This window comes from Coptis chinensis, chromosome 5 (assembly GCF_015680905.1).
Source record: "Coptis chinensis isolate HL-2020 chromosome 5, ASM1568090v1, whole genome shotgun sequence".
NCBI lineage: Eukaryota > Viridiplantae > Streptophyta > Magnoliopsida > Ranunculales > Ranunculaceae > Coptis > Coptis chinensis.
In genome coordinates, this window is record NC_141460.1 from 70,420,634 (window position 1) to 70,492,722 (window position 72,089).

The window sequence follows — 72,089 nt, forward strand, 5'->3', positions numbered from 1 at the left end:
CTTTGTTCCCGCTTAATCAAGGATATGGCTACCAAAATCAACCCGTGAATAATAACCGTGAACTAGTTCCCTTTACTCCTTTGGTACAATCCACGGTAGATAAAATGGTCAAACCTTCCCGACATACATGAATCAATGAGAATCAAATCCTAGCTTCTATCCAATGAGTCTCTTCACCGTTAGCTTTCGGGATAAAAGTCAAAGGGTGTGTTCCCCGCCAAGCAGTTCCAAACCCTAAGCCTACAAACACTTTGCCTTTGAACTCAATAATGCACCAGGACCTAGTAATCCAAGCCAGGGTGAGGTAAATGCTATTACCACTCTTCGTTTCGGCCGAACCATCGACAATAATATACGTATGCGAGACGAGGAATCGACGGAAGTTACGACTGACGTCCTTCCAACTCCTACCTCGCAACCTATAACTGACGAAGTTGTACCTTCAAAATCTACACCTATGTCCCTGTGGGAAAGACGCCATCGATCCTTATATCGCGATTCCGTCCCAAAAGCTCCGTTCCTCGCCCGTTTGGTAAAGAACAAACATGATGAACATTTTGATGAGATCCGTGAAACCTTCAAAAATTTGACCATAAACTTACCTTTCTTAGATGCAGTAAAGCATTTGCCCAAGCATGCCAAGTTTTTGAAGGACATGTGCACCACCAAACGATGTACGAATGTACCTCAACAAGCGTTCCTCACTAAGCAGTTTCCCTCGATTACCACTACCAATGGTGTGGTAAAGTACAGGACCTGTGTCGACCCAACCGTACCATGCACGTTGCCATGACAAAGTATACCGCTATCTTGCACTTTTAGACCTAGGTGCGAGTGTTAACCTACTTCCCTACTAGTTATTTAAGCAGTTAGGTCTTCATGAATTAAAACCTACCAATATGACTCTGCAACTCGCGGATCGATCCATCAAGTACCCAAAAGGCATAGTAGAGAACATTATAGTAAAGGTCCAAGATTTTTACTACCCAGTGGATTTTGTCATTCTAGATACTGAAGTAGCATGTGACTCCATCCCTATCATCTTGGGACGTCCTTTTCTTGCAACTACTAACGCTCTCATAAATTATCGGGACGGTTCAATGACATTGTCTTTTGGGAACCTTTCTGTCGAACTCAACGTGTTCAAATTAATGAAACAATTTCCCGATCCTATAATGGAGGGCGAGATTAGCCTGGTTGATAGTCTGGAACATGATTATTTCACAAACTCATTTCCCCCAGACGAGATACACCAATTTCTTTATTTTGATAATCCGGAGTTTGACGATGACTCGTACATAAGGGATGTCCATGCATTATTAGAGTCGCATTACCATTTGACCCTAATGCTTGGTCTGCAAACCGATTCGTAAGAACCGGATTCGCTTTTTTCCATTGAAGAGCTGATCCCTCACGAATCCTTGATCCCCAATCCTCCAACTCCGGATTTAAAACCTCTACCCTCTGATTTGAAGTACGTGCATTTCGATCTCGATGGTAGTCACCCTATAATAATTTCTGCTCACTTGACTACAGACGAAGAGGCACGTTTGATTCATGTCATTCGTGAACACCGCTCCGCTATCGGATGGTCCTTAGATGATATCAAGGGAATAGACCCTAGCATATGCACGCATTGTATACATCTTGATGATGGCACAAAGACATCGCGAGAACCACAACGCTGCCTTAATCCCGCCATGAAGGAAGTAGTGAGAGAGGAAGTTTTACGTTTACTTGATGCGGGTATCATATACCCTATCTCGGATAGTGATTTGGTTAGTCCCCGGCCCACGTTGTTCCCAAAAAGTCCGCATTCAAGTTGTACAAAATGAAAATGGTGAGTGCATCTCCACTCGCATTCCTTTGAAATGGAGAATTTGCATTGACTATCGCAAACTTAATGCCAGAACCCGTAAAGATCACTTCCCTCTCCCATTCATTAACCAGATGCTAAAACATTTAGCCGGTCATGCTTACTACTGTTTTCTTGATGGCTATTCCAAATACTTCCAAATTGTCATCGATCCCGCCGATCAAGAAAAGACAACGTTCACGTGTCCCTTTGGAACCTTTGTATACAGACGAATGCCTTTTGGTCTTTGTAATGCCCCAGGCACTTTCCAACGCTGCATGCTTCACATTTTTAGTGATATGGTGGAACGTTATATGGAAGTCTTCATGGACGACTTTTCCATTTATGGAAATTCCTTTAACGACTGTTTATCAAACCTTTCTAAAGTATTAACACGTTGCGAAGAGAAAAATCTGGTACTCAATTGGGAGAAGTGTCATTTCATGGTTACCAAGGGACTTGTTCTAGGTCATATTGTTTCAAAAGACGGGATAGAGGTCGATAAAGCTAAAATTGTTAAAATTTCTTCGCTTACCTTTCTCGCATATAGTTAATGATATCCGTGCCTTTTTAGGCCAATACTGGGTCTTACAGAGATTCATTCAGATTTTTCTAAAGTTGCTCGACCCTTTAACCAATCTCCTCGCTTAAGGATGCAGATTCGACTTCAATTTCAATTGCAAACAAGCTTTTGATACTCTAAAACCGCCTCGACTACCGCCCTATCATTCAACCCCTTGATTGGTCTCAACCATTCGAATCGATGTGTGACGCTTAGCGACTTTGCTATTGGTGTCGTGGTTAGGCCAACGACGGCGGACGACAAACCCATTGTCATTTACTACGCTTAGTAAAACTCTTAACGACGCCAACGTAATTATACCACAACCGAGAAAGAGTTCCTAGCTATTGTCTATGCTTTGGATAAGTTTCGCCCTACCTAGTTGGAACATCGACCATCGTATATACCGACCATGCAGCAATTCGGTACTTACTCGCTAAAAGGACGAAAACAACGATTGTTCCGGCTGGATCCTTCTCTTACAAGAATTCACCCCGGAAATCAAAGACAAGAAAGGAACGAAAATGTCGAGCCCGACCCATTTATCAAGGCTGGTTAGTGACATCGATAGTGATTCTAAAATTTATCGGTGATTCCTTCCCGGACGAATACTTGTACTCTATTTTCTCATTCCCATGGTACGCGGATATCGTTAACTACCTAGTTACCGAGGAAGTCCCTCCTTTTTGGTCACGCCCCGATCATAAAAAGTTCTTATCCATCATGTAAATATTATTTCGATGAAACCTACCTCTTTAAGTATTGTTCGACCAACTCATTCGTTCGTCGTTTGCATTCCCGACCGGGAACACACCGACGTATTATCCTTTTGCCATGAACAATCTTGGAGGTCATTTCAAATGGGAAGAAAATCTGCGGCCAAGGTGTTACAATGTGGTTTTTATTGGCCCACCCTTTTTTTCGATGCACACCGAACATTGCATAGCTTGCATTCGTGTCGGCACCTAGGTCGAATTACCAAACGAAATATGATGCCCCTAAATCCTATCTTGATTGTGGAAATTTTTGATGTTTGGGGCATTGATTTTATGGGACCTTTCCCTATTTCTCAAGGTTTTCTATACATTTTAGTCATTGTAGACTATGTGTCCAAATGGATTGAGGCACTCGCATGTCGCTCAAATGACCATAAGACTGTCGTGAGATTTGTAAAAGAAAACATTTTCTCTCGTTTTGGTGTTCCCAAAGCTATCATCAGTGATGGGGGTACACATTTTTGTAACAAAATTTTTGGGTTTTTAATGAAGAAATATGGAGTTACTCACAAGGTTGCTACTCCATACCACCCACAAACGAAAGTGGCCAAAGTGGAAGTCTCCAACAGAGAGATAAAGTCTATTTTGGAGAAAACTGTCAACCCCTCAAGGAAGGATCGGTCTCTCCGCTTTTGTCGGATGCCTTGTGGGCATACCGAATAGCATTTAAGACACCTATAGGGATGTCTCCTTACCGCATTGTTTTGGAAAACCTTGTCATCCGCCAAATGAACTTGAGCATCGTGCCTTTTGGGCCATCAAAAGCCTCAATTACAATATCATCGAGGTAGGCGAAGCGAAAACCGCAATTAAATGAAATGAGGAGATTCGGAGTGATGCTTATGATCTCTCAAATCCTACAAAGCTAATATGAAAAGAGTGCACGACAAGCATTTTTGCGTAAGGATTTCAAAATTGGCCAAAGAGTTTTTATTGTCTAACTCCGTGTTACACATCTTTCCCCGGTAAAATTGAAAACCGCGATGATCCGGTCCTTTCATTGGTCACCGTGAAACATTATGGGGCAATCTCTTTGCTTAATCCAAAAGATAACAAAGAATTTCAAGTCAATGGACAACGCCTAAAACATTACCACCAATTTACGCCACCGATGTTGAACATACTCTTCTTCGAATCCAAAGATACACCGACTAGATGTTTCGCTTTATGCGTCTCAATCTTGTTTCTATAGAGGGTAATGCATTTTGGTAGCCGAAGTCATCTTCTATCTTATGATCTCCAAAGTTCTTTGAAGTGTGTGGTTGCAAGCCAAACCTTAGTCCACAAAAACTTTTTTAACCGAGTATAAATGTCTTCTTCAACATGAGCAAAAAACGCCTTTTCGTAAAACGATGGGTACCTAAAATTTCACCTCCTTCCTTCTCTTCCCTTTTCTACTCTCTACCTCGCGAACTTCAGCTAATCATTTGGTGTAAGTCTCACTTATCACGAATAGGGAATGGTCGTAGTTCTTTTGCTTGTAAACGACGTGCGCGAAGAATGGACTGGTGTATGCATTGCCAAACACCCTTCTGTCTAGGCCCTGACTTCCTATCCGATACTAGCCAGTTTAAGGTATACTTTTGTTCTCGACACCAGCCGCAAGAAGAATATAATCTTTGTCGCCGCGCCGTTTCTCCCATAGGTTGGGACTCGTCTTGAGGATCTGACGTTAAAAGACTCACCTTGTAGATATGTTTATATTGTTGCCTTTTCCCTTTGCATTAAGTTTTGCACATGAGATTCGTGGTCCAACCTCGGATGTTGCACACTTGGAACACAAACGGCAATGGATTCCACCGCACCAACCCTAGAGAATTGGTTACTTTGAGTTCCCTTTGGGGCGGTTTGAGGATAACCGTATGTAATAAGGGCAATTTTATTAGGCAGAGTCGCGACGGTCCAGATGGTACCGCCCCCGCCCCTAACCCCATAATACATAGAGGTGAAGCCACACCGGTTGGATTTGGGTTCGCTCCAGAGCCGACATGACAGTTGTCTATGATTTAAGATGGTGACTCCCTTGGACATCCAGTGTTTTTCACGTATATCTCCCTTGTATGTAAATAAAACCTTTGTTTATAAATAAAACACTCTCGTTTTTCTAAAAAAAAAAATTGTGACTTTCAAGAAAGACTCATACAATTGGATAGCATTTTTCGTGCCGATCGTTTCGGTATCTCATTCGTCCAATTCGGAGTCCAAACGAGTCGTGGGTAAGCATTTAGATTTTTTAGGTTTAAATTGGGCTTTAGGCTTGATTTGGGCTTCGGGAAATTTTTTGGCCCAACCAAAATACCGATTTCTCGGTCCATTTAAACTCAAAAAACCGGAAAACACGCGTCACAAATACACCATTCTTCTTCCTAAAAACCCGGATCTTGCACCCTCTCGAATTAGTCTCGCACGAGACAGCCCACACTAAAACCGGGTCTCGCGAGACCCTCTCACAGCCCGATCAAGATTTCCTTCCGTCCGGATCATCCCAATTCTCCCCATCAAGAATCAATAGCCATCCTCTCTCTACGACCAGAATGGCCGGAAACAAAGCGGATTTGTGTTGAAATTTTTTTGGGAATTTGTTTGAAAACGGGATGTTTGCTCCATTCTTTGATCACGAAATTCACTCTAGAGGATGGGAGAGTTTGTTATATGCCAATGGAGGGCTTTATTCCAAGGATTTGGTGATGAAATTCTACGACAATGGGAGCTTTAATGGCGACCATTTTGGGTCACCGTCGAGGGTGTAATGGCGGTAACACCACGTTTGCTCTCCGGGATCACGGGCATTCCTCCCGACCATGTATGTTCGACTTCGGCGGTCAAATACCCATGTACCTTACTACTTACTACTAATGCTCGACACGCTAATCGAGGGAGAGTACAACATCGACGGAAATGCGCGTGTCGGTATTTCGGTCGCGACGGAATCAACTAGCAATGACCCAATGGTCGGGATCGAACGCGTCATTGGCACCTTGAAGCCTTCGGACATCAATAAGACCTTCCTCCACCTTCTCTGGATCCTCCAGGGCGAAAAGGGTAACTTCTACATTGTTACCTTTCTTTTGATATTATCACACATGCCACTCTTAGGTCACCCCCCTTGCCGCTTCTAGTAACGCAAGTCATGATTAATCTGGGGTTTTTCATGCGCCACCCCACTACTCCCTATACCACAATATGAGAATATGCTTGTCTTCAAGAAATGCATCACAGGGACCCTTTGGGAACCCACAAAGCACCCTAGGGCTGCCGAAAGCACGCTAGCATAGGATCCTCTCACCCACCATACTTTGATGAGATCGCCCATGAGTAAGATCACCCAACCCATAGAGGCCCTACGTCTTTGTGAACGATGGTCCGAGAGACATGTACACTCGCCCGGTATCGATGAGGCGTACCTTGGGCAAGTTAAGGGCGGAGATATGACCACTCACCACGAAGTCGATGACGCATAAAGATGGGCGAATTCCAAAGAAATGAGAGCCTCCATGATCGCATTTTTCAGATTAATATGCTTACTCGCGGAACCGGTTTAAATGTTCATGGCGAGCCAAAGATCGATTTTAGGCTTCGTGTGTGATGGATACTCTTGGTGATATCCAGAGAGCAGTTAGCCTCCCACGGGGAGCTCAGATTTGCACGACGTCACGGACTCACGGTTCTTCTTCTTCGCAGCCCCGAGGATTACTTCACTGCTGAGGATCATCAAGTAGCTAGATTTATTTTTCCGGTCTTGTATAATATTTATATCGAGATATTTTATTTACGTGTTTGCATTTTCTAGCTTAATAGTAGATGGTTCCTAAATATTTCTATCTTGATATATTAGCTATATATAATATTATAGTATATAGGTAGGAACATATATTGGTAATAATAAATTATATACATATATATAAATATATTTCACATGTCATACTTAAACAACAAATTTTAACGTAACTAACACGTTCAGAAACCGATAATGAAAACAAATCAAAAAACGGTCAGAAAACAGTCATGAACCACATCTAAAAAACGGTCATGAACCACATCTAAAAAACGGTCAGAAAACGGCAATTTTCTTTCTATAAATAAGTTCAAGTCTTCCTCCATATTCACTCATTTCATATTCTTCCCTCTACACTTCTTATTCTAAAAACCGTTTTTGGATCACTCCAAGCTCAAGATTCATGGATGCACTAAAAAGTTTGAGCAAGCCAGCAGATTGAATATGCTACTCAAGTCTTCATGCTCGGTTGTTTTATTATAGTCATGTTGTTCATGTGGCATATAGTTCAATCTAACATTTAGGTTTGTATTTAAGTCATCGTATCATTATGTTGTGTTTCCATACCGTTGTACGTTCTTACCTCTTATTGTAATCGTATATTTACAGTTTCCTTGTCCTTCTACTTACGTTTTTCTAAAAAAAAAAAAGGGGGCACTCCTTGTCACATGCCCCATTCTTCTCATCCACACTACACCCACTTTTGCGCATATCTTAGAAGATACACGTGGTCTAACTACCCTGTGACACCTCGAAACGTATCTTTTACATTTTCGGATGGGTGCCTTTTTATAACAAGGATAGACATCTCCAAAATTTAACTTCCCTTTTTCCAAAATAATCTTTTTTTCACCACTCCATCTTTAATGGCCCTTACTCGAAGTTTCGTGCCCGAGCAAAATTTTATGGAAAATTTCCAAAATGGTCTTTTTCATCCCTTTTTTGACACTGAAATATTACGTCGAGGGTGGTACCCTCTTTTACACCATAAGTAAGCATTTTATTCCAGAGAATTGGTCTTGTTATTTTATAAAAGCGGTTATTTCCAAAACGGACAATTCTTTGTCCGTGTGTGCTAACGGATCTTGAACATGAATTGACTATGAAAATCATCTCGAGGTAACTTCAAATTCCTATTACAAACCAAGGAGTACACCTTCAAGATTCACCTTTCGATAATATCACGGCATCGATGTTTGCAACTATCCTTCACGGCGAATACAACCGAAAAACCGTATTGTTTATCGAGATCTTTACAAAAGAACCAATTATCGTGATCCAATGGGTAGCCTCATAATGTCCTAGGCACGCCTAAGACTTTTGAAATAACCAAACCCTCCTCCATTTACTCTCGGGTGTTGCAGAGTAAATCGCAATGATTTTGCATTATTAAATTTCTGCGGAATCGCGATCGCGCGTGCGAGGGAAAAAGGCACTCCTTTTACCAACCATTGTGACACTTATCATGATATATTGGGGTTTTTCTAGTACTTCTCCTCATACACCTCTTCGAACAGCTAACATTCTTACCATTCACTCAGTATGTAGGAACGGATTCTGGAACCCCGACGTTGCAAAGAACCATGTCGGTATAGGACCAAACGAAGATTGTTCCACCGACAACATCTTTACTGAAAATGCATTATGCAACGTATTTATTCCAATGGAAGGGCTTCGCTTAATTCAACAAGGACTGATGACATTATTCAAACGTCAGAATATTATTATCACCAGCCTTCTTGAATTTCAGGACCTGCGGACAATAAACGAAGAGGAGCAAGCACAATTCTTGCACAGCCATAACTAGTTCTTGGCAAATCACACTCTCATAATGGAGAACCACACCGAGATTTACCAGACAGAAAGCAAAATGTTGCAACAGGCTGTTGCACGGATTGACGGCATAGAAAATCTTATAAACGGATCCTTCCCACAAAAGGATCCTCGCCGTTACTTGGGCCAATGAAACCATTTAAATTTTGCAATTCTATATTATTTATCATTTTCCTTTTAGTTTTTAATTTTCGTATGGTAATTTGTTTTTACTTAATTATTCTCATCATACTCTAATATTTGTTTATCCTTCTCTAAACAAGTCACAATTTTTTCACACAATGGAAGCTCCAAAGATGATTCCGAACAATCACCCCACTCGTTCTTTGAATTCTCCCAAGATATGGACATCTTTTCGTGAGACTACATCACTTTCGAGTTGGTTGGAACTCTTTATTTTACACCCGAGCGGACATACTCCCCAGGTTTGGCAACTTATTTTTATGATAACATGGAAGATCTACCACCGTCCCAATAATAAGCCCTTTGAATGGTTTTACACTCACGTATTGGTAACACCCGACATGCTTTTATGAGCCAACAAACAAGCTATGGCTCTAGACCTTCCTCCTCTTCACCATATCTCCCCATTCAATACATGATAGAGAATGACCTTAATGACTATTCTAGGGAAGATTTTGTCGCCCGGTATGGCGATGGCCTTGCCCACGCCAAAGAACGCGTCTGCGAAGGCCCAATGGCCTAATTCACTATTCCACTAGCCAAGATGACCATGAATGTTGAAACTACCATGTTATTTATTCTTCCGAACATCATGGGGATTTGGCATTTTTCCACGCATCAAAGTCAAGCATGTAAGACATTCCATGCATTGGCCCAAAAACATACCACCTTCGACATTCTGGAACTAGTAATTGAGAATCTTAAAAGGCCCTGTCTTTTCGGTAACACTATATCACCCCCGCCAATGAATAAAGATGCGGGATAGTGAGGACGCGTTTCCCCGAAGTTTCGCGCCACCTTTTCGGATTTGGGTAAAGGTCGAATTTATGTGTCCAACAAACAAGATAATTAGTTCTTTTCGCGATTTCGGACATGGACACGCATACAAAGTATCTTAAGAAAGTTCGTTCTTTCCCTAATGATGATAAAATGATAACTCATCTAGACAATGCAAAGAAGAGGAAGTGGAGTGAAGTCCGGAAAGCTATGATAGATTGGCGGGATCACGAAGGAATGGCATTTCTACTGGGGACGAGGCAAGGAGGGACCCCGGTTCAAGGATGGGGCAATGTGAGTTGATGCATGTACATATTTGTTTTACGTTTTGATGTGAAATAAATAAATAACCTAACGATGTGCTACTCTAACGATTAATAGCTTCTACTTTTATGATGCATAATATATAGTGTGTTACAATAAATTTCGTGGAAGATGTCGACTTTATTTATGCTCAAAGCCTCCGTATACTCTTTCTTCCTCTTAACACTTTGAGGACACAATGTCCATTGTTTGGGGGTGGTGAGAACCTTTTGCAAAAATTAGGCATGCATAGTTGTATATAGTTATTTAATGTCTAAATAAACGTGTTTAGTGACAAATTCTCGTTTCTCTTTCTATGATGAAAAAAATATTTAGAAATCTCACCCTAGCATCAAAATTAGGACTTGTTCTTAGAAACTTAATTTAATACGTTATGCAATAGTTTTACATCTTTTCATGAGCATTCATGCACCGACTATCATTAAATGTACACGCAAAGATGAAGTTTAAGGACCCACGGTTAGACAACTTAGTTTCCATATCCTGTAAGAATCTAACCAAAAGCCTCAAAATGTATGATATATGAGTAATGACACAGAGGAGTAGTTCTTCCGAATAGAGAAGTTCATATGTCTACTTACTTGATCACTACCCAAATCCTAGGCGAAAATTTAGGCCTTCTTTGGATCGATATAGCAAAAAATTCGCACCTGTAAAAAATAAGCCTACCTAGATGATGAGTATGAGAAATAGGATAAAGTGCAGAAAAATAAAGAGAAAAACCTTGTCACAAATCAAAATCAGTTACCTGTTTCAGGAAAAAAAAAAAAAAAAAAAAATAGAAATATGTTTCCAAAAATCAAAAGAAATGTCAAGGTTAGAATTCTCTCCCCCCCCCCCCAAAAAAAATCAAATCAAAAGGGAATACAAAAGCTTGAAAAATCCAAGTATGGAAACCCATGTTAGAAGCAGGAAAGAAAATAAGGATTCTCTAGTATAAATATCTCGAAGACCTTATTCTCTCATACTTATCATTTTGAACTTTCCATTCCATTTTCTTCTACACTACCACCTAAGCCCCATAACACCTAATAAAGACCTCTAGCTCAATTAGGAATAGGATAGTGTGATAATAAGTAGTAGTTGTGACTTTTCGACCTCGGCTCCTCTAACTGTCATTGAGTATGTGAGGAAACGTGTGCCCACTGCACACCGGAGATAGCAAAGCTTGAGTGGAAAAATAAGAGATAAATTGTGTTTTCACACATACCCGCGAGAACCTAATTAAGGACGCTTATCCAAAGGATCCGAAAAACCCCCTTTCATTACATTTCATTATTAGATTCTTGCATGCATGCTCATAATGTAGATGTTTCAATTATTGTATGTATATTAACTTGAATTTCGAAAGAATAAAATCCTTGTTTCCCCTGCTAATGAGATGTCTAGATACCTGAGATTAATTAAGGAAACAAGCCTTTGTTACTAAGTCATTGTAGTATAAATGAAGTTTGTGAGTATCTTCTCGAAAAACTCTCACGATGCTATAACTCGTCCACTAGGGAATTCCCAGTGGTTTAAGGCCTTGTTGCATACGGTCAATGCAACCGCACTCTGCGAAATGAGATTTAACTTAGGACAACACATTTTTGATCACTTATCGTTTTAATGTCTCTTCTTTGCTTGAGGACAAGCAAAGTGCTGTTTGGGGGTGGTGTGATAAGCACCCAAAACTGTAATATTAAACCCCGAGAGACATAGCATTTTGGTTGATTATGTGTTTAATAATTATATTTTCGTACTTTTGCAGGATTCCGCAATTAAAATAAATATAGTGATAAAACATGCATCGAAGTACAGGAATACGGGAATATTTGAAGTTTCCCACTCAACCCCCGTGAAGCCCAACAAAGCCTGACTAGAGCCGAAATTTCCAAAAGAACAAAACCAGTGCAGAGCGAGTCCACATATAAAGAAGCAACAAACTTCCGAAGCTCAAATCGGATAAATCTAGATGCCGACGTTGGCTAGTGAAGCTGCCAAGTACAGGAATACAGGAATATTTGAAGTTTCCCACTCAACCCCCGTGAAGCCCAACAAAGCCTGACTAGAGTTGAGTTTCCAAAATAACAAAACCAAGTCAGAAGCGGGGTCACATATAAAGAAGCGAAAACTTCCGAAACAAATCGGATAAATCTAGATGCCGACGTTGGCTAGTGAAGCCGCCAAGTACGAGAATACGGAATATTTGGAGTTTCCCACTCAACCCCGTGAAGCCCAACAAAGCCCGACTAGAGCCGGAAGTTTCCAAAATAACAAAACCGGTCAAGAGTGGGTCTACATATAAAGAAGCGAAGAACTTCCGCTCAAATCGGATAAATCTAGATGCCGACGTTGGCTAGTGAAGCCGCCATAGCGACGATTCTGACGAACTTCAACAAGAAAGACAAAAAGTCGTAAAACGCCAAAATCGGCGCGACCATCGACACACTAAAGGTGGATCCACTCAAGGGCCCGTAAGGCATGATGAGTCGAGATAGGCAGTAGCAAAGGATGGTTTCAATTTGATACCACCTCGGCAAGAGAGAAGATATCGCACCAATTCAAACCGTGTGGTTTGAATTGACATGAAACTAAAACAAAACTTTAAATCGAAGAAAAGACAAAAATTAAAACAGCGGTTAAAACAAAGTTTTGTTTGAACCATTCAATTAGCATAAAACCAAAATCTAAAACATTCACGGATAGCACTCCTCAGTATCGGCTATATATATATGAGGGGGTCGCCTTCATTATTACCCCCCCGAAAGATATTAATGCTTTAGCTTCCGCTTAGTTAGATTTTCTTCTTCAAGACTTTACATTCTCGCCATTTCCATTTCAAAGCAAACTTAAATACTATAAGTTATTTTACCCTTAATAAATTCATTTCTTTTCTAGTTTAATTTATGTCCCGTGATTTATTTACTTAATGTATACAAACAAGTTTTATTATTCCTTTTATGACCATGAGCTAATCCCCCCGAGGAGGGGTTATCTTTACTTCGTGTGAAAATCCTGGATTGACTCATTAATATTCTAGAATCACTACTTAGAATTAGGCATAGAATTGACATCCGTCCCAAAATGACTAAAGACAGTACAAAGTTGATCGGCCGATGCTCGGGGACCGATCTTGCCCGCGACCCAAAAATGTCTCCGCTAGCGACTCTGCAGTGTCGAGGCATGACTCTCCAATTCGTCCAAATGATGTGAAATCGAGCCGAGAGCTGAAATAATATACCGAGATGAGGTATTATTGAAACTCCTTATGCTAGTGAAATCGACCTAGAGATGTGGGCATGCACTAGGGATCAATACTCGACGCCGTCCTCCTGGACGCAGAGATCTAACTAGAGATGTAGTGATTTGGTAATAAAACCTGTTAAAAATTATTCTTGCATGAGCATGATTAACTCTCTCCCTGTTTCTCCACCTTTGTTTACCTACATAAAAATCACCGTAGTAATTTACATTAATTGCATTACCGTAAAATTTATTAAACCAATTAAAAAACCTAAAAATCCTACTGACCAAAAGTTGTAATTCCAATTGTGAACCTATTCGAGCCCTAAGGTTTGGACGATCCCTTACTCGACCTATCCTACCAATCCCACGTGAGTAAGGTAACTTGACTAAAACGTACGACTATACGGACGTTGGACTTTGGACTTTGGACTTTGGACTTGGGTCTTTGGACTTCGGACTTTGGACTGTGGACCTCGGACTTAAGAAAATAAATAACTGAAACCAATAAACGTGAATAAAAACTATTTTACCAGTCCTCGTAGCCAAAATACTCCTAGGATCATAGCTCTCGAGTCTCATCCAAGTAGCTGATCTAAATCCTAAGCCTACCATGATCTTTGTGGCTATCACCGGGAGTGCTATTTTAGAATGCTCCGTCTTCTTTGTCTTCATATTCCCTAGCCTTCCTAGAATAAATCTACACATAGATTCTAATGTCCCTAGTCATCAACATCCAAAGCAAATGTAGGTCGGGCTGGTATAAAGTGTTCTCAGTCACCATGCCTACTACGTTGTGACAAAGCTATCTGTATGCTAGCTGCTGGTTCTTCTGCAGTGACGTGGTCTTCGTCTGGCCCAATCGATTAACTTCTACATGTGGGCCTTGACGTCCATGGTACTCCCTCAATCCTCCTAGTACAGGTGTCTCATCCCCCTTGTACATCAGAATCTAAGTAAACTCCTGGAGCATCTCCCCTCGTCAACTTAAAATCCTCCACCTCAAACCTGAGCACAAGCTCACTCATCTCCAGTATGAATCGGTCTACAGCATTGAAAAACTGTCGAACTAGACCCTCATCATACGAGTCGCTATCGTCATTGTTTCGACCCCCACCTACGTGGCAAACGTCCATTAGTAGGGGTCTCTATTTTATTCATTTAATCGACAGGGCTAAAGCCCAATTTGCAATACCATGGATCAATGTACAGGCCCATTAACTCATCTGTCTAAGGCTGAACCTTAGCCACATGGCTTGCCACTAATGTACATTGATTTATGTCCAGATTCATTTCTTATCAAATAGATAATTATTAGTTGAAAGTTATAGTCTATCACAATTACTCAAGCTACAAGATTACTTGAGCTACAAGAACTCTCTACTCTACCTATATAAATACCAAACTATTTTTCATTCAGAACTACGTTCTTGAGACTTGATCCCATTGATAATTTTGGAATGCGTGGGCAACCGCAAAGGTACGCCCTCATCATTCCCCCGATCACCATCATTTTTCTAAATTACTTTTCTACGTTCTTCATCTCTTTTATCAACACTTGATGTTTTGATCATATCTGGTCGAAACAGTCATACAAAGACACATTGCAACTCAAACTCGAGATGGCATTCCCAAAGTGTGTCGAGAGACCCTTTCTCTTGAACAAATCATTGAACTTTAACTCCGGGTGTATCTCTCGTAAGGTTTCCATAATGATCAAATAACACAAACTAACAACGAAAACCAAACTGTAAAAAATTGCACTGGTCGGGCTAATACGTATGGGTGCAAAACTCAATACAATCCTATGCGTCCCAGATGCACAAGTCAAGTTTAAATTTTTAATTTTTGGCGGGGTGAAAAATTTGATGGTTTCTTGTGAAAATGGCAATGGTGGGTAGTTTATGGATGTGGTGTTAATGATATATAAGAAAATGGAATGAAGTGGTGGTGCCAAAATCGAAAAATCCAACAATTTGGGGTGGTTGGGCCTAGACGCATGGGACAGGCTTTATCGATGCGACCCAGACGCACAGTTGAGTGGTGGGTTTTGAAATTTGTGTGGGATGATTTCTTAACTGTTTTTGTTGGGTAAGGTGTGGTGGTGGTGGCGAATCTAGGTTAGGGTTTTGGTGGTGCGTGTGGAAGAAAATAGGTTGGTGGGCCAAAATATGAACTAGTTTGGCCCAATCCCATAATTTTTATTTAAAAAAAAAATAATAAAACAATTTTTCTTCAACTGGGTTGGGCTTCGCAGCAATTATCTTACTCGAATGTCTAAAGCTGTATATTCTAGGGTTATAGTGAATCACAAGGATTGCTTAAATACCACGGCCCACAGATGATAGTCCGTTTGTCAAGATTTAGACTGGAAACACTAGAGTTTGATATTTTACTGTGTTGGCTTGCAACGTCAATTGATAAAAATGTTCCTACTATGCAACTAAACTACGATGATATGCTACTAAACTAAGAATGCAAAAGAATGAAGATACGACTAACCTGGATGGTAGATTTTGTCTTTGAGATGTCCTCCAAGCTTCTCTCTTTCTCAAAAGGATTGATGATGCGGCTAAAATTATCTCAAGATCCAAAGTTATAATCTTAAAAGAAAACGTTAAACATAAACAACTTAAAACGGCAGCGACGCCATTTGACATGCTCTTGTAGGGCTACAATTAATTAGATCCCCGGTAGCGGTGCCATTTGACATGCGTTCGTTTTATGTGTAGAAATGAATGGAATATGGAATGTGTAGATGGATGATGGATGATGGTCGTTGAACAAAACAGAAACATATCAAAACTATCTCTCAATGAGTAAAGGATGAGTAGGATATTGTTCCACTTTTAAGTGTATGTTATATGAAGAATAGGACTAGAAAGGGGGTGAGGGATTAAAAACTATGATTGTAGATATTATAAATTGCGTAACTAAACTAAACTATTGAGAATTTATAAGGGAGAGAATTCCAGAGATTAGAATCCACCTTTACCTTTGATCTGCGATCTTTTGCTTCATGGTTATTCTCACGGGTAGACTACAATTAGGCAATCGAGCGAGTGCCGATGCCCTCTTGGACGAAACATCGTTAACAATTAACTGTACTCAAGGTTGTTCCTATGTTTATGTTATTAGTATCTTCTCTCCTTTTATGTAAGCTCGGGCAGTCATTCAATGTATTACCGAGAGAAACATAAAAAAATACTTCCTAATAGGGAGGCCATTTAATGAATCACCATTTAAGTCAAACACAAATAATACTTCCCCTAGGCAGCTACTCCCTGAGCTACCCCTACTAGGGCAACACAAATAATACTTCCCTAACTCTAAAGAACTACACTACTAGAAGAAAAGTAAAGAACACTAGTGTAACGCCCGTATTTAAAATACATATTTATTAATTAATTATTTAATTATTTAATTATTTATTTAAAATTGGTTGGATTGGATTTGGGATACGCGGGCCTGATTTATGGGCCCGAGTCTGTGTTGGGCTTGGGTTTCAAACCCAAGTATATATTCGTATTGTTCTGGAGAATAGGGTTCTAAGAAAAAATAAAATAATAAAAATGGAGGCAGAGATAGAAACTCGTTTGCTGGAGGAGGAAGCTTGGAGAAGATGAACTGTTGACCGGCTGGGCTTGGGCTTGAGCCGAGTTCAGTTTTTGGGCCCGGTTTGTTTTAGTTGTTTGGGCCAACCTTTTATTTGTTTTGTTTGGGCCCGGTTTTGATATTAGTTAGTGGTTTGGGCCATTTTCTATTTGTTTAGTTTGGGCCTGTTTAATTTAAAGTTTTTGGGCCGGTTTCAGTTCAATTTTTGAGCCGAACCACTTAACTATTTTGGGCGGTTCTAATATTGTTTGGGGCGAGTCCATAGGACTTAATAGAGATCCAAATGGGTCTTTCAACGTTTAGACTTTTGGGTTCTAAGGTTTGGGCTTGGCCAGTTGGGTCCGAACCATTACCTTGGTCATGAGCCCATGAGCCATGCACCTTGACCTTAGCCATGAACCATGGCTGTGACCACGCACCTGTTGAACATAGAAACTACAGTTTGACTTCGACCATGATGCGTTGACTTTGACCTTTGACTTTGACCGTTGACTGTGGAATGTTGACTTTTTCCAGTTTTCTCATATTTAAGAATATGGACAAATATAGTAATAAAATATTATCAAAAATTATATAACGTTGTTTGTCATTATCTAATTAAAATTTGACGTGAGTAGTGTGTAAAACATATATATATTGGGCTTTGATTGTGGACTGTGGACTGTTTAATTGTGCTACATTTTATATTGTAAATTGTATGGACAAATCAAATGCTAAAATGTTGTGGAAGCTTGTATAAATTTGGTGGTCATTATCTAATTAAGATTTGTCGTTGATATTGTGACATTATATAATATGTTGGGATATATATATTAAATGCAATAGTTTTGGAGAAATAAATGTATAGACACTCCATTATTTTATCCGTGAGATGCTAGTAGAGTATTTGTGGATATTTCCCACGGGATTGTGGCGTAGTGCAATAATATATTGACACGTGAAAGAATGAAAGTGGTTATGAGATATAATTGAGATATTTCTAAATATTGTGGCTTAGTGCAATAAGGTATTTGACCTGCACGTGATATAGTGGAATTATTATGAGTCATTAATGTATGACATTTGAATAAATTACATAACGAAAATCCTAGAACCTAGCTACCACAACTCATGTGATTTGCCCCGTGTATTGCAGTGCAATTGATTGGCCCTTTCGGCGTTTCGATGAATCTGAATGGCCCTTCTGGCATAAGTAATGTGATTGGCCCTTCTAGCGTTTCAGTAAAGCTGAATGGTCCTTCTGGTGTAGCCGAATAGTGGCTTGATTATTTCGTTCATAAAATAGAACGAGACGCACGATATTTTATGCCGAATAGTGGCAGTACTTACATAATGGCTTCCGTGTGAGGGTTACGTGGTGTGCGGCATCCCGCTTAGGGTAGTTACGCACGGAGTGGTTCATTATGTAAGGGGAGGCATGTGGATGTACATGTTCGGCGTTGGGAAGCGATTATGGTAGCCAGGGAAACTAGGTAAGACATAGATACGACGTGATTTTAGGGACACGCAAAGAAAGCCTTAAATAATCTAATTATGGTAATATGCTTGGTTGGTTATTTGTTTAGTTATAACCTAAGGCGCCTCGATGGAGGAACTACATGCCTTATTTATTATGCGTATAGTTTGTTGTGTGGTTAGTGGAAAGTTAAGGCGCCTCAGTGGAGGAACTACATGCCTTAATTATTGTACTTAAGGATGTTGTATTAGTCGTTGAAAGTTAAGGCGCCTCGGTAGAGGAACTAACTGCCGTATGGATGGTGTATATATATGTATAAGTATATGTTGTATTTTAGAGCTACTCACACCAGCATTTTTATAATGCTGACCCGATTTGCATGTTTGCTTATCGGGTGTGTTCATTAAATGAGCATAGTTGATAAGTCTTGACAGGTTTAGTGTTGAAGAAGATTGGTTGCTGCTTGTGGTTTGCGTTAGCGTTGCATCTCAGGATATGTTTTGTTTTCCTTTGAGGTGATAAAGATTTTCAGTTGAGATAAGGTTATTTGCATTTTCATTTGTTAATTTTAGTAATGAAGAGGACTTTTGTTAATTTGAAATTTTTACTGGTTTTTCCGCATATTTAAACTGTTTATGGGTTTTTGGGAGTTGAGAGTGCGTCACACCTCGAAGATCGAAGAGTCGGGAACAAATATTGTTTTTCCGAATTCTGTCGAAATTCGGGGTGTGACAACTAGCATGATATTAATATTGGAAAACATAAACCCTATTATATACTTCCATCCCCTGGTGTGGGCAATGGAACTAATAACTAAAAACATAAATAACTAACGTGATTGGAGAACACCATGAACTAGAAGAATCATTAAACCCTAAGCACCGGCTCCATCTTCTCCCTTGAAGAAGAAGATTAGCTTTCCATGAAGAAGGAATAACACGAAGAACGAGAAGAAGAAGAGCCGAAGAACATAAGACTAGAAAGACTAATTTATCAAGACTCAACTAGTTAAAACTAATATTTTATTATTAATCTCTCTCTGCCTCAAGTTTTGGAGACAAGAATGTAAGTGAATTGGCGAGTTTCATGAGGCACTTAGGTCCTCTATTTATAGGTTACAATGAGCTCTAGAAACATCTCAAACCGTGGCTTGTTTCCTATTACAAATTAACCTCCTTTCCATAAGGGTTTGGTTTCCAAAATTGTATAAGAGGTGGGAACAGTGTCGGCTTCATGCGTCTGGACGCACGGGCTAGTGCAATTCCTTGCGTCCCAGACGCAAGAGTCTGTTCTCCTTTTTTTTGCTCCATATATCATTCTTTCCTCTTTTGCGGGCTTTGGTCCAACCAACGAATCCTTTTTCCGTAGGCTTCCAAATAAGCTTTAAAACAAGTCCAAGTCATATCTTTCATGGCTTCAAATCCTTGGCCTTCTCCATTATTATGCACGGGCTTCCTATATGGTCTTTAATACTCCGAATTGCTCCATTTTGCCAATTTTTCTCTAATATTCTACAAAACTCTCTTTTTCACTTGTAGAATCATAAAACATGACTTACAAGCACTGTTAGTCCACTAAGATGGCTAAACAAAAGGTGTAATCGAGGGTTAAAATGCACTTTTTGAGCACTTATCTTCAAAGAGTTGCAAATCCAATTGACATAGCGGAAGTGATATAAATTGTACATTGGAGCATAAAATAGATAAATTAAAGGGTTAACTAGTATTACCTCCTAGATGGGAAATTAGGGTCTCCCCCCTAAACACACGGTTAACTTAGTTTGATCGTTAACTTTCAAGTTAAACAATTGAAAATTACACAAATCCCCTTATTGTTTTCAAAAAGAAATATTCAATTTTAATTAGGTGGGGGCATTTATGTCATTTTCAGTTGTTTGACTTAAAAGTTAACGGTCAAACCAAGTTGACCGTGTGTTTAGGGGGGAGACCCTAATTTCTCATCTAATTGGGGGGGGCGGGGGGTAAAACTAGTTCATCCTAAATTAAAACATAAGTTTATTGATAATATTGAAGAGTTGATTATAATTTTCGTTCATGATGCTCTTTATATAAAGAACTTCATCAAATCATCTTAGAAACCTACTAAAACACTAAGAAACACTTTCTTAATCTATCTATACCATAATACTAACATTCTAAGACTATTGTAACTTACAAACTAGACTTCTAGACACTTCTAAATTAGGCTTAAAGAATAAAAACGAAAATAACTTGTTTTTAGTATACTTGGATTTACTAAAAATAATTAAACAATAAACATAGGCTCTATGTTCTACATCAGAATTGATGGATGGTTTTCTTCCTGGAACTCCACAGTTCCTCTTTCCAGCAGGCAAAGAGACCAAACAACTTCTTCACCTATCAAAGATATACCTCTAATTTCATGGCATTTATTAAATTACAAGGGAATTTATAAGAACAAGTCTAATGGGGTGCTATATGACACCTCCAAACGCTAAAATGTCATTCCAATGGTGCTACTATAGTGTTGTTAGAATAGTCTTAAATTTGGCTAATAAACCCAACTAAATTTGTGAGCATGTCTAATAGCTGTTATAATGAAATTTCGGGAGACGATCGACACGACTAAACAATTTCTGCCATCTGTGCGTTAAATTTCGACAAACGACAGAAATTGTACCGTCTGTCTAAAAAAATTCGACCTATACTTGCAACTAATGGACCGACTCGACCTATACTTGCAACTAATGGACGGACGGCAGAAACTGTGCCTTCCATATCCCTTTAGCACTTCAAACTTTAACATGACCATTAAAATGATTTTTGGCTGGGCAACCAAAAATGCCAAAAATCTTATGTGGCAGTACCATAGCACCTCCATATAGCAGCTCTAACAACTAAGGGCGTGGTAAAAACAACGCTAATTGTTCTTGCTTCTACTATTTACTGACTCATTCACATCATCTCCTATTATATCTGCGTCTTTGTGATATGAACCATATGATAGAGCTAGATGATGTGAAATGCCCGTGTTTTCAACACTTGAACTACTTTGTTTCAAACAATACAAATTTAACAAAGCTTCAACCTTATTCTTTAATGAACTTGACAGATTCTTTTACATTAACACCAGTTAATTGGACTTATCAGATTTTTAAGCGTTGGTTTAACAAAACAAATTTATTATAATCACTGAACTAACCTTAAAGAAAGACGTTTCTGGTCATGGTTTCATGTTATCGAGGAGAAGACAACTTGCTCAAGTAGTATAGTAGTGTGTTTAGCTCCATGCCTCCATAGCAATAGCAAAGAATGCTAAAATAAAAACAGTCAAGACAGTGGCTCAGTTATCCATGAATTTTCTTCTTTGATCAAACGTGAGAACTCACGAATGAGATGCACCCATTATTATTTAATTAACAGTTGAGAGTTTAGACTTGAGAGACATAATTAAGCCCGTTCTCTGTGTTCTCCAGACCTGTTTGTAGTAACTTTAGCTTCTATTCTGTTTTTGACCACAGATCGATAAATAAAATAGGGGTTTGGTCAAGTGGTCCTTGGTTCTTTTATGGACTGTTTTGTCTGGCCGCTTTGAGCTTTCATTTTCATTGTTTCTGTCACCAGAATGTGGCTGGACTTTTGTCCCTTATTGTAGCTCTATGCCTCTAGCTATCTGATTATTTGTTCTAGTCATCAAACTCACATTTTTATTTCTCTTTCCTTATCACATACATGACATATATGACCCACCCAAATAATTTGATCTTCATCTTAAGATTTTGTTATTTTCAGTATCTTAGGTGCTTTCACTGCTTTGTCTTTATCTTTTTTGGGCCTCATACTCGTCTCACAGCAAATCTTGCCTGATGATGAAACTGTTCATGTGTGATTATGAGAGAACTTACATTTTTCATCTTGTAGGAGTTGTAGGTGTGGCTTTGTATGAACTACTTGTGCTCTCCAATACCACTCATTGTTGCCTTAATGATCTATGTGAGTTCCAGTTTTTTTGTTAGTCAACTTGATACGTAGCAGCTTTGTTTGCAATTGCCTAGTTGCATCAGGTTGCATTTGGCCACAATGTCCACTTGCATGTCACAAACGACTACGCTACATATGGGACTATTAATTCATGATCTTACTGAGAAATCACTTGAAGCTTGTAGTTTAAACTCTGGAGTCTGGAAAGTGTGGATTTCCTTTCCATTTTCAATTTGATACCCATAAAGTCATAACAAAAAAGGCTAATGTGTTAATTCACAAGGCCATGAGCTTGAGTAGGTAATTGTATATTGCTTAACATGTTATCAGGAAATCAGGAATGTGTACCGTCCCCATTGACGCCAGTGAGCTGAGGTGATGAAATGAGTAGTGTACAACTTGTACATTGCTTCAAAAACCAGAAGCAGATACATCAATATATAAGATCATTTTTTTTTTGCGATATAAACAAGATCGTTTGGTGCTAGCACGGTAGCAATCGTAACACACAGTCCCACACCAGGTTCAATAGCCATATCTGGCTCGTGCCATAACACATTAATCGATAGCTCCAAGCCCACCACCTATGGATCTTCTTCTGAAAAACTACTAATCACTCATTCAGTCTGCACTAGTGCACTACAGAGCTTGACCCCGCGTTTCGAGTTCGAGTCCTGGGACAGCTAAGTGGTTATTAGGCACTTGCAAAACGGGCATCCGTGCCCTGCCTTTCGAGTTATTCGACTGTGCTAGCACATTGTTGATTTTGATCTACCACTTTCGAGTTATTCGACTTAGCAGAAGAAATCACTCTGTGCTGTATCACCCATATGTCACTCCAAAGTTCATGGGAATTGGGGAAACATTTTCCTCAAGAAAATTATCGTCTAATGTGAAATGACTGGAAACCTTTGTACTATATGTCTATATTCAATTATTCCTCTGGTCGTTTGGTCATTAGCATAGCTAGAGGAACTGAACACTTACTCATAGTTCGTGATTTTTAACCAAATTTCATAATTCCGCCGAATATTTTGGTTTTTGAAAAAATAAAAAAATAACGGTACAGGGTCGGAAAAGTGTAAATATAATTTCATAATTTATTGGAATCTGCTGGAATTTCAGTTATCGAAATTCTAAAATCCTTCACTATGCACTTACTTCATCATGCAGCAGGTGGAGAAGTCTAGGTATGAATGTATGAGCATAGTTCGTGATTTCGACTCGGTATTCCAGTGAATATTTTGGTTTTTAAAGAAATCGAAATAACAATATTAGAGTAGAAAAATGTAAATTTCAAAATTTAGTTGAAATATGTTGGGATTCCGTCTGGAATTTCGTTAAAACCAAGTTAAAACTATATTTATCAATTCAGCATAATCCATTAGCCCCTGGCGATTTCCTAGATTTATAAGTTTGGTATACTGCAAGAAGAAAAAGTTAACATAAAATATAAGTTTTATTGTTGGCATAGTTCGTGATTCGAACGAAACTCTAGAATTCCGCTCGGAATTTCGGTTTTCCAAAAAAACGGAATTCTAAATATAGTGTTGAAATAATTGAAATTTTGAAAAAATTTGAAATTTCAAATATAACAGGGTCGAAATTTATTAGATTTCGGTTTTTAGATTTATCGAAATTCCAAAAATTCTGAAATCCCGAACTATGATTGTTGGACTGTACGACGGAATCATTATATATTTCTATTTTTATTGGGTTAAGTATTCACAATGGAATATTTCATACATTATTTTGTTGGAGGTATATAACTACATTTTTTTTGTCTCTTTCACAAAATCTAAAACATTGTATGTACAATTAGATATTGCTATAGGTTTAGTTGGGATTCGAGTCAGATCTATTGTATCATCACTCAAAGATTTAGCTAACTTTATTAGTTCGTTCAATTTCCATTAAATATGTGTCTTGCAAATAAATATGTCAGCCCCTAAATAAATGTTTTGAGTCTTCATGTTTGTGTAACCTCAAAAAACACCAAGCTCCATGAAAATTGTACAACTCCGTAGATCAAAGTTAAATGAAGAGCAAGAATAATTACCTTGTTCTCTACATCTCTAATTCGAAAATCAGCATCCTTTGATTAGTAAGTGAGGTACTTCCAAATAGAAATATCATAAATGTAATTGGGCTACTTGCCCTTCTTTTATTTTATTTTATTTTATTTTTTATCCAAATAGGCCGGCAAAAAATTAAAACAAGTATTGAAGAGCTCGGGATATAGAAGACTGTTCACCAAAATGACCACAAATTTAGAGTGTTTTTTTAGTGTTACTTCTTATTTGAGGCTTCATTTGAAGACTGATTTTGAGTATGCCTTTTATATTTGAGAATAAATAACCGCTGTATAGACTCTAGTAGTTATTTGGTGCACCGTAACCTCAAATGAATAACACTACAAATGCTCATACGCCATTCTCACTGGCGTGCAAGCCTTTTCAACATGGGACTGAAAATGAATCCCCTCAGTCAATACACTCTTCTCTAAAACTTCAGGATCGGAGAATCATTCGGAATGAAAAAAGTAACTTGGTAGGTCAGATAGTAAGCATAGGCAAGGATCCGAAAGTGTTTAGTCATTTTGAAAATTTCATTGCCTCTATCAATTATATTTGGGTTATTTAGGGATTGGTCTTAAAATTATCGATTATTAGGGATTGGTCCTACTTCTATCAATTGACCTTGAGTCGTCTCAGTTGACCGTGGTCAACCCATTTTATAATAATAAAATTTTCGTTTTTTATCAAAATGGCCAAACTACCCTTCAGCGTGCTTGGCACGCTACATTATATTGAATTGTTTGTGAACACCACGCGTCTAACAAAGGAGGAATGAAATTATGTAAGCCTTTCGATCATTTCAGATTCAGATCTCGAGGAAATAAGTGAGATAGAGGGGAAAAATCTACGCCTCCCCATTTTGTCCACTTACTTAATCTTAGTTACAATAGTTCGCCTTCACTCCACCTAATCTTAGTCTTAATCTTCTCCATTAAAATGATAACTTGAAGATCTCTTTGTTTGCTACCAAACGCTTAACCTTCACTCACCTAATCTTAGAAAGAAACTTCAACTCAGAATTGTTTGCTTTGAAAAAACTTCAACCGGAAATGTTTGAAAAACTTCAACCTGAATTGTGAGTGTTAGCTAGTCGGTCGTCAATTTTGTTCGTGGACATCTCTCTTGTGGTGGTCGTGGGATTTTTTGGAGTTGCTCATTGTAAGTCGGTTCAAACTTTGTATCGCTTACATGTCAAAACATCGCTTTTAAAGTGAAAAGCATGGATCTTTAGGATTGTTTATAAAAAAATCGTGTTTTTATTCCATTATTTGTTTGTATTGATTGAACCCTATGTTTAAAAACATTTTTGTAAGAAGATTGCCGTGTGGATGGTTGGGTGGATATATATGCATGTATTTTGTTCTTAGGGTACTCTTGTTATTGCATGTTCTTAAAAGTAGGACTATTTTATTGTGATAAGTGTATAATGTCGATTTTTGTTGCTTTGTTATGTCCAAGACTATTATGAACTATGGCCAAGACGGTGCTAGGTGTAAAACAGTTTGTTGTACATTATGGGGTTCTTGGGGACAACTACCCCTCGGAAGATTAAGGGTAGTGATTACAAAGGTGGTAGGAGAAGCGACTATGGAATTTGATGGGGATGAATTCGTATGTTTGATTTGAAAAAGGATGTGCAAAACTTGGTTGGTGTGGGAGTTGAATTTCAAATGGCAAGTATCATTCAAGGGGTATATTTGCAGGGTTAACAAAAGATGAACACCTATTACATATGTGGCATGAGCTTAAACCCCGATAGAGACAAAAATACCACCAGATGTCTTTCCAAACTCCAACAACTTCTAAACCCACTAGAGCTCCTATAATCCCCACCACCGCTTCTCGACAAATGCCTTCCACCAATGAAATCACCAAGAAAGGCCCAACCAAGAAAAGCCCAACCAAGAAAGGCCCAACCAAGAAAAGCTCAACCAAGAAAGGCCCACCCAGCTAAGTCCACACCAAGAAAGGCCCACCCATTACCCACTACCCCAAAAAGAAAAGTGTCCAAGTAAGTGCTAGTGTTAGAAAATCCCCTAGATTTACTCCCACCACTCCTATACCACCACTAAGTCCTATACCACCACCAACTCCTATACCACCACCAAGTCCCATACCACCACCACCAAGTAAGACTATCACCACTTCTGTACTTCCAACAACCCCCAACAAAAGTATAAAAATGGGTGAGGCAATTAGAGTTAGAAGATCCCCTAGGGAACCCAGATTCCCTGTATACAACCAAAGTTCTTCAAATAATGTCCAACCTACTGAGAAACCCCTTACTGAGAAACCCCTTAGTGTGAAACCCTCTACTGTGAAACCCCCTACCAAAAAGCAAGAAAAACCTTTAAGAAGGTCAGGTAGGCTGCAGAAGTTGAAACCACTTGTAGGCCCTAATGGAGAGACTTTGATGTTGGACCTTGTGTCTTCCTCACGATGATGAAGTAGAAAAATAGTTGAAGTTGAGCATGTTGTGGAAGTTCTTGAACCCGGGTTGCTTACAATCGGCCAATGATGTTGTGGATGATTGGGAACATGTATTGGGTTCACTTGATCAAGAAACATTTGATGAGGTTACTTTAGGTGAGACTTTTACAGATGGTGATGCATTAGATGACAAGGATAGAAGTGATGATGGAGGTGACAAGATGTATGAATATGGTTATAGTTTTGGACCAGTTTTTGGTACTGTCACAAATAATGATGAGTGGAGTGTTGAAGATGAGGATGAAGAAGATTACAACTACAATCCTTCAGATAGTGACTACTCAAGATGTGGTGTCTTGATGATGAGGCCTTGGATGACATGGAGCCAATGGAGGAAGAAGTACAAAATTTAGAAGAAGAGATACAAGGTAGTGACTCTAGTGTTGTGAGGGTCAGTACAAACATATTTGAGGCAGAGGAGATGGCTAAACTTGCAAGACCAAAAGTTGAGAATGTTTTTGTGTGTGACTTGAAGCCTAAAATGTCTTGGCCAACAACTTGAGGCTTGTAGGGATTTTTTCATAAATTTGGCAATTAGAAAGAAGTTTAGCTATAGACATCCGAAGAATGACAAGGAGAGGCTCATTTTAGAATGTAAAGATTTCAATTGTCGATTGGAAAGTAAGTGCCTCTACATTACCAAAAGAGACAATCACACATTCATTCTTAGGAAGTTTTGGACCAAAGATACATGTGAGGTGATGATGAAAACAAGTATGCACAGCTACATCACCATGGGTAGCTAAAACACTTGTTGACAAAATGAGAGATCATCCCGATTACAAACCAAAGGATATACTGAAAGAGATTTTTGTGAGTTTGGAGTTAGTATATCTTATTGGACCGCCTCGGTCTAGTAGAGTTTTGATGCTAGAAAAAATTAATGGAAATTATGAAGTTGGGTATCAAGTAGTCCCGAGATGTGTAGACAGATAGAGAAGTCCAATCTCGGGTAGCCTTGTTAAATGGTTTGTGAAAGATAACAATCGACATTTGTTGGTGTAGTCATTGCATTCAAGGGTTCACCGGATGGGTGGGTGACTGGGTGTAGACCGATGATTGGGCTTGATGGCTGTTTTTCTCAAAGGTAAGTATGGTGGGTGTTGTTTGACCGCTATAGATCGGATGCCATGAATGGGCTTTTCCCTATTGGTTTTATGTGTGCAAAAAGTGAGAACAAAGATACATGGAGGCTTTTTTGTCCAATTGAAGCCACATCTCATCAAGCACAAGGAAAAGTTGACATTCATTAGTGACAAAGTGTAAGGGATTGGTACCACCGCTGCGAGAATACTTCCCGATTCTAATCACAGTGTTGTTGTTTTAACTTATACATGTATTTTGTTATAAATCTCATCAAGCCATATCTAATGTTTTAGACATGTGCATTTCTTGTTGCAATGTTGTTTTAGGACTTTGTTATAATGTTGTTTTAACTTGTACATGTATTTCTTGTTGCAGATTTTGTTTCGCACATATGTATAAAAATTTTAAAGCTAAGTTTCCGGTGAATTATGGGAGAGTCTTGCTTGGGAAGCTGAATGACATACAAGCTACCGAATTGACTAGGATCTTAGGAACCATAAACAAAACCGATAGTGCAAAGATTGGATTGGTTAGATAATGAGCCAAGGGAGTGTTGGGCTAGAGCACACTTTGATTGGACATCAAAGTGTGATGAGTTGACTAACAATTTCAGTGAGTCTTTCAACTCATGGATTTTGAAAATAAGAGATAAACCTTTGGTCCAAATTTATAGACATGTATAACCCGCTTTTGTTGAAGTCCATCTATGATAGGAGAATGTTGTCAATGAAGTCTTTTGAACATGGTGTTGTTCCAAATGTTTTGTACATGATTAAGAAGAGAGAGGAGAGGTATAACAATTATGAGATCGAGGTGTAATCGAGACTCAAGATTTAGCAATAAGCCACCTAACTGGGAAGAAGTATAATGTGGAAATCCAAAAGCAAGAATGCTCTTGCATTGAGTGGCAAATGTCAGGAGTGCCCTGTGTGCATGCAGTTGCAGTACTCAGGTCAAGGAGGGAACCATGGTCTAGGTAAATCACTTGTGTCTATACTTGTGTCTATATGTGCATTCTCTTGGGGTACTTTCTTTACATTTTTTTCATTATATGGCAGGTATTGTAGTCCTTATTTTAGTGCTGAGGCCTTCAAAGCAACTTACGCAAGTTATTTGTATCCACTTGATAATATAGAAGATTGGCCAAAAATAGTGAGTGATGCCCTGATGTATCTTTGTCGCGGAAGCAAGAACAATAGATACACAATGTATAAAGATACCCAAAACTAGGGTTTAATGAATAAAAACGAATTCTCTTAATTCAATAATAATAATCAAGTCTCAAAATCTTAAGGTTTACATCTGCTTATATAGAGAACTAGTTAACAAATCCTAATCATAATAGAACTTGGGAAACTAAAATAGAAACTAGTCTAATTCTAATTAACTAAGGATTCAAAATAGAAGTAGAATAAAAGATAAACTCTAGCTGTAGCATTATGCATGTGCTGTGCTCATGATAATCTATTGCGTCCTCGCATCAATCCCCCCAGCTTGAGAAGAGCTCGTCCTCGAGATTAAGCCCTTGTATTTCTGGTAGAAAGTAGGATCCATGAGTTGAAATGTAGCATCAGAAATCCAAGAATTTTCTGAGAATGGACGGTCACACCACTTCACCAAATAACGATCATAAGTACCCTGGCGAGTCGTAGTAGTAGAAACATCAATGACAATTTCAATCCGATCTGTAGCAGTAGCAGGAACAACACTATGATCTACAGGTAGGGGAATAGGTGGAATACTATTGCCAACAAAAGGAGTGAGGTCCGCTACATTATGAGTGCGAGATATAAGCATCTCGGGAGGGAGGTCCAATTCATAAGCATTTTCTCCATGACGGGCGACAATGGGAAATGGGCCAAAACGTCGCATCATCAACTTGTGAGATGAAGGCCGACGTTCTTTTCTCAAATAAACCATCACCAAATCACCAACCTCGAAAAGTCACCAAGCTTGGTTTGTGCGCATTAGTCTTATACATGGCATAAGATTTCTCCAAACGCTTCTTGACATCCTCATGAATAAGGTGAATCCGGGAAGCAAATTCCTCTGCGATGCACAAACGGAACAAATCGATGGAATAAGAGCAAGATCAAGAACAGATAAGAGGAGTTATTCCAGGTTACAATCATGAAAGGAGAAAGGCTTGTAGAAACGGTTGACAGAGTTATTATAAAGCAAACTCGCTTGTGTTAGAACAAACTCCCAAGATTTGGGATTATCATCAATCAAACACCTCAATAGGTCACCCAAACTACGATTTACAACCTCGGTCGCCCATCACCAGGGTGGAAAGTCAGTAGAAAATTGAGCTTACTCTTAAAAAAGCTTCCATAATGTTTTCCAAAAATAGCTAGTAAATTTGACATCTCTCGCCGGTGATAGTCTGAGGTAAACCATGCAAACGAACAATCTCACGGAAGTATAAATGAGCAACCCGTGCAAAGATCTCAGAAGACGAAAGGGGAATGAAATGAGCCATTTTTGAGAAACGATCCACAACCACAAAAATAGAATCCTTTCCGTGGTGTAAGCGTGGTAAACCCAACACAAAATCCATGGAGACATCAGCCCAAGGTTTGTCGGAATCGGAAGTGGAGTATACAAACCAAAGATTAGTGTGCTTACCTTTCACTGTATGGCACACATAACATCGCCAATAAACCGGTTAATATCTCTACGATAGTAGGCCAAAAGTACTTCTCCCCGATAGAGGCAATGGTCTTTATGATCCCAAAGTGACCGCTTAACCCCCAAAGATGCATTTCAATCATAATCGATCACGGAGGGAAGAAACGGAATACAAAGTCGCGGAACCCGAAATATGAAACCATCATGGAGAAAAAATTCACCGATAACGCCATGATGTACCAAACAATCGGGCATGAATAGGACCAAAATAGGCATCCCGAAAGATATAAGTCGCGAACTCATCAAAACCAAACAAAGTGGTATGGAGAGTAACCAAGAGATGTGAACGACGACTCAAAGCATCAGCAACTCGATTATCCTTTCCAGCCTGAAACTGTAAGTGGAAAGTATATTTCTGCAAGAAAGAGTTCCACTTGATATGTCGAAAATCGACATCCTTCCGAAAGTATTAAGATAACGAAGAGCTTCATGGTCGACTTTATGAGGAATTCACGATGAATAAGATAATGATGCCAATGTCGCATGCGGCTTGGACAACCGCATAGTACTCCAAGTCATATGTAGAATAATTCAATTTAGCACCGCGAAAGTTTCTCACTATAGAAAGCAACCGGGCTTGCCATTTTGGCTTAAAAACGGCACCAATGCCGTGCTTACAAGCATCACATGTTACCTCAAAGAGTTGAGTGAAATCGCAAAACTAGAACAGAGAGGCGAAGTCATCTTCTTCTTAATCAAGTCAAATGCCTCATTAGCTTCGGGAGTCCATTTGAAAGATTTCTCACGCCAAAGCAGTTAAAGGAGCCATATCTTGCTGAAATTATGAATGAACCTTCTATAGAAAGAAGCTAAACCATGAAAACTACTTAACCCGAGTCATCATAGAAGGAACAGCCACTCAATAATAGCCTGAACTTTGGAATCATCAACACGAATACCATCGGCAGAAACCACGAAACCCAAAAATACCACAGAGTCAACCATGAAAGAACATTTCTTGAGTTGTAAATAAAGCTTCTCAGTACGCAAAACACCCAAAAGAATCTCAATATGCTTGATATGTTCGGACTCGGAAAATCAGAAATCAAAATATCATCAAAGTAGACAACACAAAATTTATTCAGATAAGGCTTCAAAACCTGAGTCATAAGACGCATGAAGGTAGAAGGAGCATTAGAAAGACCAAAGGGCATGACCAACCACTCATATAAACCGTCTTTTTGTTTTAAAGGCGTTTTCCATTCATCTCCAAGGCGGATAATGAATGTGATGAAATCCAGATCGCAAATCAAGCTTGGAAAACACCTTAGCACCATGCAATGAATCAAGCATATCCTCAAGGCGGAATGGGAAAACGATATTTCCGCGTTGATTTTGTTAATAACCCCGCTATCAACACACATCCTCCAACTCCCATCTTTCTTAGGAGTAAGTAAAAGCACGCACGGCCTGAGGGACATACTCTCTCTAACAAATCCCTTAGCTAATAACTCAGTAACTTGCCTCTGTAACTCGGCGTGTTCAGAAGGAGCCATGCGATAATGTGGTAAGTTAGGGAGGGGAGCTCCAGGAATAAGATCAATAGCATGTTGGATATCTCGTAAAGGGGGCAATCCTCCATTAGCAGGCTCAGTACAAACATCAGAATATGAATCTAGCATTGGTTGTAACACAGGTGGTATAGTAGTAGGGTTTGCAAGAAATGACGCAGTAAGAGCAAGAAACATACCGCAATGACGTCCGTCTGCTAGAAAACCTGGTTTCACTGGTGGGCGTGGCTGAGAAGGTGGGCGAAATGGAGTCAGTGGTGCCAAAACAATTTTCTCGCCACTAGAAGTGAAAGTATAAGTGTTCTCACGCCCATTATGAATAACAAGGAGATCATACTGCCAGGGACGACCAAGTAACAAGTGGCATGCGTCCATGGGTGCAACAGAACACCAAACATCATCCTTGTATTTAGGACCAATGGAGAACGAAACTAGACAACGACGAGTAACCTTGACTGTGGCACCATCCTGTAACCAAGAAATAGTGTAAGGTTCAGGATGTGGCTCATCCTTGAGTTTCAACTTGTCCACCATATCTTTAGAAACAATATTATCACTGGAACCGCTGTCAATGATAACATTACATAACATGCCATTCGAAGTGCAGCGAGTACGGAAGATATTATGACGAAGCCATGACGTAGGATCATGCTTAACAACTGGAGTAATTAAAGAACGACGAACAATCAATTGGGGACAACCAGAATCTGCATAAGTTAAAAAGTCATCAATCTCAGTGACGTCTTCTTCCGGATGGTTGAGATTTTCTTCATCCTGTGTTAAACCCACGCGCTTGCGTTTAGGACAGTCACTACGAACATGTCCAATTTCCTTACACTCATAGCATGTGATTGGACCCACTCTGGTAGGAGGAGGTTTGGATGACGAAGGAACATGGGTAGAAGTGGCACTAGCGATGAGTCGGGAAGGGATGAGCCGGCGCATCTTGACTTTGAGAGCATATTTAATAGCATCGGACATATCATAAACATCTTTGAAAGCTAATGCCTCTCGAAGTGGTTTTCGCAACCCATTCAAATAACGCCCAATTTTTTGATCGACAGATTCGCACAAAATCAGCCCGTGTGCACAACAAAAGAAACTCCTCAAGATATACCCGACCACACTTTGAAGCCGTTGTTTCAAGTTTTGGAGGCGCATGAATAAATCCCTTTCATAGTCATGAGGAATAAATTCTTTTTTCAACTCTCGGCGCATCTTATCCCATGTAGTAATCTTATTGTAACCCAATTTAGCACGAGTCAATTGAAGTTCATCCCACCAAACAAGTGCATAGCCCGTTAATTTAGTCGCAACTAATTTAACACACTTGGGATCCTTAAAAATTTTATAATCAAAAACTTTTTCAATCTTATTTAACCAGTCGACAAAAGCATCAGGCTGTAATTTTCCATTAAATTCAGGCACGTCTAATTTAATATCACCCATCTGATTCTTCTCCAAAATACGCAATAAACGATTAATATCAAAATTACCTAAGGGGTGCTGAAAATTTCGATGCCGTGGATTTCGCCGATTTCTCCCATTGCGATGAGGTGGTGATGGACTAGATGAGGAGTCTGAAGGATCAGGTGGATCAAAATCAGGAGCAATACGGTGGGGCTGTCGTTGATTTCGTCGTGGAGAACTTGGTGGTGAAGCTCGTCGGCCACGGTTAATGGTAGCATCCTGGTGGTGTCTCAAATTCTGGTGGGCATGACCATGAGGATTGGGCCCGAAAGCATCGCGTTGTGGTCGGCCGTGGGCCCGGTCCGGATAAACCCGCAGTTGGTTATAAGGTGCAAAATTAGAACTTGGTCCAAGTGCTAGTAGCATATTGGGCTTAGTCGGTAGAAGCCCAATTTGGGGTTTCAATCTCACGAAACGGACATAGAAAGAAAAAGGCCTTCTTCCCCGCGAACTAGGCGTGGAAGACGATCCGCCTTTGGAGCAAAAAGCTTGATCCGTGAGGTAAGCTTGCTGATTTTCTTGGCGACCTCCTTGATTGCGTTGATGGTGGTGGTTGTCAACTTGATTTGGAGGAACCAAATTCGAATTTGGCGGTGGTGAGTTCTTAGATCTTCTCTCTCCTTCAAAATCAAGATTTTTGTTGTTGTTGTAAGTCTTGTGAATTCTCTCTCTAACTCCGGGTGTGGTAGGAGTTTGAATTCCACCTAATTGGAGATGGTGGGTTTGATATGCTTTGCGATTGTGGGGTCTGCAGCAGCCACCCATTGAGCAATACGCCCGTATCGCTAGAAATTGGGGTGAATGTGGTCTAGAAGGTGCATGGCTACGTTGGCGCAGGTTTGGAACTATGCAACCGTGACCACTAGGGGCATCGTCTTCATCCCTTGGCACGAAGTTGTTCTTCAACGGTTCGCGATGCGTTGTTGATAATCAGTGCACGAAGTTGCGACAACATCTCCTTAATCTCTCGCAATTCCATCTTGCTACCTTGTAGTGCTTCTCACGGTGGTGGTCGTCAAGGTCCTCTTCGTTGAGTGGCCATGACGAAAGCAAACCAGAAAAACCTAAAAATCGATACCAATTTGATGTATCTTTGTCGCGGAAGCAAGAACAATAGATACACAATGTATAAAGATACCCAAAACTATGGTTTAATGAATAAAAACGAATTCTCTTAATTCAATAATAATAATCAAGTCTCAAAATCTTAAGGTTTACATCTGCTTATATAGAGAACTAGTTAACAAATCCTAATCATAATAGAACTTGGGAAACTAAAATAGAAGCTAGTCTAATTCTAATTAACTAAGGATTCAAAATAGAAGTAGAATAAAAGATAAACTCTAGCTGTAGCATTATGCATGTGCTGTGCTCATGATAATCTATTGCGTCCTCGCATCATGCCCCTTTCCTAATACTTTTGTTATTTAGCAATTTATTTATTTTATTTGTATGTAATTTGTAATGTATTTTTCTTAACAGACCTTGGACAAAGAATTGGTATCGCGCCTCAAAGTCTCCACACAACCGGGAAGACCAAGAAAGCAGAGAATTAGGGGAGATGATGAAATGCCCAAGTCAAAAAGAAATGTGCAAAGTGTCAAGAAGAAGGTCACAATTCGGATCATGTGATGCAAGGAAAAAGGAGAATTTGGCAAGAAGAAGAAAAGAAAAGGTATCCTTCAATGTCTAATGATACTCATGATGTCATAGTTGGTTATAATGTGATTGTGATGTATCCTTCAATGTCTAATGATACTCATGATGTCACAAAGAGCCCAAGTGCAAGATGGACTGCAAGATGGACCTCGGATGCAAGATGGACCTCGAGATGCAACAACAAGCTCCTCCAATGCAAGAAGATGCACCTCCAATGCAAAGAAAGAAAAAAGGGAAGAAAAGTAAAGGTATGTTAGTTGAATATTGAAAGCAAAATGCATGAGTATGGTTAGTGCATGACTGCATAAACCTTACCTTATGCAAACACTAATTCAATAAGTGAGCAGGTGCCCAAACAGAGCAAGAAGTAAGTCAGCAACAGCCACCACCCCAAGTACAACAACAACAAGAGGCACCAGCACAAGGTAGGGGAAGGAGAGGCAGGGGAGGTAGAGGAGGTAGAGGAAGAGGAGCCCTAGTGCAAGAGGTAGCTCCAGTGCAAGAACCACAAGCTCTAGGCAGGGGAGGGAGAGGAAGACCAAGAGGAGGCAGAACAGGAAGAGGAGGGAATGGAAGGGGAAGGGGTAGAGAATTCTCTGGCTTGTATGGCTTGTTGTTTGGTGATGACAATGTAGAAACTCCATCAACTCCTCCAGTGAATGCAAATCAGAGAGCAGGAGAGCCACTTACACAATAGTTGGTTTTTGAATCCTTTTGGGGATTGTCAGTGAATATTTGTCCATATTTTGTTGTTTGGGTTGTTTTGTGTTACATATACTTGAGAAATGGTCTATATGATGTTGTTCATTTTGGGTCAGGTTTATGTATGTGTCCATATATATCTTTTGATTGTTATCAGATGCTGACATTGTTTTGGTACCCTTGTGAATATTGTCTGAGTGACATTGCTGAGTTTAAGATTTGAATTGTTGTAGGTAAATCTATATTTCATAACCAAGAACCTTTATTTGAATCCTTTTCAATGAGGCCTTACATCAGATAGAACCTCACTTGGGATACCCTAATCAATAACACAACAACACTCATTGCCACACGCATTACAATCTAGGACAAGTGTAATCTTGTTTTCAGTAGGCAGCATAGGTTGGTTGCAGTCAATGTATTGCATCTCCCTACTAAAATATCCAACCCAGTTGCATTGCAACCATATTCCAATGACTTTGCCTGTTGTTTTATCCCAACTCTTGAACAAATACATGATCCCCTTGCAATTATCCTCCCTGCATCTCCTATTAAGGTAGGGACAAGTTGGAGCATGTGGCCTTTTGCTCACATAGTAGACAGATCCATCAATAAACCAAGTTCAAAAAGTTAGAATTTGATACAACATAGAATTAGTCTTTTAGGATTTAACCCTCCCTCAGATTTGAGTTAATTAGGCTTTCATCCTACTTTTCCGCCATTAAAGGAGTTTCAATTTAAGTTAAATGGAAATACTTTTGGTGAATTTACCATTTAAGTTGATTTCATACCTTTGGTACAATGAAAGTTTGAACAGAGCTCCACCCATGTTTTTGCTTCATGTTCAAAGTTGTTGAGTGAAGAGTGTGAGTGTTGAACGCCTTCTCTTATAGTACAAAGAAAGAGACAACTTCCAACGACTCTATAATTTTGGCCATTGGATCAAATGCTTGATTTTTTGACACGTGGCCATTTTAAACGTCTCTCTAAAGTCACATGCAAAGCACATGTGAAGGGTAGTTTGGCCATTTTGATAAAAAACGAAAATTTTATTATTATAAAATAGGTTGACCACGGTCAACTGAGACGACTCAAGGTCAATCGATAGAAGTAGGACCAATCCCTAATAATCGATAATTTTAGGACCTATCCCTAAATACCCCTAAATAAGTAGGACCAATCCCTAAATAACCCATTATATTTCTTCTACCCTTCCAATTTTTCAGACCCGCTTATGTTAAGTCTAGTTCTATGGTTCCGTTTCGTCAGCGCTTGCTACTCGCTTTTTCTTAGCCACTAATAACAATTATTTGTACAAATCACTTCACAAGTTTTATATCTCGGACTCCACTGGAAGTGACATCTAGATTTGGACTCCACTTGCAGTCATAGTTCGTGATTCCGAACGAAACTCCGAAATTCCATAGTTTTTTAAAAAAACGGAATTCCGAATATAGAGTCAAAATATCTGAAATTCCAAAATCATTCGAAATTCCAAATGTAATAAGGGTCGAAATTTAATGAATTTCAGTTTTTGAATTTGTCGGAATTCTGAAAATCCCAAAATTCCGAACTATGCTTGCAGTTGTGAAGCAAAGTGGCATTATGCCTTGAGGAATTCATCTAACTTCAATTGAAATGCACAGTGAATTCTTAATATACCTTAAGTCGAGATGGCGTATAACTCATTAGTGAATTATTTATATCTCATTTAACATAGTGCGTGACTTGAGGAGAATGCTTCATATGTCTATTTTGTGGGGCTGGCCATCGAGCGAGTCGAGTTGAGTTTTAGTGAGTTCGAGTCAAACATGTGTGTCTCTTGAGTCGAGTTCAAATTCTTTCGAGCCGAGCTCGAGTTGGCTCATCAAGTATCCGAGTACCTCTCTAGTTTGGATCTTGACAGTTCAGAACTATATGTTCGAACTCCATCAGAAGTTTTCAATATTGATTTGATTTGTTTTCTGCATAAATTTGAATTCGAATATATTCTAGATATAATTGAGCAAAAATAGATATATAATACTTACTAAATATCAAAATAACATGCATAGACAATCTCATGATATACGAGAGTGTGATTACAATTCACTAAAATAGCAATGAACCTCTATCTAACAAGTATTATAAGGTGAACACATTATTGTTACAATCAATATGTGATAAGCTATTATAATTCAGCACACTATTATAACAATTATCTTGTGTTTTAACAAAATTATCTAAAATACGAGTAGTTTCGAGCAGAGCCAAAAATGTCGGTCGAAAAATCAATTTTTCGCAGATATTTACCCTTTTTTCAGCCTACCGACTTCGAAATATTTGAAATATCGGCTCCGAAAATTAAATTAATTTTAAACCGATATATATATATCGGTAAAACCGATATAAAGATATATATATCAGTGATATATTCTGACATATTCCGATATATTCGATATATATCGTTTGACTTGGTTGGACAGTTTGACTTTTGACCGATTTGTTGATTGTTGACTGATATATTCCGAGATATATCGGCAATATTTATGATATATCCTGATTTTTCAATTTTTTGAATATTATCACTAAAATGGGCAAAAACGATATATCGATCCGATTTTTCGATTTTTCTGATATATATCAGTTTTGGGAGGGTCTGAAATATCTTCAAATCTCGAAACTTTCGGCCTTGGTTTCGAGTAGCTCGTGAGCTATTTGATTTCGAGCTAGAGCTTTAAAATGTGCTTATATTTTTAAAATGAGCGAGCTCGAGCTGAGCCCAAAACGAACCGAGCACCGAGTTGCTCATGAGCATCGAGCCTAATGACCAGCCCTTGGTATTTTCTAGTGAGATTGCATAAGTATGCTTGGGCCGTAGTTTAAAATTTCAAAATTCTAAAAATTCATTCTGACAGATTCAAAAACTGAAATTCTGTTTGGAATTTTCAAATATTTCGAGTAAAATGTGAAATTCGTATTTTTGGACCCTTTACCCAATTAGTTCGATTTTTTCAAAAATTGAAATATTTGGCGGAATTTCAAGATTCCGTTCGAACTATGGTTTCGGTATTTTCAACCTGCCACTTTATATAGCCGTAATTCATTGAGTGTTGTTGGCTGGATTTCGTTTCTTCATATATCAGCAAATATCGCAATATTTCGTTGCATTTTAAACAAAAAAACGGCCCAATCAGGGCAAAAATCCCCAATTTTCACAGCTATCACATTTCAATGATATGCACACACCTACTCTCTCCAAAAGGCAGTACAAGTAAGTCCACCATATCAAACCTTTTCCAATTTTTTTTTAATTTTTTCAATTTCTACGAGGCATAAAACGCCTAAAAACCGCGCCCTTTTTTTCACCAATGCAATTTTTGGCGGGTGCATCTGGTGGCTAAAATATTAGAATCAAGGTCATTTACGTCTTTTCATACCACTCAGGGCTAGGGTTTCGTGTGTATGTACTAAAACATTTCTCAATTTGAGACATTGTATATAAATTGGTAGAGAGTATGGACTAGTGTCTATGTCGGTTCCCTCTCTCTCTCTCTCTCTCAATCTTTTCAGTCGGTTCCTCTTTTTCTTTAGTGAAAAGTTAAAACCCAAACCTTCACTTAAACCTTATTTCCATCCCCCGGTCTCCCTAAGTGATTATAATGATGGATCTGAGTGAAAAAGTGAGTGATCATGTCTTTTTCAATGATGGGTAATTGTTTTTTAATCTGTTTATATGATTTAAGTGATGAGGCTAATTTTTTTATTTGATTGTTTTTCAGGGATCAGGATCTCAAGATATGAAGAAATGTTGTGTTGATTGCAAAACTACTAAAACTCCTTTATGGAGAGGTGGTCCAGCTGGTCCTAAGGTCTTGATTCAAATGATCAAATCCTAATTTCTTGATTCAAATCCACTTATTTTGTTTGGTTTTTGATTGGTTTTCATTTTTGATTATGCAGACTCTTTGTAATGCTTGTGGGATCAAACATAGGAAGAGAAGAAGAGGAGGAGGGCAAGTTAGTAATAGAGAAGGATCAGAAGAGAAACAGAAGAAAGAGATAAGAAGTAGTACTAAAGAGATCAAGAATGATAATAGTAGTAGTAACAAGCTAGACGTGTCATTGAAACTGAGATTGATGACTTTGGGAAGGCAAGTTTTATTGAGAAGATCAAACATGGAGAAACAAAGGAGGTTGGGTTTGTGTGAAGAAGAACAAGCTGCCGTACTATTAATGGCTTTGTCTTCTGGTTCTGTTTATGGCTAAAAAAATAATTGGAAAATAACAAATCTTATTAAAAGCCTAACAAAACATACCTTCTATTTGCTGATTTTGTTACATCATTTCCCTTTTTGTTTACCTACTTTTAAAGTTTTAGGAGTTTTTTAAGTTAAGTAGAGCTCTCTCCCCTTTTTACTCTTTTTTGGGGGATTTTGTAATAGAATCATTAGCATTTTAAGTTTATGAAATTTATGGCAATTGTGAATGTTTATTGAAGGATCATATTCTATTTTGATTATGCTGTCTTGTGGGATTAAGTAATGATCAAATGAATGAAAATAGAATGGGGAAAATCCCCTTTTGGTGTAGAGGCAGTATTTGAAATTTGAAATGTGATCTGAATGTGTTTGTGGTTTAGGTGGCTGTGATTGAACCAAGTGATTAAAGATTTTAGAGATGTGATGTTATGTGACTCCTGATTGCTTAAGTGTGTATGGATTTAGACCACATATTTGGCATTTGAAATTTGAACTACAAAATTCTGGCGTTGATTTGTTTGGCACCACTAAACTTTCATAATGACAACCCTAATATAGAAAACAGAACTGGAAAAGTACTGAAGTACAGAAGTTTTAATTGTTTGATGTGGATGCCACCCTCGCTATCCAGAGCAGGGGCTGTTTGATTTTTATCAAACTAGAGAACTGATTAGTTTTATAGCGGTTACAATTTGCATAATTTATAGTATTGTTTTTCTTGTGAATTATCATCCGTTGATGTAGATTGGAATTTGTGGGGTATGCAAAAATTAATTAGAAGTTTAATACATTTAATAAGCGATCTTTTGAAAAGGGTAGAATTGTAAAAAGAAAAAACAAGGGTGTTAATATTTTTACCCCTAATCCTGCTAATCTCCCCGCCCAAATCTAATTTACAACAGTCTAACTCCTTCAAGAGCACCATTACAGCATCTCATGTCCGTTTGAAGTGCAGCAAACGAAATGATCAATGAAACTAGTAGATATTGTCATATTGATCAAACCAAAACTAGATATTGTCATATTGATCAAACCAGCTCCCTCCATAATTGTCAAGCTACGATTTAACTAAAAGAAGAGTTGACTTGTTTAAGACCCGAGAAGTTAAAAACGTTTTGTTGTAGTGATTGATCAAGCCAATGATTTCTGCTCAAGCCAATGATTTCTGCATAGAATAAGAGCTGTAGTAATTTTAGATGCAACAAAAGTGGTAGCCGCGTAACCGTCGTCCGTTGCTTTGCTTTGGGAAGAGGAGTTCTTCACTTCTTGCTTAGAGGTCTTCGAATTAACGTCAAAATGGTTTCAAAGCCAACCGAAGTGAATTAACATCAAATTGGTTGAGAGCTAAAAGAGAAAGTAGTAGTAGTTGGTTGGTGGTGTTTTGATAGAAGGGCATATGGGGAGGTTACCGAGCTCGAGCTTGACAAGTTGCCTTTCAAAAAAAAAAAAGCTTGACAAGTTCGTTTGCCCCAGATTGACAGATTTTCCCTTCCTCTGTGAATTCAGATTGACAATAGCAACATCATCTTCAGGTACCAATTCCAAAATCTCAAAAACATTACTAACTAAGTAAGGAGGTTGCTTGTACAACTTAATCTTATCTTGATTATGCTTCGTCAATCTTTGTGTCGAAAAGACGAGAACTCCTGCTGATCTCATCGGTTGACATTGAATCGAATCGGTCGTCCTCATCCATCTTGTGTTTAAAGAGATCCTAAACTTAGAGACTTATCACTAACGTTTGTTTATATAGATTGAACAATACAAACAAGAATCACTAATGAGCTTAACACGTATTAAATCATCTACTCAACTTTTGATTTCAATTTCAATTCCTTCGTTGGCTACATCTCCTTGTGTTATTTTATGAGAGAGAGAGAGAGATTAGAATATTTTGCTGATGATAGAGTGGAGTTTGGAGAAATGGAGAGAAAGATGGTGTCATGGCGGCTGGTGTGAATGAAGCCCTAGAAATGATATGGGTTACTGAACCATATAATTTGGGTCATAGGTCATGGTACTGGCTAAGTCTGGTTACTGGTTGGACAATTGGAGATTCTGTATTTAGTCGAGCTACTCAGGCTCGGTTTGGGCTCGTCTTGTTTATAAACTAGTTTTAATTTAAGCTCGGACTTAGCTCATATACCTAAACAAACTAGCTTTAAACCAGCTGAGCCCAGACCGCTCGGCTCAAATTTCACCCTAAATACCCAAAAACAAACCCTAATTCGTTTCGTCAATTGGTAGATTACATGTTTTTTTTTGGAAGATTGTATTACCACTTCACACAGGAAGACAAAACCAAAAAGGCTTCTGAACTTTATATCTAATCCAGATATGCGATGTTGACGTAATTAAGGAAGGTATTTTGGTCATTCTATTTTGTGTCAACAAATGTTTGATGAGGTTCTCTGCCACCAATCCATTGGTAAGAATTTCGTCAATGATATCCGTAATTGTTTAGGGCGCCCAATTGTTTATGGACTTATGGTTATGGTTAGCCACTCTCAATTTCAATTTTCAAAGTTTGCGTTCGCCGATTTCGATGACCAATGACCCCTACACATTTGAACTGGACTATACAGTCTATAGTCTATACATACGTAGGCATCTCTTCGTTTGCATTTGGGAGCAATGAGCTGAACAAGACAAAATAGAAGTTCGATTATCGAAAAAAAAAAAAAAAAATAAAACAGAAGTTTAATTATCGAAAAAAAAAATAAACAAAATAAAACAGAAGTTCAGAACTATAATTTTTTTCTTTTCTGAGTTCGTCTACCACGAGGATATCCCTATAAAGACGCCAGCCGAGACCGTTGGATCTGAAATCTAACGCTCCGAAAATAAAAAACAAACCCATATTGTCTCTCTTTCTTTTTGTTTTTGATTTTCGGACCGTTGGATTCGAGATCCAACAGTCTTGAAACACTCATTCCTATAGGAATATCCTCGTGGTAGTCCAAATCTTTCTTAAAATTAAAACTTCTAAAATCATTCCCCATGGTCCATGCATGGATGGTTAATAATAATTATAAATCTTACTGGATAATAATCGTAAAAGAATGAAAGGACTAAAGCTGATCCCGTCAGTAAGAATCTGCACATCTCTAATCTTCTAGACTCGTGGCGACACAAATGGAATCGCATGGATGGAGTATGAACTTTGCCACGTGGTTAGCGTACCATGTAGCACAGAAGTTTCTCAAACTTTCGCCACGTACAAAAACACCGACCAATACTCGACCACTTTTTCCATTTCACAAACAGGAAAACAAGCAAAGGAAAAACAAGAGAGCAAAAATGATGCAATCAAGGCTAGCGGTTCTTCGTATCTCTTCATCCTTGACTCACAAACGAGTTCCATTATGGATACGTAACTCGACCACAACTAGTCGTACCGCTGAGCCCAATGTCCACGCTGGTGATACAGCGGTACTAATCTTTTTACTCATTGCATTCCTATGGAATTTGGTATGCCTGTACAAATTAATCAAATAATAATTTAATTTTTCAGGGAGTTGATGCAGAACAAGCGGTTAGGCATGTATTAGCTCTACAACAGCAACAAAAAAAGCCGAATGAGAAAGGGACTGAACTATATCAACAACCGACAAAACCAACTCCGGGGGCTTCATCCCCGAAAATTGTAAGTTCCCCAGTGGTTAATCCACTAGACCCAACAAAGCAACAAAAGAAGCATTATGCCGCGGAACGAACAGCTATAGAGGATGTAAGCTGCGTTGGCGTGGATGGTTTTCCAAGCAATGACGATTATGATCGAAAGAAACAGGAAGAGAATGATAGGGAGTATTATAAACATCACAAACCATCGCCACTTTCGGAATTGGAATTGGCTGATACAAGGAAGCCTATTAGGCGTGCTACTGATGGGACTGTGACTAATAAAGTGCAGGGTGGTGAAGGGGAGGTGATTGTTTGGAGGGAAGAACAATTGGAATCAGCTGAAGAAACAATGTTGAAGGCAATGAGGATTTGGAAAGAGTCTGAAATGCGAGGTGATCCTACTCTACCTCATTCTAAAGTAGTTAGAGAGATTCTAAGTGCTCGTGGTGAATATCCCTGGGATTTGGAAAAGGACGATCTTAATGTAATTTAATTTTTGAGTGATGATAATAATTTTTGTTGTGTGTTGTAAATATTGTAATTATATGTATTAAATTGTAAGCCATGAAGTTGGAAAACGATTGCAAGTCTGCTCCAACATTTGGAGGATGGTACCTTATAATGGAAGGTTAATAATATAGAACCTGCTGGCTGCTATTTGGAAGATATTATTTGAAGTAAGTTTGAAGTAACAACTAACAAGTAAGCCTGAGGTATAGTGTGATCAACTCTGAAGACCTACGAGCGCGCAATGGGCCATCGGGGTATGAAAAAACAGCCTAGGGGTTGCTAGATGCATGGGTATTGTGAGGGAGTGATATTCTCATTCAGGAATATCATGGAATATTATGCACGTGTCCAGCATAACATAAATATCATACCGACCTTATGTCCTCGTCCTCCGAGCTGGCTTCGGAGCGACTCATTTCATCAGCTCGCACACCCGATCTACGAGATCGTTCCAAAGTAGCCCAACTTGTACATCCTCACGCAGAACGTTCCATCTAATGACATCATTCATCATCTAGATGCAATCATTATCAAAGCCGTACTTACACAATCCATTACCGCAAAATACGAACCACTGCAATTACTCCCTATCATTATGGTATTCCTACCAACACCATCAATACACTCCTTCTCAATCTCAACCATACATCTATGCTTGTCAGTACACGTGTTGTGTGGATCCTCATGTTCAGCAACTATAAATACCACCGATAAGAACTACGCCGGACCTGATTCTACTCCTCCCCCAGAAGTGAGAGCTAGATACGTAGGCAGTTCGCTACAAACGAACTCGATTTTTCCAATCTACAAACCCCTTCTCCTCCACCTAAAACACATTTGTAAAGCCCAAACTAATTCACACATTTACATTGGCACCGTTTGTGGTCTCGATTTCTTAAGAAACCACTTTACACAAGAAAAGAAAAAAAAAAAAAAACTCTCAAGCCCACAAAGCATGGCAAGCCTCGAAGCTCAAATCCAGATCCTAGCGAATCAACTAGGTACAATGAACGAGCACATCACCCTGCTCAGGCAGGAAAAAGTTGCATTGCGAGCACAGGTGGAAGCGCAAAACCCAAATGGTGCCTTAGCAGAGAACGGTATCAATGAAGTTAATCAGCAGATTAACGAGCTGTCACACAGAATCGATCAGAGCACAGTCAAGAAGGACGCCACTCAGATCGTCCAAAAGATGCTGAAGACGTATCGTGCTTCCCCCTTCATTGCTGAGGTACTTAGTAAACCCTCTCCTCCAGATTTCATCCAGCCACGCTTTGCAATGTACAATGGCAGCACATGTCCCGGTCAACACGTGTCTCGCTACATTCAGAGCCTCGCACTCTATAGTGCCCAGGAGTTTGACCATCTCCACTGCAATTTGTTTCCTGCCAGCCTTAAAGATGGCGCTCTCGATTGGTTCTTTTCACTCGAGCTAGACTCGGTAAAGAACTTCGAGAATCTCATCAATCTATTCGCTAGCCAGTACGTCGACAACAGGCGTAAAAAAGCTAACCAAGATTCACTCTTCCAGCTAACCCTAGGCAAAGATGAAGACATCCGCTCCTTTTTAAGACGGTTCAAAACCGAGCTGCTATGTATGGAGAGTGGCCTGAAACAGTCGTTCGCCACATTGGCGTTCACCAACGCCTGCCGTGTTCGCAACACAACACTGTCCAGATCACTACTAAAAGAACGTCCAGAAACTTTAGTAGAGCTGTATGCCCGAGTAGACAAATATATCAAGCTGCAAGAAGGCCTGAAATGGGAAGGCCTTACCGAAGAACAACAAATGGCAGCGATTTTTGATGACGCCCCACCTTCTAAGAAGCGACCCGACGGAATGGACCGGAAGTCGAGACGGACCGCGCAAGCGACCATGAGTTATTTGTACTTACCCAGATCTCCCGGTTACATCCCGCCATACTGGAGAAGATCAAGAAAGCTGCCTATTACCGACCTGAGGTACGTCAACTAGAAGATCGATCAGGGAAGCCATACTGCGCCTTTCATCGAGCTAAGTGACACGACACCAACGAATGCTGGGGGCTCAAGCACTACCTCCAAAACCTCGTTGAATCAGGACATATCAAGCATTATACCAATATAGTTGATGGCGACCTGCGCCATAAGCTCATGGCTCGCAGAGAGCGTAGCAGATCTCCAGCTCGCAACAATCGCCAAGCTCGCTCTCAATCAAGAGGACGTCCCAGTGACCGATCCCGTCATGACCGCCTTCAACACTCATCCGACCGAGACAACGACAGGACGATCAACATGGTTATGTTCCAGGATGATTCTGTAACATCCACCAGGGAAAAAAGGAGACACATAGGCGCTCTCCAGGAAATCTACCAATTCTCTTCGCAAGCAGCACCTGCCCCATGCACTTCAGGCGACATAACTTTCACTGAGGCCGACCTCAACAAAGTTTGCCTCCCCCATAATGATGCCCTAGTCGTCCACATCAAAATTAGCGACTGGATAGTCAAACGAGTCCTGGTCGACCCAGGCAGCTCATGTGACATCTTGTTCTATCAGACCATCAAATACTCCATTAAATACTCCGCTTTCCAGGCCTCAGAGGTATGATAGAGCTTCGCAGCAACCAGCTCGAGGCTTACAACTGCAATCAAATCCTCTCAGTCAGACCCAAGGGAGAGTTCGCCAGCATCAAGAGGACAGAAGACTTCGTCGCTGAGGTCAAAACCAAAATGCCAAAGGAAAATGCTAGAGCTTTTGTCAAAAAGGTCCCTTCACAAGATAAGACCCCAGAGGTCACCCCAGCTCCTGTTGTCAAGACCCCAAAGGTCGCCCCAGCTCATGTTGTCAAGACCCCAGAGGTTGCCCCAACTCATGTTGTCCAGACCCCAGAGATCGTTCCAACTATTGGTGTCAAGACCCAGAGATTATCCTAACCCCTGCTTCCCAGACTTCAGAGGTTGCACCCACTCTTGTTGCCAAGATATCCGTTCCTCAGGTCGAAAAAACATCACTCGAGACTAGCTCCATGAAGGTAGCTTCATCTTCTAAAGCAGCAGTTCAGACTGAGGAAAAGGAGCGAGTGAACCTAGGAACAGAGGACGATCCTAAGTTTGTTTATGTAGGAGCTAACTTTGATCTTACTTTAAAAGCACAACTTGTAAGCTTTTTATGGCAAATTGGCATATTTCACCCTTGAACTTGTCAAGTTTTACCACTTACCCCCTTAAAGTTCAGTTTAGGCAATTTTAACCCTGTACTTGTAAAACATATCCACCTTCATATTTCCGTACATTTTCGCACCAAGAGTGACGTGGAGTGACGATGGAATTATATTTTATGACGTGGAATTTCTAATTTTGCCACGTGTCAAATTCTAATTTTGCCACGTCAAAAATATAATTACACGCCACTTTTCGTGCCGGAAATGAACTGAAAAATGGAGCTCGGATACGCTTTTACAAGTCCAGGGTTAAAATTGCCTGAAGTGAAGTTCAGGGGGGTAAGTGGTAAAACTTGACAAGTTCGAGGGTGAAAACTGCCTTTTTGCCGCTTTTTATCATTGAATAAAGATTTTTTTGCTTGGTCATACATCGATGTCCCTAGTATAGATCCTAGTATTGCATATCATACCTTAAATGTCAACCAAACCAATTCGTCAGCGACCTAGAAAACTATCCCTGAGATTTCAAAAAGCAATTAATGATGAGGTCGACAAACTAAAAAAAGTATGCTTCATCAGAAAGGTAGACTACCCAGAGTGGATCGCTAACGTAGTAGTAGTCCCAAAAAAGAACGACACAGTTCACCTCTGCATAGACTTCACCAATCTCAACCAAGAAACATCTAAAGATAGTTTCCCCCTACCAAGAATCGACTGACTCGTGGACCAGACCTATGGCCACGAACTCCTGTCATTTATGGATGCATACAATGGATACAACCAAATCTCACTTGCAGAAGAAGACCAAGAGAAAACTTCATTCATCACAGAGCAAGGGATCTATTGTTACAATGTCCTCCTATTCGGCCTCAAGAACGCGGGAGCGACATACCAACGGCTCGTTACTGACATGTTCCAAGACATGTTAGGCGACACCATGGAAGTCTACATAGACGATATGGTGGTCAAAAGCAAGAAATTGGTTGACCACTTAGGTCACCTCGAGCAGGCGTTCTCTAGATTACACCAAACTCAAATGAAACTCAACCCGGAGAAATGCCTCTTAGGCGTGTTCTCTAGGAAATTCCTGGGTTATCAAGTCTCAGAACGAGGAATTGATGCTAATCTAGACCAGATCCGAGAGTTCTTGGATATGCCTGATCAAACGACAAAGAAGGAAATACAGAAGTTATCAGGAATGGTGGCAGATCTAAACCGCTTCATATCGAGAGCATCAGATAAGTGCCAACCATTCCTACAGATTCTTAAAAAGGGCGAACAGTTCTCATGGAGCGAGCAGTGCCAGCAAGCGTTCTCCACTCTCAAAGAATACCTGACAACACCACCCGTCCTGGCCAAACCAACCGATGGTGAAACGTTGGGGCTCTACCTCGCAGTATCTGACTTCGCCATCAGTTTGGTTCTCTTCAAAGAGGACAACGGATCAGAAAAGCCAATCTACTTCACAAGCAAGATGCTGACACCAGCGGAAAAAAACTACTCCTACATTGAAAAAGCAGTACTCGCATTGCTGTACTTTGTAAGGAAGTTCAGGCCTTACTTTCAAGCACATCCACTCAAAGTACTCACCGACCTCCCACTAAAGAAGATCCTTCTTAAATATAACAAGATGACTCACATGGATATATGGGCAGAAGAAATCGGTGAACATCACATTGAGTTCGTCCCGCGCACTTCTCAGAAAGGACAGGTCGTTGCCGACTTTCCAACAGACTTTCTTGTCGACGACCTGAACTGGGAACCAAAAACAAATGTCCCATCCACTAAACAGCAGGACAAGTCAACCTCGTCACTCTTTGTGGATGGTTCTAGCAACCCCGGAGGAAGCGGAATCGGAGTCGTCTTAGTGTCCCCAAATGGCACTATGGTTGAGAAATCAGTTCGCATCGACTTTGCGACCTTTAATAGCGAGGCGGAATACGAGGCTCTAATCATGGGACTCAGAATGGCGCTACAGCTCGGTGTCCAGGAGTTTTAAGTCTTTAGTGACTCGCAACTGGTTGTTCGCCAGATTGCTAAAGAGTACACTACCCATGAAGGTAACCTTTCTAAATACCTTCATGTTGTTTATCAGTTACTTCTTTCTTTCAAGAAAGCCACCATACACCACTTCTTGTGTGATGAGAATCACCATGCAGATAGTTTAGCTTATCTTGTTATTCAAACACCGAACTGCGCCCTAGACAATTACTCATCGAAGTAATTGACCGACCAGCTTACCAAATTGAGCACATCTTGGAAATCAGCGACCTATGCCCACTCTCTGACATTTAGATGAGTCAAACATGGATACAACCCATCATAAAGTACATCCAACATGGTACAACCCCAGAAGACCGTACCAAAGCCAGACAAGTTCAATATCAGACACGTCGCTACTACCTGGTAAACAACAAACTATTCAGAAAGTTTGCTGGTGGACCTCACTTGCGGTGTATAAGCCCAGACTAAGGTCAGATGATTTTCATAGAAATCCATGAGGGCGAATGTGGGAACCATGCTGGAGGTCGCTCTTTGGCTCACAAAGTGACCTCCCAAGGGTATTTTTGGCCACGAATGCAGGTCGACGCCAAGAAGTACGTATTGAAATGCCTCAAATGCCAAACATTTGGCCACAATATCATCCAGCCCGCTTGCAAATTAATCAGCATCGCTAGCCCTTGGCTATTTCACATGTGGGGCTTGGATATCATGGGACCATTCATCCCATAGAAAAGCACTGGATTTCAATTCGTCCTTGCTGCCACTGATTACTTCACTAAATGGGTGGAAACGGTCCCCTTAACTCAAGTCAAAGTGTCACACGTCAGAAACTTCATCTGGACACACATCATTACCAGATTTGGTCTACCCCATACACTTGTGATGGACAATGGCTCCCAGTTCAAGGGAAAAATAGTTAAGAAGTTTCTAGCAAAATGGAAGATCGTTTATGCATTTTCCACTCCCCAGTACGCCCAAAGCAACAGCCAAGCAGAAGCCAGCATCAAAGCAATTATGGGAAATTTGAAAAAAAAAGATTGAAAAGAACAAGAGCCAATGGCCAAATCAGTTGGAGAACATCCACTCATCGAACTATAGCTCGTTCTAGCACATGCGAGTCACCATTTTCACTATGCTATGGCACGGAGGCTGTTATTCCTACCGAACTGACAGTTACAACGACTCGGTCCGAGATCGTCGAATCAGGACAGAATGACTCCATTCTTGCTCGAGAGGTTGACTTACTTGATGAACGCCGTGACCTAGCAACCATCAGAGTGGCCTCTTATTATCAGACTCTCAAAAAGTCATACAATAAGCGAGTTAATCCTTGATCCTTTTAGCCTGGGGACTTAGTCATGAAAAAGACTAAGGATGACTCCAAGCTAGCACCAACATGGAAAGGCCCTTACATTGTGGAGCGAGTTGTTGGAAATGGAGCATATTGGATCAAAACACTGGACGGTCAAGCATTACCACCTCCCTGGAACACTTACTCTTTGAAGAAATTTTATCAATAAAGTTTTTCATTTATATTATATTCTTACTTTTGTTGCTGTTACCATGTATACATGCCTCATAGGTATCAAAGCAGTTCATTAAATCTACAAACACCCTCACAACTCACTCTATATCGAACTAAAACACTCTCATGAGTTCAAACGTTCTCAAGCACAAAACGCTCTTGTCACACCCAATTCCGTGACCTATAACTTTACTCGTATTTTGGCTCTTATTTTGGATCGGCTACACCAATTAGGTTGCCTACGTACCCATTTCGGGATCAAGCCACCGTAGTTCACCTCTCTTTTCTCACCCCTCTCTACCTCTATTATGAGCTCCCTCTCTCTCTCCTCCCCTATTTTTCTTTTTATATCCCTCTCTTAGGTTCACTTCATGGGGCATAGTATGGTATTGGGCCTATTCTTTGGGCCCAATACATGCTATGGTCCATCTATGAAAATGGATACTACATTTGCCCCCTCTCGAGTTCGGCGGTGATCACGACGGTGGACCCGAGAAGTCTCTGAACTTCCTTGTCTCCCTCTTTAAACTTTAAATATCTGCAGTATCCTGAGACTGTATGCAGTCTTCTTCTCCTCGGGATGTTTCACATCCATGTACTCTTCTACTGGATCATATGTCTGTAAAGTACTCAGTCCCTATATATTCTCTTTGTCCGCGTACTCTTGAACTTTGCACTCATCTTTCTTGACTCTGTGACTTTGTTGGCCGCGAATTGTATTATAATCCTCCACTCATCTCGCTCTTCCTTCATCACTACCCGAGTCCTCCAACCTCCATCGATAAACTATGTGTGTCTCAGATCTCCGTAAGTTTCTGTTATATGTAGGTGCATTACATCTCTTCTGGACCCTTTCCTTGATTACATTTTCTCTATCTTTCTAGCCTCTTTGCTATGGTTCTTTCTGCAAATCTCCAATGGTTCTGCGAGCATCAGTCATAAATAAACTCTACTCCGCGATCCCTCTTTCGATAATCTGGGACAGAAGGAGTCTTACTTTCGTAGTGTTTTCTTTGCTAAACGTCCTTGATCACGTGACCCAAAATCCGCTTTCTCTTTCTGCTATTAGGTCTCCTTACAGAATTCACTATCAGTCCTCGAAGGGTTTCTTTCCCTTGGCACTCACTCTTCCATATCAATCATTATGTCAGCGAAGTATCTCAATCCATCGGTTCTCGTTCATATAACTCATTAGCGTATCCACGAAGGGTCTCATCCCCTTCGCTCTCACTCTTCAAACTTAATCCTCATGCCAGCAAAGTGTCTCAACCCAGCTATCCATTTCCCTCTACAAAATTCACTACCATGTCCACGAAGTGTCTCACCTTAGCAACCTTCTCTCTTTCATAGATCTCACTACCATATCCAGGGAGTGTCTCGTCCCGTTCATTTCTCTTTCGTAGAACTCAGCATTGGATCCGCGAAGGATCTCATCCCCTCCGCTTTCATTCGGAAAGCGCGAAGCATATCTAGAGACAACTTCACTTGCCCCCATATCTGTGGAGTGTCTAACCTCAGCCACCATATCTCTTTCATAGAACTCGCTACCACGTCCGCGGTGTGTCTCGTCCCCTTCATTTCTCTTTCTCGGAACTCACTACCCTGTCCGCGGAGTGTCTCAGCCCAGCCATAAACTCCCCTTCACAGAACTCATTGCTATGTCCGCGGAGTGTCTCAGCCTAGCCATAAGCTCTCCTTCATAGAAATCACTACCATGTTCGCGGAGTGTTTCCCTTTCATTTCCCTTTCATAGAATTCAACATTGTATCCGCCAAGGGTCTCATCCCCTTTGCACTTACTCATGGAACTCGATATCCCGTACGTAAAGGGCCTCATTCCCTCTATTTCTCTTTTGTAGAACTCAATAGTATTGTTCCTTCTAGATATGTTGCTTGCTCCCAATTGTAATTTGGAACTCCGGCTCGCGGAGGGCTTAACCCCCCCTACTAAGGAGTGGAGTCTGTTGAGGGGCAACTCAGTTGCCCCCAAGCTTGATTTGGATATCATGACCGCGGAGGGCTCATCCCCCCCGTTGTCTATGCTCTGGAGTGGAGGCTGATAAGGGGCAACTCAGCTTGCCCCCATGTTTGATTCAGATCTCATGTCCGCGGAGGGCTCATCCCCCCCATTGTCTATGCTCTGGAGTGTAGTCTGATGAGGGGCAACTTAGTTTTCCCCCACGTTTGATTCAGATCTCATGTCTGCGGAGGGCTCATTCCCCCCTTTGTCTATGCTCTGGAGTGTAGTCTGATGAGGAGCAACTCAGCTTGCCCCCACGTTTGATTCAGATCTCATGTCCGTGGAGGGCTCATCCCCCCCGTTGTCTATGCTCTGGAGTGTAGTCTGATAAGGGGAAACTCAGCTTGCCCCCTCGTTTGATTCAGATCTCATGTCCGTGGAGGGCTCATCCCCCCCGTTGTCTATGCTCTAGAGTGGAGGTTGATGAGGGGCAACTCAGCTTGCCCCCACGTTTGATTCAGATCTCATGTCTGCGGAAGGCTCATCCCCCCCGTTGTCTATGCTCTGGAGTGGAGGTTGATGAGGGGCAATTCAGCTTGCCCCCACATTTGACTCGGACACGAGGGTCTGCGGAGGGCACATCCCCCCCGCACTCATTCGGATAACCCCGCGACATATTCGCGAAGGGTCTTCTCGAACCCTTTTGCTCTCTTTCGGAATGCACATCCAGGGACAACTCAGCCTGCCCCATGTTTGATTCGGACACGAGGGTCTGCGGAGGGCTCATCCCCACGCACTCATTCGGATAGCCCCACGACATATCCGCGAAGGGTCTTCTCGAACCCCTCCGCTCTCCTTCGGAATGCTTATTCGGGAATAGCTCAGCCTGCCCCATGTTTGATTCGGACACGAGGGTCCGCGGAGGGCTCATCCCCTCCGCACTCATTCGGATAGTCCCACAGCATATCTGCGAAGGTTCTTCTCGAACCCCTCTGCACTCATAGAGGCAACTCATTTTGCCCCAAGCTTGATTCGAACGCAGTGGTCCACGAAGGGCTCACTGATCTCCTGGCTTAGAGGCAGCTCCTCTCTATATCTTCCCACATAAGAGTAGACCCAACATCCTCACTACATAGAGACACCATCAGATTTTGAAGTTCCCCGTATAGCTAGTACGGGGTTCAACCCCGGTCTTACTTAATGTTATATCTTACAATAAACCCGCTCAATCTCAACTCTGTTCTGCAGATCTTTATCTTTCTCTGTAACCATCCATATTCGGACGCTCGAAGCTGGTGATCTCTGTCCCAACCTATTAATCTCATCTTTTCTCTACCTCGAACTTCCTCGCCGTCGATGTTGTCGAACACTCTTACTCCAGCTCTAGAATTGATTAAAAAGTACTTCGGTTTAAGGTTGACTACATGATAGGATGTCGGCACTGGACTCGTAGCCGCGAATGGAACTATGGATAGCGGTGGTGTTCCATTCTGTTTGATAGCGCAACACATATGCAACTGCCCCAAATTCTATATTTATATGTGGGTCTGCAGATGGCTCCTCCCCTCCTACCTCATACGTATGTGCAAGCTCAGATGAACTCGAGACACACAACTTACTGCATCATTGTCCTCATTTGTCGACCACCCCCAACAATGGACCGCATCCGAATTTACAGAGAACCAGTTGTTCACACCCCTCATATCCACCTTCGAAACTGACTTCTGTATAATGGCAGCCTATCAAGCATACAGTGCCTGCATAATAACGTGTAGCACACCCAAAATAGGAGTACAACAAACACAACATTCCTGTAAAAGTTGTATAATATCATGTATCCCATATGCTGGTAATTCCAATGCCCATGGACCAGTAACAGGGGAACCAAGAATCTGAACTGCCCCATTACAAAATCCGATGCCATGACAGCTTGTCTCCCCTCTTAACCACTGATGCCAATTCCCACATCAACCATTTTGACCACTGTAGCAACATCAAGATTACTCATATGCCTGTAGAAGTATAGGACATAGCGAAGGCTACGACAGCCACGAGATACAGCAATAAATCCTGCCTCGGTCACTCCACAACTACCCCCCAGGGCAACATATTGATCAAAGGGGTCTTCTGGGAAGACGCGGAGCTCCTCCAGCAACTGACAGCTAGAACCAATAGCCTCAAGCTCTTTGTTTTCCATGGTGTATATTATCCAAAGTCGATGAAGATTTCGGCAATTTGGAAGGAGATGAGATAGTTCAGCCCTTTGCAGAGTAGCATCATGATAAGTGCTCAATTTAACCCTCGATTATGCCTCTTGTTTAGCCATCTTAGTAGACTAATAGTGTTTGTAAGTTATGTTTTATGATTCTATAGGTGAAAGAGAGAGTTTTGTAGAATATTAGAGAAAAAGGGGTAAAATGGAGTAATTCAGAGCATTAAGGATCACATGGGAAGCCCGTGGACAATCATGGAGAAGGCCAAGGAATTGAAGTCATTAAAGATGTGACTTGGACCTATTTTAAAGCCTATTTGGAAGTCTAAGGCCAAAAGATTCATTGCTTGGACCAAAGCCCGCAAAAGAGGATAGAAGGATGGAGCAAAAGAGACAAAATAGGCTTACGCGTCTGGGACGCATGGATCGAGCGTCCAGACGCATTGATCGCGTCTGAGACACATGAATCGTGCATCTAGACGCATGAATCGACATTGTAGCCAATTCTTTCTCAGTTTTGAAACGAAGTTGGACTCTAAAAGAAGTCTATTTGTATTAGGAAACAAATGACGGTTTGGAATGCTTCTAGAGCTCATTGTAACACCTATAAATAGAGGACCTAAGTGCCTTATGTAATTTGCCAATTCACTTATACTCTTGTCTCCAGAACTTGAGGCAGAGAGAGATTAATAATAAAAGATCGGTTTTAACTAGCTGAGTCTTAATAAATTAGTCTTTCTAGTCTTATGTTCTTCGACTCTTCTTCTTCTCGTTCTTTGTGTTCTTCCTTCTATATGGAAGACTAATCTTCTCCTTCAAGGGAGGAGATAAAGCCAGTGCTTAAGGTTTAATGATTCTTCTGGTACATGGTGTTCTTCAATCAGGTTAGTTTTTTATGTTTTTAGTTATTAGTTCCATTGCCCACACCAGGGGATGGAAGTATAGAATAGGGTTTATGTTTTGCAATATTAATATCATGCTAGTGTTCTTTACTTTTCTTCTAGTAGTATAGTTCTTTAGAGTTAGGGAAGTATTCTTTGTGTTGCCTTAGAAGGGGTAGCTTAGGGAGTGGCTGCCTAGGGGAAGTATTCTTTGTGTTTGCCTTAAGTGGTGATTCATTGAATGGCCGCCCTATTAGGAAGTACTCCTTGATGTTGCTCTCGGTAGTACATTGAATGGCAGCCCGAGCTTACATAAAAGGAAAGAAGATATTAATAGCATAAACATAGGAACAACTTTAAGTAGAGTTAATTGTTAAGGATGTTTCGTCTAAGAGGGCATCGGCACTCGCTCGATTGCCTAATTGTAGTCTACTTGTAAGAACAACCATGAAGCAGAAGGTCATAGATTAAAAGTATTGGTGGATTCTAATATCTTGAATTCCCTCTCTTATAAATTCTCAATAGTTTAGTTAATTTAGTTTAGTTTAGCATTAGAATCTAAACTCTCTACAATCATAGTTTTTAATCTCTTAAACCCCCTTTCCAGTCCTGTCCTTCACATAACATACACTTAAAAGTGGAACGATACCCTACTCATCCTTTACTTATTGAGGGATAATTAGGTTTTGATACGCTTCTATTTTGTTCAACGACCATACACCATCTACATACACAAAAAGAAGCTTGTCACATCACTCAAATTCAAGAAAGTCAAGTTGGTGCAGGCACAATATAGTGCATGGAGGCAGAGGAAATTGGCATCCCATAATCCCGAAAGTAAGTGTCATTTCTTGAGGCTACTTAATACTTGTTCAAGTTGCACGTACTGCCGACCAGTAAGATCTTGCAACAATGACCCAGTTCTAAGCTGCGTAAGTTGAGGAGCTCGCACAAGTAAAAACTGTAACTGTTCCAAGATGACATTCTTATTTACTTTCAAGAGTCAAGACCTTCAGCGACTTGCACCTTGCTACAAGTTTCTCAAGAGCATCATAACTTACATCGCTCTGCATATTTGCAAAGTTCAGAACTTCCAAAGAAGTGAATTTTTCTGGAAAGCAACTCAACCAGGTGCCTCCAAGCTTATCAATGCCATTCTCCTGTATATCCAGCTCTGTCAAGTTTTTGCAATGAGTTGCAATAGCTAGAAGCTCGTCCGTACTAACTCCCTCACAACTCACAAGAGATAGTGCTCTAAAGTTTGGGAAAGATTGAGACAAAAACTCCAAACTCTCATCACTGATAACCATCCTCTTGAGGCGAAGCTCTTCGAGAAATGGATACGACGATGCGAAAATCCCCAACCATGGATGAATATCAGCACCATAATTAGGTGGAACAAGATTAAAATCTAAGAATCTAGGCTTCCCTTTCAACGTAACACTTCGAATATTTGGAAATCTATAAACAACAATCTCAGGTGAAACTGAGTAACAATTTCCTATAAAAACATGAGTCCTACTCCATCTTTCTGCATTATACCAATCTTTGCAAACATGAGAAACAAAACTTCTATCCTTTTTAGACTTCAAAGACACTAACACACTTTCCAACACTTCATCTGGAAACGGAGAGAATCTTTCCTCTTCAGGCGAATCTCTTCTCCTCTTTAAATCCATAATAACTCAAATCTTGTAATCTTATCTCAAAACTCAATTAGAAACGAAATAAATTAATACCAACACTCCTAATGATCAAAAAAATCATTTCTTTTTATCATTTGACAGTAGAAAACCAAATGCCGGATAATAAAAATTGATGAAACATTTGCTTCAATAGTACACACATCCTCTTTCATACCATTTTCGCAATCCAATTCACTATTATTCCCTCTAAGCTGCTCAGAACCCAACCCAGAATGATTATCTTCACACCTCAAGTCTTGCTTCCCTTCAAAGTCGATAACTTTAGGTGAAACCACCTCCTCAGAGCCCGAAATAGCAAAACTCGTTTAGTAATATAAGTATTATTCTTAATAAGATGACAGTGGATTATTTTTCTCTGGAAAGGTACCACCTTTCTTTGGTTTTTCTAAACCCCAAATAGTGTTGGCGACCAGATTTTCTTCTCACCCACCTCTCTCTACTTATCGATCTCCACAGATGGTGCCATTTGTCGCACCCAATTCTGTGACCTATAACTTTACTCGTATTCCGGCTCTCATTTTGGATCGGCTGCACCAATTAGGTTGCCTACGTACCTATTTCGGGATCAAGCCGCCGTAGTTCACCTCTCTTTCCTCACCCCTCTCTACCTCCATTATGAGCTCCCTCTCTCTCTCCTCGCCTTTTTTTCTTTTTATATCCCTCTCTTAGGTTCACTTCATGGGGCATAGTATGGTATTGGGCCTATTCTCTGGGCCCAATACATGCTATGGTCCATCTATGAAAACGGCTACTACAGCTCTCTCAAGCTCATAGGCTTCTTAGCCTCTACAGTTCTTACTAGTTGATGATCTACAACTCTAGGCTCAACTCAGTGAGAGCGCTCTCCGTGAGCAACATGCTTTCTTAAGATAACACGCTCACTTGAGCTCATAGGCTTCTCAGCCTCTACAGTTCTTACTAGTTAATGACCTACAACTCAAGGCTCAACTCAGTGAGAACACTTTCCGTGAGCAACACGCTTTCTTAAGATAACATGCTCACTCGAGCTCATATGATTCTTAGCCTCTACATTTCTTACTAGTTGATGACCTACAACTCTAGGCTCAACTCAGTGAGAACGCTCTCCATGAGCAACACGCTTTTTTAAGCTAACACGCTCACTCGATCTCATAGGCTTCTCAGCTTCTACTGTTCTTACTAGTTGATGACCTACAACTCTAGGCTCAACTCAGCGAGAACGCTTTCCGCGAGCAACACACTTTCTTAAGCTAACACGCTCACTCAAGCTCATAGGCTTCTCAGCCTCTACAGTTCTTACTAGTTGATGACCTACAACTCTAGACTCAACTTAGCGAAAACACTCTCCGTGAGCAATACATTTCTTCAGCTAGCATGCCCACTCGAGCTTGTAGGCCTCTTACCCTCTACATTTCTTATTTGTTGAAGACCTACATCCCTAGGCTGCAATGATGCGATGACAAAATAATATGTGAAAGTAGTTGGACATAAGCAAAATACATGCATTCCATAACAAGATAAACGAACTACCTGAACAAACTCAGGAAACTAGTTCATAAATCAACCGCTCTGTTGGGTCTACCAAGAAATCCAGATCGGTTTGACTACAAGTTGTGAAACTATTGAACTGCCACCTACGTGGAAACCAGTTTGTTCTGTATCTTTGCAACTATAAAGAAAGGCGAACTGCCCAGGCAAGCCCAGGCCACCAGTTCTATTGTTATACAATCAAGTAAAAGCTGAAATCGGGAAAGATAATTCAAAAATAACTCACCACTTAAACCAAGGAATAAGACATAAAGAAACAAGGGTCAAGCATCAAGAGTAATGTGCTTATTGTCAACAGGCGCTTCAGCTCGCTCAGCAGGAGCAGCACTGGTCGACGAAATGTTACTCGCATCTCCTGGCACAACAAGCACATTTGTACCCAGAACCCCACCATCGCGCTCTTCTTTCAACTCAAAGTACATCTCCTCCAGCATTGCATAGTCTCCACACACTCGGTTATACACCCCTGAGCCTTTCGTGCAACTAAGGGTGGAATTTGAGCCGAGGGCTCAGAGCTCGGCTTGGGCTTGGCTCGTTTAAGCTCGGCTCGAGCTCGCTCGTTTACTATATGAGCCGAGCTCGAGCTCAAATAAAAGCTCGTGTAACAAATGAGCTTGATGAAGCTCGGCTCGTTTAGTTCAAATAGCATATTTATAGTGTAAAATAACCAAGGGCTTGGAGCTCGGGTTGGGCTTGGCTCGTTTAAGCTCGGCTCGAGCTCACTCGTTTAACTATATGAGCCGAGCTCGAGCTCAATTTAAAGCTCGTGTAATTAGCGAGCCGAGCTTGAGCATGATAAAGCTCGGCTTGTTTAGCTCGAATTCCACCCTTACGTGCAACTGACTGACAATGCTTAGCGTACTCAGTCACTACAGCAAGCTTCTCCCACAAATCAATCATCGAGCTGACCAACAACAACTTCTCATCTACAACGTCCTGATGTTTTTTCAGCAAAGCCGTCAATTCCTTCCTATCAGCCTCCCATGCAGCCCGCATGCTTACTAGCTCTTCTTTAGCTGTGCCCACATTACTTTCGACATTATCAACACGTTGGATGGTATGCTTCAACTTGTCATACCCAGCAAGGAACTGCAAACAGAACATCAACGTTACGTCCACTAATAAAACAACAAGAAACCAAACAAGATGAAGAGCTTACCAAGCAACACGCCATGTCCATGGTCTCCAGAGTCTTCCCTAAGTCTTCATCTCCAAGCTCTTCCTTGTCACCATCCAAAACAATCCCCTCCAGAAGACAAGTCGCTATGGGTGCTGAGTGGAAGCTACAATTATAACGTTTAACCATACGCTTCTTCCCCGTCTTCCCAATATAGAAGAACTCCCTTCCCAGTTCGTTAGCACGCTTCCCCAAGGACCCAATTGCAGAGCTCTCACCAGCAACACCTTTTCCCTTGCCCAGTACGCCACGGTCCTTCGTGTTCAGATCGCTCCCACCCCTATGATTAGGGGACTTGAACACTACACCTCCAGTTCGCTCGTGCGAACAAGAAGTAAAGCGACCCTCAGCTTTGGACTGTTTGGTACTCCTCGAGCCAGAAACAACCGCCTTCTGTTGACCATGATCACACTGACGACGAGGCACAAATTCAATCTCATCCATCACAAGGGGGATGCCTCCCTCGCCCCTCCATCGTCATGAGCATTTTCACGTCGCCTGGCCATTATGCACTCTAAAGACAACCCAACGTTCAACAAATCAACACGAAGGTAAGCCCATCTTATTAAAAAGGAAAGAAAAGCAATTAAAGAAACCGACCTGGAACGATCAAAGAGCTTGGACAAGAACCTTGGAGGATAACTTGAAGAAAATTCAGAGCAAATACCCCTGAACTTCTTACAAAAGTTCATTTTATGTTCAAATGTGTCCCTTCCCAAGACACACCATTAATGCTTCGAAACCCTAAATGACACGTCACATGGCTCAAGCAAATCAACACGAAGGCAATCCCATCGAAAAGCGCTTGCTATAAGTAAGACGTTCACCCGACCTCTCAAGTTACATTGCCTTAACACCTTTCACTATTCGGACCTACAATGCTAGGACCGATTAAAGAATAGGACGCTCAGTCAGGATCACAGGCTACTTAGCCTCTTAGCCTCACCAACTCTTACCAGGGGAAGCCTACAAAGCTAAGCAGGTACAACAACATCACAAAAATAGCATTCAGAACATCACAGAAATAAGCAAGAAGAAGAAGCATCCATTTCATAAAGACAAAAGAACGAATTGCCTGAACAAACTTAGACACTAGTTCATCTACTAACTGAGCTGTTGGGACATCCCAGAAAACCTAACTCGGTTAGCCAGCATTCATCACACCACGAACTCCCCAGAACAATCCGGGAAGCCAGCTCGTTCAAGGTACAACAAAGGAAAACCACTATCTAAAGCGAGCTGCCTAGGTTTCCCTAGGAAACTAGCTCTAATGTATCACAACTTACAAAATCAACACAAGCAAAAACACTCATAACTCTCCAATTTAAGAAACAACATACAAATTCTCAGTGGACAAGGGCTCCAGGTCGCCTTCCACGGTGTTCCCATCACCAACAACAGTTGATGCACCAACATCATTCACTTCCAAGGACCCACCAGGAGCGACCTCCTCGCTATGGGGCTCAATAACCTCCAGAGTAGTTGCAGCTAAGACAGGAGCATCACATACATCCTTCCAATACGTGTAACACTGGTGTACTGGAAACTCCGCATTCATGCTCCTCCTTTAAAGCCTTGTATTCTGCCTCCAGCTCGAGATAGTCAACATCCAGAACTTTGTAAGCCTTAGTAGCCTTCCGGGCGACATCCTTACAATGTTAGGCATAACCAGTCACCCTGTTAAGCTCCACCTTCACCACACTAAGCTCCAGCTTTGCCCCCTCAAGGTCGTTGCTCATCATGATCTTCATCTCCAAGCAAATGATCCGGTGTTGTATCTTTAGTTCCTCGAGCTCCTTGAGGTCAATGGAGTGAACGTCTTGGGAATTCCTCAAATCTTCCATCAACTTTTTTACAGACTCCTTTTCTGATTTAGCAATCTGAGCGATCTCTTTCAACTTCTGGTATCCGCTCACAAGCTACACAAACAAAAGTACAACAACAGTCAGTCCCCGAAGTTCATATAAATAACTAACAAGTAAGCTCTGTGGAGTGTCACTTACCAAACAGTGAGCAAGATCTATTCGCTTCAGATTTTAAGCAAGGTCCTTGGAATCCAGCTCTTTACGGTTGCCATCAAGAGCCATATGATCAATCATATAGGCTGCAATCTTGCTCAACTTGTAGCTGACATCAGTTCGCTTTACCGTTTGTTGCACCCCGTGGTCGTCCACATACACCACCTGGCGATCAAAGTTGTCCTCCACCACGACAGACTTCCCACTCGTCTTACTTGGGACCCTCACCTTAACTGTCGAACTGCGGTCCCGAGGCACTGGTGGTTGGCTCTGTCCGACCCTAAAAGTCTCCAGATCCAAGATACTCAGGTCGGGCGCAGCCCTCGACCTGGAACTACGAGTTTTACCCCCAACTCGTTCACCACCAGCCGCACCTCCAACACCGGAGCTGCCCCCGATAACATGCTCCGGGGCCCTAGTAATCTTAGTAGCTCTCTGCCCAGCCGCATCAGCTTTCTTCTTCAGCGAACTGCTTCGCTCGCGAGGCATGAAGTCGATCTCCTCCAAGTCAAAGGGAGCGCTGCTGGACCCCCTTCCCCCTTCAGGTCGTCTACTCGACCCACCAGCTCCCGAGGCCCTAGCACCTCCCGTGGATCACCCCTGACCAGGACGGGTTCGGTTTCTTTCCTCCCTGGTCACCAGATCGTTATTGCTCCTCTCCATCACTGATTCACTGGAAGCTTCACAGATAACTAGGCCCCGAGCCCTTTTCTTTTGATTCTTCCTCTTTTCCTTGATCACGCGATATCCTCTTTCCACAAAGTAGTTTGCTACTTCGGGCAGTTTCTCCCGTTTCTGAGCTCGAGTTAGCTTTGCAAATTTCTCTATCACCCCATGTTTGGTTTCCTTTTTGATAACGACCTCTGCAAAACCAACACAGAAGCATGTCAAATGCAAAATCAATAATTAGAACATCACAACAATAAGACAATACACTAGTACCAACCCGCAAAGTTCCAGACCCTAGTATGTACGCCAAATCCTCTGGCATAGTAATTCCAAACTAACAACAATGCCTTTCTCTCCCAAGGCACATTGCTCACACCGTCCAGCATGCTAGACTTTTTCGTCACCATTTGCAAGCTAAAGTTATAAGCGCGAGATCGCTTTATAGAGAAATGCTCAATAATGTCAGCGACCCCTATGCGATAATCACCACTTGCATTCAGCAGGTCGAACACCCTAAGCAGTTGCCAGGTATTACCCACAAACTGGCAAGGTGCTTTCTCATAAAAGTTCAAAAACTCACAAGTCAACTTCGAGAACGGTATCCTCATACCAGCCCTCAGTTGCCCCTCGCAGACTTCTACCCCGTAGTTCGATGGTATGTACCTCTCACTGAAAACATTTGCATCCTCTCCCAGTTCGTGTATCTCCAGGTCGCTTACATTTATACCATAAGCTTCCCTTAGATCGGCGAACGCTTTCACAGCACGTTTACCTACAACCCAAAGAGGCAACCCACTAGAAGACGACCTCTCATCGCAACTAGATATTCTAGCTACAACAACCACAAAGTCAGATCGTACATCCTCCTCCTCATCCTCACTCCCAAAGCCCACTGAATTCTCTTTATCTTCCTCCAACTCACTACAACTCAATGATACTTCTCGAATCTTCTCAGATCGAGTATCATCAGAATCGGACATCCCCTTTTTTCTTAACGATTACCAATCATAAACAAGAAAAGCTACAAACGACCCACCAACTGAATGCAAAAAGCAAGGGCAGAAGAAAAATGGTGAGCAACAATGGCAGAAGAACTAACCTGAGAAACCCTAGCCTTGCATTTTTGCTGGAGGAGAAACAAAAAATGACTTTTTAGATCTCTAAATTTGGTTTTATACAACCGACCCTTCAGTTCCCAATGCATGTCATGATTGCACCTTATACTCTAGACGACACGCCCCCTACAGCGTTGTCTTTTCAAAATCCCGAAAAAAGAGGCGGTGATTTTTTCTCTACACAACTGCTCAGATTCTCCCACGTGCCAGCCACGTGCCAACTACCATCTCACATCAGTTCGTCATACAACATGTACTGACCTCAGTAGCATGGTTGGTATTTCTGTTCACGTCTGTTCGCCTCCTCACTTATGCTCAACACGCGCCACAGTTTTCTCTCAGTAGATCGCTTCAATGTACAAAATGACCTACTGAGAGGGGGCTGTGTGAGGGAGTGATATTCTCATTCAGGAATATTAGGCATGTGTCCAGCATAATAGAAATACCATACCGACTTCATGTCCTCGTCCTCTGAGCTGGCTTCGGAGCGACTCACTTCATCAACTCGCACACCCGATCTATGAGATAGCTCCAAAGTAGCCCAACTCGCACATCCTCACGCAGAACGTTCCATTTAATGACATCATTCATCATCTAGATGCAATCATTACCAAAGCCGTACTTACACAATCCATTACCACAAAATACGAACCACTGCAACTATCCCCATCATTACGGTATTCCTACCAACACCATCAATACACTCCTTCTCAATCTCAAGCATACATCTATGCTTGTCAGTACACGTGTTGTGTGGATCCTCATGTTCAGCAACTATAAATACCACCTCATGAACTACGCCAGACCTGATTCTACTCTCCCCCCAGAAGTGAGAGCTAGATACGTAGGTAGTTCGCTACAAACGAACTCGGTCTTTCCAATCTACAAACCCTTTCTCCTCCACCTAAAACACATTTGTAAAGCCCAAACTAATTCACACATTTACAGGTATGGTGTGATAAACCCAGTTAAATTTGAGGCCTCACTTACCGGCTTTACAGTTGTTTTTATTTTGTATTCGCCACAAAAATTGTGTCATGTGAACTTAATATGTAGATTTGTGACTTATGTTGTACAATTTCCGTCATATGTTTGAGAAATTGAGAGAATACCATATGGACCTAACATATACGACCATTGTTTGTGATTTCGAATGGACTTTTGAAATTCCGTTGAATATTAAAAATCAAAACGGCATCGAATAATATGGGTAGAAAAATGTAAATTCTGAATTTTGGTCTTAATATGTCGGAATTATTGTCGGAACTTTTGTATTTGGAATTGTTGGAATTATGGAATCCTTAACTATGCTTATCTTTATGATACAATTTGTGGCATGTCAACAATTTAGTAGACATGTTGGGGTGCTATCATAGTTAGTGATTTCGAATGGAATCTCATAATCCCGCCAAATATTTTTATTTTTATGGAAATCAAAATAATAAAGTAAAGGCCGAAAATGCGAATTCCAAATTTTGCTCAAAATACTTCAAAATTCAAGTTAGAATTCTAGTTTTTTGAGGTGTCGGAATTCTGAGAATTCTGAAATCATGAACTATGGCTACTATAAAATTGGTGAAAAGTAACGATTGGAACATATTCAGCTGCTAAATTTAGCTAGCAAGTTAAATTAAACATTCCCATGGGTAGATTAGTACAGAGTACATACCATAGAATCAACACAAACTATAGATTTAATAGTTTTTAATTCTTGAAACAAAGATGAATGGACTACTCCATCAAGGCTTAGGGCTGCTAAATTTTCTAAGTACGGGTGCCATTTTTCTCTGAAAATTCAAATTTTCCGTAATCCAATCCAATATTTTTTTTTGGCTAGAATATTTGTGTTCCTATATTCGAATTTCGATATCCAAATTTTTCAAAAAAATAACTAGATCGGAATTGGACGTGTTCTCAAAATCCGATCTGATCCGATTTCTATTACTTTTCCAAAATTTAACATGCAAGCTTTAGCTGTCAATGCCAATTTTGTATATTCAACTTAACAAAACAAGGCTGTTTTTTGACTCACGCCTGGAATTCGATTTCAGGGTATAAATTGAGGGTCAAGACTCAAGACACCTGGACAGACACCTCGACCATTTAGAATTAAAAATGACAGCTATTAAAATGCCTGCCGAACTTCCCACCAATTTAACCAATCTAAACTCTTCTGTCTCCATCTCCCTATTTCTGCCCCTTCATATACCACGACTGAGATTCAATCTCACTATGATAAATCGAGGGTCGGGAGGCCTTCTACCAGTGTTGGCGAGATTGGAAAATTTGAGCAATTAATTATCCCGATTAATTAGAATTAAAAGTTGATGTTACAGTCTCTCTCTCTTTTTCATCTTCCCCAAGCCCTTTGCTCTCCCGGTAATCTCTCTCACAATTAATTAGAATTGAAAGCTCTCTCACTTTCATCTTCCCCAAGCCCAAATTCGAACTTTAGCTCCGGCTTGCTCTCTCTCTCTCTCAATATTTTATTTCACTGAAAGTTTTGTGGGTGAGCAACTCAATTGGAGAAAAAACAACACAATTAGAAAATGAGAAGAAGCCGCTTAGAAAAACCGTACCCTTCGTCACCTAAAATAAGAAATCCCACAAACTTCTTCTACTACTCCGATTTTGTTTCTCTCTCTTCATCCTTTTTTTTTTTTTTTTTTTTTTTTTTTTTTTTTTTTTTTCCTATATCTCTTTGATTTGTTATTTTAGTGTTGATTCTCCTTCTCATTTTTCGTCGAATCCAAAAGAAATGTTTTTTATGCTTATTATCTCGCTTTGGCTGGAATTTGTTTCTATTATTACACAGGATCAACTTTGAATGGCATCTTTTGGGATCTCTGTTTGAATTCACTTTCTCTTTATCCCCTTGAACAAACCATGTGTGAATTACACCCATTTCCCTCAAGCAAAGCAGTAAGGAACATTGAGTTTCTCTCACCATTGATTTTGGTTCGAAAGCATATCGCATTGCTTATTCCGTGCTTTCTCAGCCCATACACTGTATCTCAATTAGGCTGAAAATAATTCTCACATTTTGTCTTCACTGCTTGAATCTATCTATCAAAACTGTTATGTATTTACTTTGTGAGGCTTTGTAACTGAATTTCAGAAGATTGGTACTAATTTAGGTGAAGTAAATAAATTACATTTTGGCGTATGTAGTTGTTTAATACATTGTCTACCCCATCCATTTTCGTTTGCTAGATAATGAAAAAAGACTTGGGCAGGGATCCGTGAAGCATGTCGATTGCACACATTGAAGGTACAAAGATATTTTTGAACTACTTTGATCTCCTATTTTTATTTGCAAGTGCATCCATTTGTATAATTTTTTTATTTGTAAATATTTTTCTCTTTTTTTTTTTTTTTTTGCATCATCATTGTCACAACTCCAAATAAAAATCAAGAAACATTTAAGAAGACATTTACATATTTTTTATTTTCTAACAACGAAATGATGAATACGATATTCATGATAAAAGAAAGCGAAATAATGGCTTAAAATGCAGTCATTCAATTCCGGAGGTATGACACATTTGATTCTTGCTTAACGACTATAAACAATGCACATTACTATATCACTTCGCAACTCATAGTGTTTAATTATTCGGTTTACATTGTCCTAACACTTTTAATGGTCTTGGTTGCTTTGTGTAGAACAAATATGGAAGTTACACAAACCACAATGTAGAACATATTTGTTTGTGCAAATAATACAATTTGACATGAATTTGCATATTTTTGGTGGGTTATTTTTCTCATTTTTGTTATGTTAGGATCATACTCTTAAGAGGAAACTCTAACCATTGATTCATTCGTATCTAACTCTTAAGGTTTAATGGCATGAGGTCTATTGATGGGGAAACCATGACCAACAAGGATGTTGTAAGTGGTTCTTCTTATGAGGAGTTGAAGTCTAGGCATTGAGGTATGTCCATTTAATTGCACTTGAGATTTTGTAAACCCTTGAAATTGTATCATTTGGGACAAATTATAATCCGCTTTAGTTCTACAATATTTTTTTCAGCTTCTTCTCGGTTTCAATTGAAGTTAACCAATCTTAGAAACACCATCGATAACCATTTAATATCTCTTTGTAATGCACTTTTTAAGTTCCAGTGGCAACCATGCATATTTTACGGGTTTCAAGTTCTTCTTTATTAATACATTTCAGCTCGACTAATATGGAATCTCATTATTAGCTAATTAAATATGGCTATATATTTCCAAGTAATTACATTGTTTAGTCAACAATTAATTTTTTGAGAATGGGGTACTTGCTTTGCTACAACATGATTATGTTGTTCTTGCTATATCTCAATTAGTAGAGTACATTATAATTGAGATGAACATTTAAATTGGACCACCCTTTTCTCTACCACTAAATACCCTTGATAAAATATTCAATCAAATTATTTAATGTCTTTAAAAAGGACTACTTCGTCATTTCAAAATTTACTACCATTTATACCCTTAAAATATATAGGACCTTAAGGATGCATGTGTAAATTCAATTCAGAAATCAACTACACGCCACTATTCAATTGTTCACGACTAACGCCTTCACATTAATGAATTTATTACCATTTATACCGAATTTAAACCATAAATACACATCCTTTCTCTTTCCGTCTCCCTCTCAATCTCCACTCTACGTCTCATCCACTTTCTTTTTCCAACAGTAAAAGATAACAAAATGAAAAAAAAAAATTCATATTTTCTCCTACTCTTGAAGCTAGTTTAATTTGTCCAAGAGTTTTGTATTTAATTCAACATCAATGATTATTCTCCTGAGAAAAGGTTAGTTTTATGCTCTGTTCGATCCTTGAAAGGTTTTGAGTTTTGTGAGATTTCATTGTTGGGGTTTGGTTTTCATGTTTTGGTCAATGGGTTTTGCTGAATTTCTTGAAAATTCAATCTATTTGTTTCATTGAAACCCCACCCAAGCTTTCTAAAAATTTTGGGTGGAGCTCTGGAGGAACATGTCTTGAAGAAAACCAAACTCAAGAAATTCATACGACAATCCTTTTATGAAATATGAACACATCATCCAAGGCAAGTGTAATCATCCAAAGCTTTATATTTTTCTTTATCTATCCGACTATCCCGTATTGTTGACATGGCTTGAGCAGGGATTTGAAACTTGAGAACATTTTGATTAATTCTAAGGACTGGGAGTTTAAACTAGCAGACTTTGGACAAAGTTGGCAATTTATCATTCCAACAGAGGCATATACGTGTTTAATGTATGTATGTTAAAGTTTGGATTGATTTGCCTACTTCGAAAGAACAATGTTTATGATTTAATATTAATTTTTATCATTTGTTTAACAAGATTACGCATAACCGAGGTTGCAGGTCTGCACAACACCATATAGAGCTCCTGAATTGCTCCTAGATTTCAAAGATTATACGATAGTGAAAGATACGTGGTCTGTTGGGTGCATATTCGGTAAGCAATATTTTTGTTAAAAAAACACCAGTTGGTATTAAACTAGACGATTTGAATCAATTATTGTGTTAATTCATGAATCTAGATGAACTAGTTAGTGGAGATACACTCTTTGAAGCACATAGTATTGAGGCTCAGTTTAAGAAAATTTACAAGTTTGATTAACTTTTCATTTTCTCCTTATTCCTTTTCAAATTTTTTGAAACTGTCCCCAATTTTATTGAAATATCTATCATATTGAAGGTTATTGGGAACTCCAGTTGACAATCTATGGCCAGGGACAAACAAGGCCATTATAGCTTCAAGTGATATTATTATCGCACTGGAATTGTCATCACACTTTCCTCTACTTGATGGCAATGTCGTAAACTTGCTCTCTGTAAGTTGTTTAAATTTATATTTTTTGACAGTGTTTCTTCTATCCATGGCCTTTAATTAGTTAGGTTAATGTGATATCAGAATTATATCTAGAGCAAGTATGGTTCATCCCCTTTGTCTGCAAACTAATTAAAGGGCAACTAAGAATTTTAGATAGTATCATGATGTATACGATGAGATGTTTAATATAGTCCCACATTGTACATGGAAACCTTGCATAGCATTATACTAATTCCTTGGCCTCAAGCTTACACTGCCCCAAAATTGTACCTCTATAGACGCTATATAAATTTATACTAGATCTGTTCAAAATGTTATTATACTACCTCACAATGTCTTAAAAGACCCCTTTAAGCCTCGAGCCTGAAGGCCTTCTCGATGCATGAGTCTCATTTTAAAAATAAAAAAAAAAATGAGTTTCTTGAAAATTTCTAGAAAGAAATATAAATAAATGAAGAAAGAAAAAAAATGTCTTGTCATGTGAACAATCTAACTTAAACAAACATAAAAATTTGTTGAATATTTAAGTTTTACCTTCTAAGTTACTCTAACAAGTAGTGAGCTGCATAAGGAGAAAGCTTGAAGAAAGCAAGAAACATAGGGTTACAATTTTTGGCTGATTGCGTGCTAATATCTACACTCATCTTTTGATACTTAAATAGTAATCTCAGTTTGACATCTTTTTCCAAGGTTTATAGTTGAATAGGGACCTGGCTGTTGAATTATGTTCTTGCTATAACGATGAATTGCATTTTCTTCTATCATAAAAGTGCAAAGCATATGCAGATAGAACTAACTAGCTGCAAACAGGCCTCCTCCACTTTGTAATTAATAAAATGGATCTTCACCTCGATGGAGATGGCCTAACTTCGATGGGGCTGGTGCTCTGGTGGTGCCGTTGAGCAGTTAGTTCACATTTCAAGTACAGTTGACGAGATCTCGTGAGGGAAAAAAATAGAATCTTCACTGCAGTTGAAGGTAAATCGTTCCAAATCTGAGTGGTGGAGCAGCAACACAGGTGGAGGTGAGTCCAATCGACGGGAAAAAAAGGTGTCTTTCAGTGCTCAATCTCAGTTAAGGGTGTAGGTGGCTTGATGGCTTCCTATGTCAGAGTTCTCTAAGTTCTAGCAACCATGACACACATTTCAGTTTTTGGAATGGCATCATCAAACTAATTGGGATAGTTTGGAAAAACAGTGGAGGCCATTCATTAACATGGTGTTTATCTCCATATATGGCTGAGGTACATTATATAATTAGCCCTTCCCAACTTTTTTGTTTCATCTTTGATTCTTTACTGAGTGTTGGTATAATATTTTGACTTGGATGTTTGATTAAATACTCTCAAAACTTAAAAATCCTTTGATAGCCTGATCTTGAACGAAGTTGTAGATTTCAAATGGTTAAGTACTTGATGAACAATGGAACAAAAATGAACTATAGTGTATAGGTTCTCTATGTAGTTACAGGATACATGACCAATTTTAATTTTTTTTTCTTGTTTCGTAACATGGATCTTGAAGTATGTGCAACATCCTATAAGCTACTACACATGAGCAGGTAGACAAACATTTAAAGTATTGTACATTACCAAATTTATGATCAGGTAGTCCCCAACCACCAAAAGCTATGGGATCCCTTTTTGCAAAACTTGCTTCAATTGTGGTTTTAATAGGTTAATTTGTTTTTTACTTCTCTTGGTGGTGTTGTAAAAGCATTGATGATTATATATAGAATCATATTGGTGTTATTTGGAATTCAGTTTGGTATTAAAAGCTTAAGATGATTTCTTTTACACTTGTCCAGTTACTAACATTTATTTTTTTATTGGTAAGACTATTTTAAATGAGATCAGTAACTCTTTGATGCTGACGGGGTTTAAGCCCCAGTTACTAACATGGTGATGCATG

At 40.0% G+C, this 72,089-nt stretch overlaps 3 protein-coding genes and 1 pseudogene across 3 annotated transcripts; 2 read left to right on the plus strand and 2 right to left on the minus strand.

The window, feature by feature from the left end:
- Nucleotides 1–31,515: 31,515 nt before the first annotated feature.
- LOC147498648 (uncharacterized) lies at nucleotides 31,516–34,035 on the minus strand. The gene has a single exon (XM_086563301.1). The coding sequence runs from the start codon at nucleotides 34,033–34,035 to the stop codon at nucleotides 31,516–31,518; it is 2,520 nt and encodes an 839-aa protein (XP_086419427.1).
- A 5,462-nt stretch (nucleotides 34,036–39,497) lies between these two features.
- On the plus strand, nucleotides 39,498–40,509 carry LOC147498649 (GATA transcription factor 15-like). Its single transcript, XM_086560585.1, has 3 exons — nucleotides 39,498–39,692; nucleotides 39,792–39,881; nucleotides 39,973–40,509. The coding sequence occupies exons 1-3, from the start codon at nucleotides 39,672–39,674 to the stop codon at nucleotides 40,276–40,278; spliced, it is 417 nt and encodes a 138-aa protein (XP_086416711.1). The 5' UTR covers nucleotides 39,498–39,671; the 3' UTR covers nucleotides 40,279–40,509.
- A 2,703-nt stretch (nucleotides 40,510–43,212) lies between these two features.
- Nucleotides 43,213–44,561, plus strand: LOC147498650 (GATA transcription factor-like protein). Its single transcript, XM_086560584.1, has 2 exons — nucleotides 43,213–43,703; nucleotides 43,786–44,561. The coding sequence occupies exons 1-2, from the start codon at nucleotides 43,407–43,409 to the stop codon at nucleotides 44,386–44,388; spliced, it is 900 nt and encodes a 299-aa protein (XP_086416710.1). The 5' UTR covers nucleotides 43,213–43,406; the 3' UTR covers nucleotides 44,389–44,561.
- Nucleotides 44,562–54,977: 10,416 nt separating this feature from the next.
- LOC147498651 (protein TRANSPORT INHIBITOR RESPONSE 1 pseudogene) lies at nucleotides 54,978–57,807 on the minus strand (annotated as a pseudogene).
- Nucleotides 57,808–72,089: the final 14,282 nt, after the last annotated feature.

What these genes read in the sequence shown, in the direction of transcription:
- LOC147498648 (XM_086563301.1), bottom strand. Translation starts at nt 34,035, where the DNA reads ATGCTACTAGCACTTGGACCAAGTTCTAATTTTGCACCTTATAACCAA.
- LOC147498649 (XM_086560585.1), top strand. Translation starts at nt 39,672, where the DNA reads ATGATGGATCTGAGTGAAAAA. An exon ending in TGATGGATCTGAGTGAAAAA is followed by an intron (nt 39,693 to 39,791) that starts GTGAGTGATCAT and finishes ATTGTTTTTCAG; the next exon opens with GGATCAGGATCTCAAGATAT. An exon ending in GTGGTCCAGCTGGTCCTAAG is followed by an intron (nt 39,882 to 39,972) that starts GTCTTGATTCAA and finishes TTGATTATGCAG; the next exon opens with ACTCTTTGTAATGCTTGTGG.
- LOC147498650 (XM_086560584.1), top strand. Translation starts at nt 43,407, where the DNA reads ATGGAATCGCATGGATGGAGTATGAACTTTGCCACGTGGTTAGCGTAC. An exon ending in TCCACGCTGGTGATACAGCG is followed by an intron (nt 43,704 to 43,785) that starts GTACTAATCTTT and finishes TTAATTTTTCAG; the next exon opens with GGAGTTGATGCAGAACAAGC.